Raw genomic sequence first — 72,089 nt, forward strand, 5'->3', positions numbered from 1 at the left:
CCCCTTGCCTGGGGACTACTAGAGTCTCTCTCAGACGTTGTTTCCTGACCCACTGGGTCATTCACCTTCTTTTTCCCACCCGGTGCATTCTTTCTATCCTCCAGGCCCCTATTGGTAGGGTTAGTATTCCTGTCTCTTGTCTGCTTACTCTGTCTGCCACTTTTCCTCGGCATTTTACCTAATACAATGTACATATGTTAGGGACTTACACTTTAGGAACTTACACTTATGCATGAACTTTCCCTTCTATTCCCAAAACCTTATGCTCTGATACCAACTTGTCACACCCACTCCCAGATTACCCTTTTAATCTGGATAAGGATATGACTGTGGTAGTTATTAACCCTACTGCCAGCACCTACCACCAAAGCCTTCTAATCTAAATACCAACCCGTTTAACACATTAGTAGTATATGCATACAGCAAGCCTCCATTAAGGTTTTACAAAGATACATAAACACAAGCATACAGTCATGACATAACATCTACGGAAAAATATTCACAAATGGCCCAAACATTCCTAACAAAGCCCTAGTCCCTCTCAAAACATATGTACATAAACAAGCCATCAACCTAAGTTCTTCTGAACAAGCCGGGCTTTTCAGTGGCAAGCAGCAACAGGATCAACCTTGAGGAATTTGACCGCTACCTGAAAAAGGGAAACATAGAAAATCTATGAGCTAGAACCCCAGTGAGTGACTTAATAAAACATAAATCTCATGCTTAAACTAAGAGCTCGAAAACATAATACTGTAACTAAAATATACCAAGCAAACATGTACATAAAACCTTTAAAACCATTGTATTTGAAACCTGAATCTTACTTAAGAATGAACATTCATCGCTTTAATTCCCAACGCCAAGCCATGGCCAGGAGAGACCTCTACTCGACCTATTTATACTAAACTATGGCTAGGCGAGATCCCTACGTTGATCTCTTTAAATATACCGATGGGCATCTCAAGCAACTTTCTTTAAACATAAATATTGATAACAACATTTAACCACTATTAAACACCATTATTCCTTAGTTGAGAACGAGCATACATCGCTCTAGCTCCCAACGTCTGTTACCGGCCAAGAGACCCATACTTCGGCCTCCCTTTGCTGGTATATAGCCTAGGAGACCCATACTTCGGCCTCCCTTTGCTGGTATATGGCCTAGAGAACCCATACTTCGGCCTCCCTTTGCTGGTATATGGCCTAGGAGACCCATACTTTGGCCTTCCTTTAATAACTACCTACATGCACATGGAGTTTCTATGTATCGTCAATACCTTAGGTACATTTATGTTATCGGCCAAGAGACCCATACTTCAGCCTCTCTTTGCTGGTTTATCGGCTAGGAGACCCATACTTCGGCCTCTCCTTCAGAACTACCTACGTGCACATAGAGTTTTCTATGTACCGTCAACACCTTAGGTACATTTATTCAGATACCTTCCTTACATTCAGTATCTAGCTCACTTAAGCTATCAAGTTCTCGAAGAGCATTAAAAGAATAGCTCTCAAATATAGTATAGAAAACTCTTTAGGATACTTTCTCTACCTTCAGTATCCCTTTTCATTATGTTTAGGAATACCCACGCATGTACTTTGACAACCTTGAGAATTTAAAACATAATACATCAAGCTTCATTCAACCTTAGCTTAACTCTAATGCATGCTTCACACTTTGTAAAATGAGTTGGCTTAAATCATGTTGAACTAGCTCGTAAAAACCATTAGCATGCGTTAGACACGGATAACATACTTGAAGCACTCATACATTAGTAAACATCATGAAAATGGAGTTACTAAAACATGCTGGAATTATTTGGACAAGATAACATACTTAAATCATGTCAATTTCCATGGAAGACATGCTTTACTTAGCATGAAAAATAGCTTCAAACATAGGTTGCTTGGCATTTCATATAAACACTTAGCATGAGAAATAACTTCAAAGAAATCATGGTTTCTAAATCATTAAACATTAAATCATCACATAGTCACTCATGGCTCGTTGGCCTCTTAACGAGTTATACGTCTCTTCTAGCTCTTCTTGGCCTGAAAGGACATAATTCCCGGTTAAACTACTTAGAATTCTTAGCAAAATACCTCAAATAGTTCATTTACTAATGGAACTTTCATCAACAACGACAGCTTTACTAGCGAGATATTCATCATGAGCAAATTCTTCCTCATGAGCGAGATCCTCATTATGAGCGAGATCTTCATGAGCGAGATCAAGCTTTTCTTTAACAAAACTTCCATTCTAGCAATACTCATCTTACCAACGAGATTCAGCCCAATTTCTAGCAAGATTTCCTTCTTGAGCGAGATCCTCAAGACAAAATTAGCGAGATTTCCCTCATAAGCGAGATCCTCATTCTCCTTATCTCGCTATAGCTCTCCACGGTGAGCTGTGTGCTTGTTCTTCCCAAGCAGCTGTCTGCTTATGCACAGATTCTCTGTTATAACTTCAAAAATTCACAACTCAAAATCCAAACCTCTTTTGAAGAAACTTCCTTCTACAAACATGTTTGAGTTAACTTTCTTACCTTAAAATTTCAGCCAAAAATTCCTTATGGTTTGGCCCGGAGCTTCCAATCTACACCTCGGATGCTGATTAATTCGAGATTCTGCCTCCTCTACAAATTCCTCACTTTTTGTTCTTCTTCTTCTGCAATCTTTCTTCGGCAAGATAACCTCGAAAACTAGATTCTCCCAGATTTCAAATAGCACTGATTTCACTAAATTTGCTCATGTAGATTGCCAAAACCAAGCTTTCGAAGTTTCTCTTCCTTTTAATCTTCCTGCCGCCTCCCGAGTTCAAGGATTTACCGCCACGTCACCCCATATTTAGTGCCTCCAGCCAAACCAATAAGTGAGTTTTTTATTTAATATGTTTTTCTTTCCCTTTCTCCACAACTTCTATAAATAACATGGATTTTCACTTATTAGATATTTAATATATCATTCCTTTGGCTAAACATGCTTGTTTAGGAAACTTAGAATTCGGGGTTTACACTTAGCTACACAAGAGCTTATTTCTTCTTGCCTCCATCATCTATCCCTCCTAAAACATAGCTTAATTTAACTCATTAGAAGACATCACATTACTTACTCTTACTTAAAGTAATTAGGATTCGGGTTTTATACGCCCGCCGAAAAGTTCACGCACAAAAATTGGGCCCCAGGGCAGTCTCACCGGGCCCGATAGCCATTTGGGGCACCAAATGAGCTCCGTTTGCAAAACCGTCTACACGCATGGCTACTTTTCATCGTTCTTAACCCCTGGGTCCGTTTTCGCATTTTCGCCCGTCGGAAAGTTTGCGCACAAAAATTGGGCCCCGGGGCAACCCCGCCGGGCCCGATAGCCATTTGGGACACCAAATGAGCTGCGTTCGCAAAATCGTCTGCGCGCACGACTTTTTTTCATCGTTCTTAACCCCTGGCTCTGTTTTCGCTTTTTCACCCGCCGAAAAGTTCGTGCACAAAAATTGGGCCCCAAGGCAGCCCCGCCGGGCCCGATAGCCATTTGAGGCAACAATGAGCTCCGTTCGCAAAATTGTCTGCGCGTATGGCTTTTTTTCATCGTTCTTAAACCCTGGGTGGGTTTTCGCGTTTTCGCCCGTCGAAAAGTTCGCGCACAAAAATTGGGCCCCGGGGCAGCCCCGTCGGGCCCGATAGCCATTTGGGCCACTAAATAAGCTCTACTCTCAAAACTGTCTGCGCGTTCGGCTTTCTTTCATCGTTCTTAATTCCTGGATCCATTTTCGCGTTTTCGAATTTTCGCCCACCGGAAAGTTCGCGCACAAAAATTGGGACCTAGGGCAACCCCACCGGGCCCGATAGCCATTTGGGGCACCAAATGAGCTCCGTTCGCAAAACCGTCTGCGCGCACGACTTTTTTCATCGTTCTTAACCCCTGGGTCTGTTTTCGCATTTTCGCCCGCCAGAAAGTTCGCACACAAAAATTGGGCCCCAAGGCAGCCCCACCGGGCCCGATAGCCATTTGGGGAGCCAAATGAGCTCCATTCGCAAAATCGTCTGCACACACGACTTTTTTTCATCGTTCTTAACCCTTAGGTCTGTTTTCGCGTTTTCGCCCGCCGGAAAGTTCGCGCACAAAAATTGGGCCCCGGGGCAGCCCCGTCGAGCCCGATAGTCATTTGGGGCACTAAATGAGCTCCGTTCGCAAAACTGTCTGCGCGCCTGGCTTTCTTTCATCACTCTTAACCTCTAGGTCTGTTTTCACATTTCGCCCGTCGAAAAGTTGGCGCATAAAAATTGGGCCCCGGGGCTGCCCCGCCGGTCCCGATAGCCATTTGGGGCACCAAATGTGCTCCGTTCACAAAACCGTCTGCGCGCACGGCTATTTTTCATCATTTTTAACCCCTGGGTCCGTTTTCGCGTTCGCCCGCCGGAAAGTTGGCGTACAAAAATGAGCCTCGGGGCAGCCCCATTGGGGCCGATAGCCATTTGGGGCACCAAATGAGCTCCGTTCACAAAATTGTCTACGCGCACAGCTTTTTTTCATCGCTCTTGACCCCTGGGTCCGTTTTTGTGTTTTCGCCCACCAGAAAGTTCGCGCACAAAAATTGGATCCCGGGGCAGCCCCGACGAGGCCGTTAGGCATTTGGGGCACCAAATGAGCTCCGTTCGCAAAATTGTCTGCGCGCACGACTTTTTTCATCGTTCTTTACCCCGGGGTTCGTTTTCGTATTTTCGCCCGTTGGAAAGTTCATGCACAAAAATTGGGCCCCGGGGTAGCCCTACGGGGCCCGATAGCCATTTGGGGCACCAAATGAGCTCCGTTCGCAAAACCGTCTGCGCGCACGACTTTTTTTCATCGTTTTTAACCCCTTGGTTCATTTTCGCATTTTTGCCCGCTAGAAAGTTCACGCACAAAATGTTGGTGGAGTTGAGTTGGTATATTTTACCAACTCCAACTTTCGACTGCCCTGCAACAGGTGAAGATAAGGGGTGGTAGGCTTAGTAGGGCTCAAACCTACATTATAACCGTTATGAGCGGTACGTTTCAACCAATTAAACTATAAGCCCCTACGGATCTTTACATGCAATTCGCTCACTTCGGGAAGAGCGGACAGAAAGAGGAGGCCTTTGCTTTATTTGCTTTTTCCTCCCATTCTCCCTATCAGTCTACTCAATTATATCTACATCGTTCCTCTCCTTTCAGCTGAGCTGCTTCGCCCCTCTCTCGATTGAGTTGACAAGTCATCGCCAGCTTTTAGCATTTCATAAAAAATGCAATAATCTATTCCACCAGCCAAGCATAGATAAAAGATATACGTGCTTCTCCTTCAAAAAAGAGCGCACGTGCTGCAAGGGTGGTTGTAAATCACTTGGTAGTCAGTCTTTACTTAACTCGGCCCAAGGAATACCCAAAGACTCCCATGCCTTTCTTGGTTGGACCAACCCGCAATTTCCGACAAGTCTTTCTTCATTTTTCGAGCAAGAAGCGGAACTACACTTCAGGGATGAAATGAAAAGTGTTTCTTACGATTATGCCCAACAGCCCACTGGCCTTATCTTTTGTCGCTAGCTTCCGCCGCATGAATAAAGGAAGATGGTTCCACGCAGCGCAAGGCATCTCTTCCTGCGATAAGGCATGTAATGGCAACGAACTTGGCTGACACTGTTGTCATGCCCAAGTCTTACTGAGCCCTCATACCGAAAAAGCAATCAACTCGATAAGCCAACATATTTGACGCATAACTCTCCCTTCTTCCCATGTTTTCAATGGCACCACTAATCGGCCACTGCCACACTCCGAGAACTAACTCTGGACTCCGACAACTACCTCCGATGACAACTCTAGCGACCAACTTTGGGATCTGACAACCACTTTCGATGACAACTACGACAACAAAATCTTGACTCCTGACCACCTCCAAGGAAAACTCCAGCGACCAACTCTGAGCTCTGACAACCTTTGCACGACCAACTCCGACAATAAATTATGGCTTCCGACAACTACCTCCAGTGATTGATAACGGGTAGAAATGCATGTTATTACAATGCAAAGATATAAAACAATGAAGGATTGCGACGGTAAAAATATATAAAATTGCGTCCAAAAGCATTTAAGTTTATAACATCACGATCGCATGCGTCCATCGCATTAAAGCAACTAACTTATGTATTTTGTGCAGAAAATGCGTTGGCGCAAGGCAGAATTGCGATCCAAGGAATTTAGAGTTCGAGCGCCTTAAGAGATTGCGACCGCAAGGCTGTGCGATCATTTGCGTTCGCGAAATTCTGCTCAAGAAGGTGAAGGTGAAAGCTTAATAAATCATGATGGGACAGAAAGCTGATGACAGTCGATTCCAAATTAAGTTGACAAGCCGTTAACGACACACTGTAGCAAGTACACTCAGCTTTTCGGTGCCAATTAATCAGCGCATCAGATAGAGAATTAATGACATCCCATCAGTGCATCATTTGAGAGAAAAGCTCTTCACCCTAAAGCTCTATAAATACCAAAGGCCACCTTCGTTAAAGGAGTTCAGTTTAGTTTTTCATTCCAACTGAGCCATATAGAAGGTAGTTGCCTTTGTTCATAGTTTCCTTATACTTAGAAGGCAGAAGCGAGAGAAGAGAGAAGATATTGGAAGATCGTCTTGGTCTGCTCGAGAGAGTGCTAGGGAACGTGAAAAATAGAGAGAGGACCGACTCTTGCGAAAGCAAGAATATCTTTTGAGCAGAGTAGAGAAAAACAATGTAAAAGCCTTGGGAAGCAAGAAATTGCTACCAGGCTCCTTATCTTTATTTCACATTGTCATTCTGTATTTCGATTTCATTTATAGAATGGAACCTGCATTTCTACATCTGTTCACTCTCTTTACATTACACATAAGTAACTAAACCTTCGAATAGGTTGAGAAGTACTTAGCTAACATGATCTAGGATCTTCATTACATGCGATCATCTTGTCTTATGTTGCGTCCATCACCCCTTTAGAGCTACTTGAGAGAGAGTCTAAAGAAAAAAACCTAAGACTTGAGAGAGCTAGGTTAGAATCTAGACTTGAGAAAACAAGATTAGATCTGTATAAGCAAGAGATAGAGACTTAGAGATAAGCTCTGTTTGCCAACATGCATCACATGCACCTTAGAAATAGCTAATGGTAGTATGTGGTCGCCTTGTGTATGTGTGTGTCATTCATCAGCGCATAGACAAGAATAGAGACTTAGACGTAAGTCCTATAGACATCATCACATACATCACATGCGTTCTAAAACTAGAAGCCTTGACATTTGCATTGAGAGATGACTTGCTGTTGTATGTATGTAGCATGATCGCATAACATGAACGCAATCTTAGGAAGTGTTAGCTAAATCCCTTCTCAACCCGTTCCCTTGCATACTCATTGTACTTTCGTATTATTAACTCTTTTCTCAAATCCGCCGCATAGACTTTATACCTTAAACAACATACCAACCAACGCATTGTTTTATTTATTACCGCAAAGAGATCTGAAATTACATCACATACTGGTTTCATAGTTCCTGTGTTCGACCATGGGCTTACCAGGAAACTTAGTAGGATTTATACTTGGATCTTGCTAAGAAAACTTGCATGCACAACGTATATTCCACCATCACATTCTATATCATTATTTCATTGCAATAACAACGCATCAGTGACCCAACTTTGGCGACCACCTTCGCATTACTAACTTCGATGACCAATTGGCTCCGACAACAAACTTCGATGACCAACTCCAACAACCACATTCTTAGGATCCGACAACCACCTCCGACTACAAACTTCGATGATCATCTTTGAGCGAGCAACTTAGATGACCAACTCAACGCTTCAACAACCACCTTTGATGACAAACTCTAACAACCAACTCTAATACCACCTTCATGCGACTAACTTCGGGCTCCGATAGTCACATTTGATTACAATCTCCAGCGAAAATCATCTTTGATCATCAACTTCGACGACAACTTTCGCCCGACCAACTTTGGAATTTGAAAACTGTTGGGATTTGTGTCCTAATTCTTCTAGTAGTCTTGTAGGTTGTAAACACTTTGTAAGCATATTATTATTAATAAAATCAATATTATTTTATAAGTATTTACTCAATCCAATAAACTAAGATCTGGGGTTATTTCATGTAACTTAAGCATGTATGTGGAGACATACAAGTGGATCATGCCTCAAGTAATAACCTAAATGGTCTGTAGTATAAGGAAAAAGGATGGATACCTTATCCTGGTGACACTACGGATACAACCCGCTTTGTAGATGTTACAAGTGTTGTAGAATGCTACAGATGGTCTGATCCTGACCATTCATGTGGAGACATGCGAGCAAGGGTATCTTATACAAAGAGTTTGTATAAGACCGGACCACAAAATGATTAGTCTCTTTATATAACGCCATTGATAATTGAGACTTACATTTCACTAGGATGACCATAGGTGACATGACCTTAATCCTGAGTGAGTTGGGAACTCCCACTCACGAGGGCAATCCTTTAATTTGTATGAGTGAGAGTGGCCAGATTGCCAACTCAACGAGCCTATTATTTTGGGGATTCGTCTGATTAGGAAGTTGGGAACTCAGCTACATAAGACGGAATTCACTCCTTCCATGAAGCAGGGGTAAGTAGATAAATTTCTCCCTTAAGGGCTGGTTTCGGGTCTTAAACATAGTGGTCACACATTCTCTTGGGAAGAGAGGACTTAGTCATTGTAGGACTATGACTTGTTGTTCATTAGAGGAATAAGTGGTATTAAGAAATTAGATATAACTACAGAAGCAAAACAGTAAATTGGCTCAGCTGTACTTACGAGCGATTTATGAAGGGTCATCGCACTGTTGACTGGTTATATCCAATGGACTAGGGGTGAGCATGTTAGACCGAAAAATCGACACGACCGACCCAAATCGACCAAAATGGAGTCAGACGGTCGAAAAAGCATACAGAAGAGGTTGGTGTCGGTTTTCGGTTTTTAAAACCAATTCCAATGGCGGTTGGGGCGAGTTAGACCTGACTCGACCGACCTATTATTTAAATATATATATATACACACACACACACACACACACATACATACATACATACATACATACACATAAAGTTGTATTTTAAAAATTTAGGGATCTTCGTCTTCCATTCTTCCATCAGAAGCCGCGCCGCTAGATCTTCTTCCTCTTTGTTCAGACTTCAGCGATCTTCTTCAGCCATCTTCTTTGTTCAACATCTTCTTCAGCGATCATTCTTCCTTCTTCGTTCCGTAATCCGTCTGTACCGTTGAACGATTTCAACCAATCATCTTCTTCCTCTTCATTCAGATAGACTTCAACGATCTTCTTCCTCTTCGTTCAGACAAACTTTAGCGATTGTTCAGTCGGTCGTTGCCTGAAGGTCCATATCGTTCTCTTCTTCTTCGTTCCGTAATCCGTACCGTTGGGTTGAATGATTCCATAAAAGGGTCATTTTATTTTTGGTCAGTGTTATAAACGATCCCATATATAATAAAATAAAATATAACTACCCATTTCGACCGGTTTGGTTTGATGAGTTTTGAAAATTGTTGTCGAGTCCATAAAAGGGTCATTTTATATTTGGTCAGTGTTCATAAAATGTTATCGAGTTCTGAAAAATGTTGTGGATAAAGTTCTGTTTAGTGTTCAATATTGCTAATTTACTGTTTAGTTCACAATTTTAACAAATTTGAGTTGCATAGTCTCTTGTATTGAAAGTTTACATTTATGTAACAAATTGGGGATGAGTGTTGGTTGTTGTTCTACTGAGGTGAGGTAGTGTACATGAGGAATAGAGGCACTGTTACTCCTCTTATTATCTTTTATGAGTCATTGGTGAAACCTATTGAGGTATTGTGTGTTCTGGCACGAATTCCTTATTTGCTCATGTTTCATGCATAAGGTGATAAGGGTATGGGTATCTGAGTTTTTGTAAATACTTCGAGACTTGAGTTTTTGTAAAGCTGAAATACTTTGAGTTTTTGTGAATTGTGTGATACTGATATCTAACATGGTGTGGTTCAGCTACATGGATTCAACGGATATGGAGTTTGATGGAACTGCAACTGATGTTTCAAAAAATGAACGAGATGCAAAAATAGATGACAATACAAATATCGTTAATGTTGAATCAGCAAATGAGACATCAGATGTTCCAAATCCACCAAAAAGAAGGAAGGTTATGAAAAAACCCATGGTTTGGGATCATTTTGAGAGGCAAAAAGGTGATCCTAAAGACCTTCATGCTCAATGTAAGTACTGTGGAGTTGTCTATGCATATCATTCTAAACGTAATGGTACTGAGACTATGAAGAATCATTTGGAAAATTGTAAAAAATACCCTTACCAGAAAAAGAGAGATCCAACCCAAATGACATTAGATTTCAAAAATAAAGACAAATACAATGTTGGGGATAATACATCATAACTTGTATGTGAGTCATATAGTTTAGAGAGTTATGGGGAAGCGTTGGTTGAAATGGTAATTGATGACGAATTGTCATTCAAGTTTATGGAGGGTAAAGGATTTAAGAAATTTGTTGAAGGATTAACTGTTGGGTTTTATGTCCTAAAAACTCGTAGTTTGTAAAATAATAAACATTTTCTATAATCAATATACTTGTTATTGATTTCATAAATTGTACAAAAGTTTAATCCAATAAACTAAGACCCATGACTATTGTATGAGTACTTGAACTTTATGTGGAGACATAAGAGTGGATCGAGTTCGAATAAATAGTCAAAATGATCTATGGTACATGAATGAGGTTGGGTACCTTATTCTGGTAACATTATTGGATGTGGCCTACTCTGTAGTTGTTACAAAGAGTTGTAAAGTGTTACATACGATGTGATCCTAATTCGTACATGTTATGATATGAGGAATGGGAGCGTCCTATGCAATGAGTTTTCATAAGATCAGGACCAAGAAATAAGTCACTCTTACTTTATAACGCTGTTTACTGTATAAGACTGACTATTTCACCTAGATGACCTAGGTAACTCGATCTTAATCCTGAGCTAACTATGAACTCCTATTTATTAGGGATTGCCCTTAGATTTGCATAGTTGAGGGTTGGCTCAACAGCGCCGGCTCAATAAGACTCCCATTTTCGGGGTAAGACTGGATAGGTAGTTGGGGACATAGGGTGCAAGACGGAGTTCACACCTACCCAATTTAGGGATAGAAGAAAGGTTGTTCTCTCAAATACTGAATCCAGGTCTTGAACAAGGGGCCCCACCCTCTCACTAGGCTGAGAGAGTTTGGTTTAGTTATTGGATCACAAACTAGTTGTTCATTAGAGAATCAGTAGGGACTTGAGGAATAAGACGTAATCTCGGGGGTAAAACTGATATTTGACCCAGCCGTTATTACGAACAACCCCTACAATGGACACAGAAATATATCTGTACAATGGACACATAAATATATTTATAGTGCGAAGAGTGCAACTGTCGGTCTTTAGTGGAGTGACCAACAGTTAACGAATGGTGAATCTCATGATTAAAGAGTTTAGTCAGTTATTCACGTACCGTTGGACCTTTAAGCTACAAGTCCATAAGGTCCCATTGGTAGCTCAATGGGTTTAAGTTGAGAATCAAATTTTGGGTTAGTTTGAATTGTTCAAATTAACAAGAGGAAATTTAATTATATGTGATATAATTGATATGATGTATTAGATACATTAATTGGAGGAATTAATATTAATATGATTTATATTAAATACCATAACATAGAAAAAGAACTATGATTTATATGTTTCATATGCTGAAATATTAAAACTATAGGTTATAAATATAATATGATACGTTGATTATCATATTTATTTATAATATACTAATTATATGATAATTATCCTTTTTCTTTAAAAACCGAATTGAGTGGGAGGTTTTTAAAACGGTTATGATAACCGTGAGATAAAAGAAAAATTGTTTTTCAAAATCAGTTGATTCAATTTAGATTGATCTCACAGGAAGACTATTGAGTAAAAGCATTTTACTAAACGATAGCATAAAGAGCATACACGATTGAGTACCGAGTTTATTATACGATAGTTACTCGCTTACTCGTTGCTACACGATTGAGTAGCAAAGTCTATACGATAGGCTTCTTCTTTCTAAACGATCGAGTATCTAGTCTATACGATAGACTTCATCCATCTCCCACTTACTCGATCGTCTGCCTCCTCCTTTCCTCTATCCAAAGTCACATAGAGCCCACAACTCCTAGATACTCACATCAAGAATATTAAGGTAACTCTTGTGGTGGTATGCTAGTTTCGTTCGAGGTTCGAGGATCGAGTTGGACTCGATAGTGATCGAGGATTCTTCAGTTCGTGCTATTGGCTGTTCTAATCGTTGCGTTTGAGTACTTCTTTGGACGCATTGGAGATTGATCGAGGGATACTTGAAGAAAGGTTCTTCAAATATTTGCATACTCTATCCCTTGTTCATTCTTTTAGTTGATGCATAATCGTTTCTGTTTAGACTGTAATTGCTTGTGTTCTTTCTCAATGGGATTTGGAACGATTCACTTCCTCTCACTGGATCTCTTTGTTTAGATCTCCTTCAAAAACCACCTCCGATGAAAAATTTCGACGACCAACTCCAATACACCTTCATGTGATCAACCTCAGACTCTGACAACCACTTTCGACTACAAACTCCAACAAAAATCATCTTTGATAATCAACTTTGACAACCACTTTCGACTACTCTAAGACTGATGACTGTTAAAGTATATTGCAAGATTGTTAATTATATAAAAATATTATTTTGTCTACATGAAGTATAATATTTATATGTAATGAATTCACATGTCAAATGAGTGTTAAGAATATTTAGACGAAAAATATGTATGTAGTTAAGAAGCATGTAACATATAATAAAAAAAAAATCATAAAATGAATTTTTTCCTGGAACATTTTCCAACAAGAATGAGTGAAAAATAGAGATTTGTTCTCTGATGATCCTTTAAATTTAGTGGAAATGAAAGTGAAACTATTGAAGAAATGTGGTGACATTCCATTGGCTGTTACTATGATGAGGGAGATTTAATTAAAAAAAGACCATGTCATTGTAAAAATATAGAGCAACAATAGGAAGAAGAAGAAAAATAAGAAGATGACAATGAATTCATGGAGAAAAATTAGCTAGAATCAAAAGTTTTGATTTCTCTTTAGTTTCTCATTTTATTTAACCATATTTCTACATAAATGTAATGGGTTAATTCTTGTTCATTGCCCAAAAAAAAAAAAAAAAAAGAAAGGAAGGAAGGAAGAAAGAAAATTTTAAAAATTAAAAGAAAAAATTACCATCCATATTTTATTCAAATAAAGATGGATAGAATTATTGAATAAAAAAGTTTCAAAACATAAATAGTAATCACAAAAGCATATTATCTTGAGTTAAAAAAACTGTATCAGATACCCAAACATATGAACTTACTTTGTACCCAAACACAGACATGAATTCAAACCAAATAATTCTGCACCCCAAATACAAACATATGAACTCCACAAACACTAACTCCAGACATCCTATATTAATTCAACATTCTAATCAGTCCCTTGATGTCCATGTAATCCAACTCCTACTTTTCAAATTATCTATAAATAGTGATATTTGATAAGCTTTGGAAGACACGCATTGGACAAAGTTCATGAAAATTGAAGAAAATTGAGAACTTAAAAAAATTTGTTATTTTATAGTTTGTTTATTTTATATTATGTTTAATTTATTTAATATTATATTTTATTGGTATATTCCTTACGTTCGCAACAAAGAAATAATTATTTCCTAGTTTCTTTCATTCTAAACCCTATGTCACCTTCAGGCACCACCTCCCAACTATAACCAGCCCCGCAGCACGCCGCCGTTCGCCCCCACCCCGCACGCCGCTCCTGCTCGACGACGTTCATTTTTCAGATCCCCAAGGTATCCCTTGCAATCAAACATCTCTCTCTCTGGTAGCACAATCTTGAATCGCAAGCCCCGATTATCCCTCCTATCTATTCCGTCTACTCTCTCGATCGGCGCCCCCCCCCCCCCCCCCCCAATCTCACTCACTCGGCCTACTTCAAGGTTTGTCTTTTTTAGGTTTTGCTTACTTATGATTGCTTCAATCTCGATTGTATATATACACTGCTCAATATATATCTCGCATAGTTCCGAAATGTTGTTCGAATGACTAATATCAATGAGTAACGGTGATTCGATGGTTACACTCGCAGTTTTGTTTATTACTGATGTATAGTATAGACTTGAGATAATCTGCTATTTAATTACTTTTTTCTTGTATGAGTATTGTGGATTTGTCAAATGGAAACCACGGCTGTTTTCTTTCTTGACATTTTGGGTATTCTCTTTGCAAATCTTCTCTATGTAGAAGATTATCAGCTGTACACTTTAGTATCAGAATACTCAAATTGCTTGAGATATGAATGGTAACTTGTCACGAACATTTCTTTGATGGCTCTATTATTGAAGCAGCTTCTTTACTTTGTCTGAATGTGATCTGATTCTAATAGCCATAGTATTCACCTTTGCATTTAGATTTGATGATTTCCTTTTCTCTTCATTTCGATAAACTTCTATCTTTTATTGACGTTGCCTGAGATAGTAAGCTTATAACATTTGTCTTTTTCTATAAATGATCCTTCCCCATTGTTCTCCCTATATTCGCTGTACTCCTGTATATCAGTAGATTTAATTTTCCGAGTTTTGTGTTTCAATCTTAATCTTGAAGCTTCAGCTACCACATCATCCCTTGACAACCGAGTTTTAAATTTTATATATCAGAATCGAGTCTAAACTTTACCTTGCTCCTGTGTTTTTTCCCACAATCTTAATCTTGAACTCTTAACAAAATTCAATAAGGGTCATAATATAATAAACAGCTTAGAAGGAATTTGTTTAATTCATAGTTGCCACTTATCTAGAATTTAATATCCTACGAGTTTGCTTGAAACTCAAATATTGTAGGATAAGGTGGATTGTTCTGTGAAATTAATCGAGGTGCGTGCAAGCTGACTCAGATACTAACGGATATATAATAAAAGGATTTATTTGTTTATTTATGTTGTGGGGGTGTTTGGAGGGGTAATTTGGCAACCATATTGATGGTTTTGTGGGGGTGTTGGGGCTTTATAGCAGCCAGCCTTGAGGACCTTCAGAGAGTGATAGGTGGGTCGGATGGCTTAACATTGTGATAAAACTCGGTTTATATATTTACAACCAAGGAAGCTGAGGCTCCTCCCCCCCCCCCCCCCCCCCCCCAAATTCCTATTTAAGGAAGGGCAAAACCTAATAACAAAATGAAAAATGACAGAAAGGAGAGAATAATCCTAATAACAGAAAGATCCCTAGTCTCCACAAAATCGCCAACTCATTTTGCATTACATCACTTTGTCCATTCTGCCCTTTACCATGTTTATTCTTCTTTTGGACGTGCACTTTTTTGACCCGGGGTTTATCACTACCTGCCCCCCAAGAGAATCACCTTGTCCTCAAGGTGAAAGTTAGGGAACGACTTAGCATTGAATGTGCCATTTTCCCACGTAGCTTCTTTTGAGGACATGCCATCCCACTGGACTAAAACTTTGAAATCAGCAGGAGAGACCACAGTGGTGCCAACTTTTCGAACGTCCAACACTGTGAGTGGTTGAGGATGCAGTGTTGTGTTATGCTGCCATGTCTGAGGGGGCGATCCTTAGTAGGATAGACCTAATTGCCTTCTGTAATTGAGACACATGAAAAACCGGATGAAAATTTACGTGGGCCAGGAGATCAAGTCTATATGCCACTAGGCCGATTCGTTCATTGATCTTGAAAGGCCCGATGAAGCGAGGAGCCAATTTTGGGTGTTTGTGGATGAACAATGTGCCTTGTTGATATGGTTTAAGCTTAACATATACCCATTCATTGACCTGGGATTCCACTTCACGCCATTTGGCATCCGTGTAGGATTTCATCTGTTGTGTTCGTTCAAGCGTGGTTTTTAGCTGATTCAACATGTCATCTCTTTCTTTCAAAAGGGCATCTATCTCTACAACTACTGTAGTCTTCATAAGAAATTAATGGGGGCACCAGGCAACCATATACTACATTAAAGGGTGATTTTTTTAGCAAAGTGTGGTCGGATGTGTTGTAATTATATTCAGCCCAAGTTAACCATTTCGCCCATTTAGTTGGAGTGTCCATTGTAAAACATCGTAGGTACGCTTCCAATCCTCGATTTACGACCTTTGTCTAGCCATCGGGTTGTGGGTGTTATGAAGTGCTTCGTTTCAATTGAGTTCCGGTCAGCTTAAATAATTTTTCCCAAAATAAGCTTGTAAAGATCTTGTCCCTATCTGAAACGATGCTTCGGGGTGTTCCATGTAATCAAACTATCTCATGAAGAAATATTCCAGCCACCGTAGCTGCTGTGAAAGGGTGTCGGAGGGCGATGAAATGAGCATATTTTGATAACCGATCTACCACAACCATTATTGTATTATGGCCTTCTGACTTTGGTAAGCCCTCGACAAAGTCCATGCTAACGTCATCACAAATCATTTTCGGTATAGGTAAGGGTTGTAACAGCCCTGCTGGCGCCAAGGACAAATAGTTAGCTTGCTGACAAACCGAGCAATCCCCCACGAAAGATCGTACAATCGCTTTCATCCCTTTCCAGAACAACTCCTTGAGGCGTTGATACATCCTGACTGTCCCATTGTGTCCCCCCACGGGATTATTATGGAATTCTTGGAGTAAGAGGGGGATAGTAGGGGAGTTTGAAGGTAACACAATTATGTTTTTATAGAGCAGTAGGTCCCCTTTTACAGAGTAGCCGTTTGGGAACGGTTCGCCTGGTATAATTGCCTCCCGAATCATCCTCAATTCCTTGTCTTGGTCGATTTGGCTACGAAAAACATTTGGGTTGACGTTGTCCACCCAACTTAATGCTACTAATTCTACGACTGTATGTACTCGAGAGAAAGATCATACAATTGCTTTCATCCCTTTCCTGAACAACTCCTTCTTGAGGCGTTGATACATCCTGACTGTCCCATTGTGTCCCCCCACAGGATTATTATGGAATTCTTGGAGTAAGAGGGGGATAGTAAGGGAGTTTGAAGGTAACACAATTATGTTTTTATAGAGCAGTAGTAACACAATTATGTTTTTATAGAGCAGTAGGTCCCCTTTTACAGAGTAGCCGTTTGGGAACGGTTCGCCTGGTATAATTGTCTCCCGAATCATCCTCAATTCCTTGTCTTGGTCGATTTGGCTACGAAAAACAGTTGGGTTGACGTTGTCCACCCAACTTAATGCTACTAATTCTACAACTGTATGTACTCGAGACAAAGCATCAATAGCTGAGTTATCCAATCCTTTCTTGTATTCGATGACAAAGTCGTAACCAATCAGCTTCGCCACCCACTTCTGATATTCACCCGCGATCAACCGTTGTTCTAACAAGAATTTGAAACTCTTTTGGTTTGTCTGCACTGTGAATCGGCGTCCTAACAAGGTCGCCATTTCTGAACAACCAACACAATGACAATTAATTCTCGTTCATAAACTGCCTTCAATCGATGTGTTAGGGGTAGAGCATGACTGTAAAAAGCGGTCGGTCTTGTTGCATTAATATAGCTCCTACTCCCACCCTAGACACATCCGTCTCAACCACGAATGGGTGTGTGAAGTCCGGAAGGCCTAACACTGGAATCTCGATCATGGCTTTCTTCAAAGTTTTGAAAGACTTTTGGGCCTCTTCATTCCAAAGGAACTTGTCTTTTTTGAGCTGTTGCATGAGAGGGAAGGCAATGGAACCGTAGTTAAGCAAGAACTTTCGGTAATACCCCGTCAAACCTAAAAAACCCCTCAATTGTTTTACTGTTGTTGGGACTGGCCATCAAACCATAGCTTCAATTTTAGACGGGTCAGCTGCCACCCCTTCAGCCGATATCACATGACCAAGGTACTCAATGCTTGATGTCGTGAACGCCACTCCTTCAACCGATATCACATGACCAAGGTACTCAATGCTTGATGCTGCGAATGTGCATTTTTTAAGATTAGCCACCAACTGATTCTCAGTCAAGACTTGCAGCACCATGGACAGATGATTTATATGTTCATGAACAAAAGTGTTGAATATTAGAATGTCATCAAAGAAACTAATACAAATTTGCGTAGAAAAGGGCGTAAAATGTCGTTTATTATCAATTGGAATGTGGAAGGGGCGTTTCGTAGGCTAAACGGCATCACCAAAAATTCATAGTGGCCCTCATGCGTTTTGAAGGCCGTTTTGTGAATGTCTTGTTGTGTGACTTGTATTTGATGAATCTTAGAAAATATTCAAGTAGTTCATCCACAACTGGAATAGGGTAATTATCAGGAACCGTTGCTTGGTTCAATGCTCTGTAATTGACGTAGAACCTCCAACTGCCATCTTTTTTCCTAACCAATAGAATCGGGTTGGAGAAGGGGCTGGTACTTGGTTGAATAATGCTTGCTGTCAACATTTCTGCCACCAATCGCTCAATCTTGTCCTTTTGAAATTGTGGGTATCGATACGGGCGAACGTTGATTGGTCCCTCCCCTGGTTTCAACTCAATAGCATGGTCGTGATGTCGTAACGGTGGCAGCCCCACAATTGGTCTGAACACTGATTGATATCGTTTCAAGACCTCTTGAATTTCAGGACATTTGCTGATCGGTTCACAACTAAAAGGTTCTTCCGGTAGAATCCCTATTGCATTTAACTCGAGGAGAATTCCTTGGCCTTCCTACATCATGTGTTTCATCATGGACTTCAAGGAAATCTAGGATTTTACCAAACTTCGGTCCCCCTTCAAATGTGCCCTCCATTCACCCACTTGGAAGTCCATCTTCGATGTGCTCCAGTCACATTCAACGTGCCTTAAGGTTATGAGCCATTGGACGCATAGTACTACATCGCACTGCCCAACGGTATAGGAAAAAAATTGTTAATAATGGTTAAATTCGAAAGATTAAGGACCACACCTTTACGAATGCCATTGGTCCAAACAAATTTCCCTGTGCCAAGCATAATTCCGCAACTGGAAGTCAGTGAGCGAGGAAGGTTGAGCGTGTTAACCAACTTCTCGTTAATGAAATTGTGGGATGCTCCACTGTCAATCAACACTACCACATCATTGTCCCCTAAGGTGCCCACCAGTTTCACTGTCTTTGGAGAGTTGAGCCCTGCTAAGGAGCTGAGTGATAGTTCGGCAATTTCTGTTTCCGAGGGATCTATCACCATGTTTTCTAACGTAGCTGGGGTGTGCTCATTACTTTCTGTTCCTAAGCTTTCTTTGACTGTGGGCTCTTCTACCTCTTCATCAGGGTGAATTAACAAATTTAACTCCTTGCAACGGTGGCTTGGGCTATACCGTTCGTCACATCGGTAACACAACCCCTTGTCTTTGTGGCTTTGCATCTTGCTATCTGATAGTCGTTTATAGTTGCCAGCAGGGAATGTTTTACCGTTCATGTCTCGCAATGTCACCAAGTTTGAGGAGACTGTCGTGCTACGACTAGGGTTAAGGGAAATTGTCTAGGCCGGGGATGTATTATTTGAGTTAGATTAGCTCGATGTTGAACCCATCCCCGGGGTTGTTGTGGACCCGGTCACTTTGGAAGGTGGGCTTGGGCTTCTACCTCCCTTCTTCTTCCGGGCATCTTTTGTATCTTCGATCAATTGGGCCATTCTCATTTTTTCTTTAATACCCACTAACTTAAACATCTGCATCTCAACTTGGATATTCTCCTTCAGCTCACTAACGAATTTACTTTCTAATGTCTCGTCAGGTAAGTCCTTTAATGGCCCCGAGAGTTGTTCGAACCGGCGTCAATAAGCTCTCACTGTCCCTTCTTGTTTCAGGGTAAAAAATTGAGCTCGTCGATCTTCTTCCTTTGTCAGCAAAAAGTGTAGGAGCATCTGCTCTTTGAAATCTGCCCAACTTTCCATCGGTGTCCGTTCTTCCCATTGATGCCACTCCAGCACTTCACCTTCTAAGCACAAGACTGCAGCCTCAAGCTTGTCCTTCTCCAACAAGCGATTGACGGCAAAGTAGCGCTCCACTAGATGGAACCACCCAAACGGATCATCTCCCACCTCTCCTTTGAAAATTGGAATTTCGAGCTTCCGTAAAGGCATGTCGAACAAGGGTACCTCTTTCTTTTCTTTGCCAAACAAGCTCTCTTTCTTATTACTTTCTTCACCTCTGGGTGTTTTCCTTTGTCAGTCATAGTTCGTTCAGACGAGCTAGTGCCTTCCCCCTTATCTGCAGAGTCCCTTTTTTTTTTTACCATGTTTCGAGCACGAGCAACATCTTTTGCTCCATTGTTTTGCCCAAGGTTTCTAATCGTGTTGTCATAACGTTGTCCGTCACTTGTTGCATCTCAGTAAACCGTTGATCCATCCGAGCCTCCATCCCTACTTGTAACAAAGTCAGCTGTTCCTCGATTGCAGAAATTCGTGCTTCCATCTTCTTCACCATTCCCCGATGACTGTTGGCTTTGATACCAAAGTGATAAAACTCGGTTTATATATTCACAATTTGGGCTAAATAGCCAAGGAAGCCGAGGCTCCCTCCCTCTTATAAGCTCTATGAGCTATTTTCAACAAAAGGCCAAAACCCAACCTCCCCCCGGGAAAAAACCTAATAATAGACAGAAAAATGACAGAAAAGAGAGAATAATCCTAATAACATAAAGATCCCTGGTCCCCACATAATTCCCTACTCATTTTGCATTATATCACTTTGTCCATTCTGCCCTTTACCATGTTTATTATTCTTTCGGACGTACACTTTCTTGATCGGGGGTCTATCACATTGTGGAGCATCGTTCCCATCAGGTTATCTCATTCTCGTCCATATGGGATCAAGATAATAGGGTGACATAGGGATGAGGCTACTGACAAGATGATGGATTATCTTGGTTCTGCTACTCTACTTTATCACTTTAGATTCACTATGATAAATTTATCTCAACCCAATAATACAAGTTTCAAATCTGGTGGAGATGTGTGATGTTGGAGCAGAAAATCTTTAACCAAATTCCAATCACAAGGACAATTTGAGGGTGCGCTGATGGGTTGCAAACATGTTGGGTTGTATATATATACCATTCATGTGTGTGATGAGAGATTGGTGGGTTGGGTGGTTGCAGGTTGTGGAATCTCTCTAATCAGGTCGATATGATTTTATAGTAGAAGTTTATAAATTCAACTAATCAATTCCACTCGATGCTAATGAGTAATTATCATATCAAGTTTTGAACCAATAATCTTGTGAGATTTCAAGTGATTGGAATTATTTCCTGCCCATTCTTATTGCTCACGAAATTATAATTTTGGTGATATATTTTCAAAGTTCATTACCAATTACAGTTTTAATGTGTACATACAAGCCTATTGACAATAAACTTTGCTGCTTGTTTAATGTGAACCATCTATATCTCTTCTATTTCCAACATATATGAAATATATCAAAGATCAGTCGACTTAGTACTTGGCAAATTTCATCTTAATAGGTGAACAGGAACTGTAATGGAGGCTAAGTTTTTTCGGTTCCTGAAGATTGTGGGAGTTGGTTACAAAGCCAGAGCAGAAGCAGCAGGACGTCTCTTGTATCTTAAATTGGGATACAGCCATGAAGTTGAACTAACCGTTCCGCCAGCTGTTCGCGTCTTTTGCTTCAAGAACAATGTGGTATGCTGCACAGGGATTGACAAACAAAGAGTACACCAATTTGCTGCTGCAGTTCGTAGCTGTAAGCCGCCAGAAGTATACAAAGGCAAGGGCATCATGTATATCGACGAGGTCATAAAGAAGAAACAAGGAAAGAAGTCTAAATAAATCACCAAGGAGCACAAAAGATCTCACATTGATCTTCATTCAGACACCAATCTGACTGAAATGTATGGGTTAAGAATAATTGGGTTTTTTGTATGCATATTTTTAGAGCATTCCATAGATTAAGCCATGCGACTGAAATGTATTAGCTTCAATGCAATGTTATCCCATTGATCCCATATGTTGAAGGATGCATACCATGCAGGAATTAGAGTTGAGGGTTAACTTCTCCTGTGTTTCAAGTTGTAACGATCATTTTTGTATGTTTAATGGCTACCCATCTTTTCTTGGCAAGAAGGTTAATGCCAATTTTCTTATGAACTTTTGTTTAAAGTTTCATCTAAATTTTTGTTTATCCTTCCCAATCCTCTATGATTTCTTGACATGTTTTCTCCCTGTTAAGAAATGGAAGGATTGACTGAATGAAATGGAAGCTCCAAATTTATATGGGTAAGGAAAATCCATCTCGAGTCAATTTCATGGGCAAATGAAGGTTGCCTGACAGTATACTTTGCTGCTTGTTTAATGATAACCATTTCAATCGTGTTTCCAACAAATGTGAAATACATGATCTATCGAATGCCACTAGACTAAGTACTTGACTGACATATTTGATCTTTAGATGAAATTCAATATTTTTCTACATGAAACAAAGCACTTTTCAAAGAAGACAAACGTTCATTTGAACGAACACATATATTCGACAAAATCTTAGATCAGTTTCTATAAGGAATGAGATACAGAATCGAAGAGACATTAGTCTAACACATAGATTCGGGAGGCAATGTCTTGGACCAACCAATCGAACCCCTCCAATAGCCCCTCACCAGTGTAAGCACTACAACCAACAATTTTCCAGTGCCGTGTTTTGTCCATGGCTTCCAAATTCATTACCTGAAGAATAAAAGATGAACAGATAAGTAGGCCGTGAAGCACTAGTTCACTGTGCATTGGAAAGCATTATTTCAGAATCCCACAGCCCAACCTCAAGGTAATAGTAATAACGTACAACAGGGTGACCAAACTTGAAGTGTCAATTCTAAAAGTAACAAGAACAGTGATCTACAAACATGTGAAAGAAACCCTCCATCTTTTTGCTCTAATTGTGATAGATAATTGGTGATAAAGAACCAATATGCTACTGTGAAAACACTGAAGAATGTTGAACAAATGACCACTAGAAAGTCCTAAAACGATAAACATATAAATTTGCTGGAGGGGGGGGGGGTTGTGGGAACTAGGTTTAAGATCATGTTATTACTTCAAAATTCCCCTACAGTTTGCAACCTTTAATGTATGCATATGATTTTCCTAAAATATTATCACATGAGGTGGTAGCCATCATAAAAAAGAGGGAAAGAACTAAGTTGGGCCTAAAGAAACTGCTACATAAAAATTTTAAAAGATCCTATTAAAAAAAAAAAATTTGAACTTAAAGCTTGGAAGAGGAACTTCTAACCTTAGCAATTTCCTCAGGAGAAAGGGCTCCTTTTATATCCTGCTTATTAGCTAGAATAAGCAATGATGCTCCAGAAAGTCTCTGTAATTTGATCAACAATATTAGTGATGTTTCTTTCTTTACCATCTATGTAAAATTTTATAGAAACTTTGATATCATGTGTGCTTACTATTCAGTTATTACTTATATACTACTTTCTTTAAGTAAGAAACTGATATCATTGTGATAGATAAAGGTAAAAGAAGAAAGGCCACACAAAAACACTGGTTTAACATCAACAAATCACATTTCTGAATTAGTTAGACCATATATCAACTTGTCAAGCTTGCACTTCAAATACTTGGCCGAGTCACGAATAAATTCATTACTAACAACTTTGGCATTTAAACAAACTATAGACTTTATGAGAATATCAAACTGCCTAATTGACGGTTCTATGGTAAAATTTGATTCATATTACAGAAAATGCAAACAGAAAGATTGAGCCTATTATATGTTTACTTCAGTTAAAGAAAACACATAGATATTATAACAAAATCAACATAAAGGAAAAGAAAAATACACAAACTAATATAGAAGTCAAAACTATACAAGGAAAAAGGCAGAGAGAAAATCACGTTGTTATGAAATTGTCAACCAATCTATTTAAAAACAGGGACATTCTAACCTCTTCTTTCAAAAGATTATCAAGTTCCGATTTGCAATCATCCAATCTTCTAAGATCAGAACTGTCAACTACCCAAACTAGTCCATCCGTCTGCTCAAAATAGTTCCTCCAATATGATCTTATAGTCTTCTGGCCTCCAACATCCCATATGTTAAGTGTGTACCTACCAAAGCAAATTGTTAACAGCATATCAAATGTCTTCAGTCTGTGGCTCCAAAATTCAAGTACTCGAATTAGAAATATTCCCCACAAGATCAACGAAAATATCGAATCAGAAATAGACAATCAAGGGTTTAGTGGAGATGGGATTTCTTGTGTGTCATCACCAAAAGCTCTCAGAAAAAGAAGACATGCGAAATGGCCCATGGCATTCATGTTCATTGGCATTTAATTGGTGGAGCTAATTAGCAACTATAAGAGTGAACAGGGTGCATAGCAGATCCCAAAACTTGAACAAGAAAAAGGAAGCTCACTTGTGATAGATGATAGTCTTGATATTGAATCCAAGTGTAGGGCTGATAACACTAGTATCTTCCCCATTGATTTTTAAAACGATGGTAGTTTTCCCAGAGTTGTCGAGGCCACTGAACGACAATCAACAATGGATTCAACTGAATAAGATGCAGAGAAATAGATTGGGAGGGAAAGAGCTATAGAGATAGAGATACAGAGAGATTTACATACACCATAAGTATACGCATTTCCTTCTCTTTCCTTTTAATTTTTCGAATGATACTAAGCAACCCCATTATCTACGCCGTCTCTGCACCGCAAATCTTCCAAACAATTCAACAAACTCAGTCGCAATTACCTCTTCTCGGGTCTACTTTCCTTTGCTTTTCCAGAGAACTCAGATCCGCGCTCCGGCAAACGGATCCCTAAAACCGCCTGTTTGGAATGACCTATGATTTCATATGTTTTTTGAACAGGTAACTCCAAAGTTTCTAATTTGTTATATACTAAAAAATATTTCTATTAATTTTAAATTACAATAAAAGAATTCGCCATTGACAACGGTAGCTGGAAATTACAATAAAAGAATCCCATTAAATTATTTTTTTATATTTAAAAAGGTCCTTTATTTTATAAATTTCTTTTTTCAAAATCTATTTTAGGTAGTTTTTATACACATGATTTTTTTTTAAAAACAACTTAATTTTTAATTTAATCACCTTAAAAAGTATTCCAAACACATCCTAATACATCAAATGATTATTACATAAACAGTTAGCCACAAACATACCTTGAAGCATCCAAGTGAGTGAAATTGAGAAGTGCTAAGGCAAATTATGTTCATTCACCACTCTGATTCACCTTTGTAAAATGACGCGGATAAAATATGATGTCTAGAGTTCATATATTTGTGTTTTGAGTGTTTGGGTATTGAGTTGGGCTTAAATCAAATAATCTTTTTTAATAAAATATGAATCACACTTTCTTTTACTATTAGTTTTTTAAATTAGGAATTTTTGTAAAATGAGTTCTATGGTTAATTTTTTATCATGCATTTCTTTTTAAAAAAAAAAAAAAAAATTTAAGCAATCATTTTACAAATTTCTACATACAATATTTCTAGTTAAGTTGAACAAAATTATATCGGATTATTTGAGAATAAAACAAAATTGGATTTATATTGTTAACTGAAATTTTCTCAAAATGTAATTATATTATAATTGTTCTATTAATGTCCTATTATATAGTTGACAAAAAAAAAATGGTATCAAAAGCTACATTCTCCAACCTAGTCTAACTAAAAAAAAAAAAGAAAAGAAAAGAAAAAAAGAAAAAAAAATCCTATTGTATTTCTGTTGCAAATTCAATTAACCTAGGAGTCCTAAAGTATTACTTATACGTCAAAACATTGGGGGATGATGGCCAGAGAACTCAACTACTTTCAAGCTTCTCTTCTAGACTAAGCTTACCTACACAAGGAAGAACCTTTGACGAGAAGCGCAAAACCATAGGATAGAAAAAGGAAAAAGAAATAGCAGAATTACCTTAGCAATTGGTGGGGGATGAAAGTGAAAGGCTGACACTCCCTCCCCATAAAAACAATGGTTCCCAATAGTCTGCATAGGTAAAAGTATGCTCCTCTTATAATTTAATGGCATGTCACTTGCAGGAAAAAATTATACTTCTATGAGAACTGAAAAAGTTGATTATGATAGCACAGAGTTATCAATATCTCAAAACGATATATATCAAGTAGAGATGAAGAGTCCATCTCTTGTGTTCGGATTGCAAGCTCTGGATAATTTGGAGGATATTGACCCTCTTTCTTCTGAACAGATATATTAGTGTTTTATACTATGGTAATAGATTGAGATTGAGACGGCAAAAGAACATGTCTACTGCATCAGCGTTGTAAATTGAAATGGCTTAAAGAGGAGGATAAGAACACTTGTTTTTTCTACCGTTTTGTTGCAGCTCGCAAGAGAAAACATTCGATTTTAGAAATTCTCTCAAGAGATGAATGTAGTTTATTATCCGCGGGTGAAATTGACAAAGAATTTTTGGATTTTTACTTGAATCTTTTCAGCAAGGATTTGGCTCCACGTTTTATCCCCACCAACCTTGATTGGACTCCTCTTAGCCCTTCACAAGCTACCAACCTCGAACGCCCTTTTACTGAGGAAGAGGTTTTTAATTGTTGTTTCTTCTTTGGGCTCCTCTAAATCTCTTGGTCCCGATGGTTTTACTACTGATTTTTTTTTAAATTTTTCTGGTCTGCTAACAAGTTAGTCATTATGTCCATGGTCAATGACTTTTTCTCCTCTAGTATCATCAATGCATCTTTGAATGAGACTTATATTTGCTTGATCCCTAAAAATATTTTATTCAAAGACTATTTCAATCTCATTTCATGTGCATACAAAATTATCATTGGGGTGCTTTCTAATCAATTAAAACCTGTTCTCTCTCATACTATTGCTGCTAATCAACTTGCTTTCATGGTTAATAGACAGATCTTGGATGCCTCTTTAATGACAAATAAGTTAATTGATGATCAGTTTTCCACCAATAAGGCAGGTGTGATTATTAAATTAGATCTTGAGAATGCTTTTGATATGATGGATTGGAATTTTCTGGATGTTGTGTTACAAACTAGGTTTTGGGGTTGTCTGGCATTGGTGGATTAGAAGATATGTTGCTAGTGCAAACTATTCTATCATTCTTAAAGGTCATCCTCGTGGGAAGATCATTCTATCTCATGGTATTCAGCAAGGAGATGCTCTTTCTCTGTTTCTCTTTATCCTGGTTGCTAATTGCTTGAGTCGCCTCTTAGAACATAACTCATCTCGGGGACATATTATTTCTCATCCTATTGGTACTTCTTTTCTCACTTTACATCATCTTCAATTTGCAGATGATACCTTATTATTTTCTACATCAGATCATTCAACTTTGCAGAATTTGTTTGATGTGGTTGGCATCTTTGAGAGTGCCATTGGTTTAAATATCAATCTATCTAAAAGTGAGCTGCTTGGTATTCATCTTGTTGAATCTAATTGTCAGTGGATGTTGAATACATTTGGTTGTAATAGGAGTTCCTGGTCGTCTTCCTATCTGGGTTTTCCCCTTGTTAGAAATTCTAAGTTTATGGCTTTTCGGCAACTTGTTGTTGAGAAAATTAAATGCAAGCTCAATAATTAGAAATATGCATACATCTCTAAAGGCGACAAATATACTCTTACTAAGGCTACCCTGTCTAATTTATCCACTTACTACTTATCATTGTTTTGTGCTCCCAGCTCTGTCATTTCTATGTTGGAAAAGATGGTTCATGACTTCTTTTGGGAAGGCTCTCATGATAAGGGTGGTATGCATAATGTGAACTAAGAGTCTATCCAACGTCCCAAATTAAGGATGGTCTTGACATTGGTAATTTTAGTCATCGTAATTATACGCTTATGACTAAATGGATCTGGCGTTTTATTATTGAGCTTGATGCGTTATGGCGGAAAGTTATTGTTGCCAAGCACCGTTTGAATGAGAGAGGTTGGCCTTCTTCTAGACATTGGGGCTCTCATCTCTCCCCTTGGAGGTATATTTCAGAATATTGGGTTGATTGACAGTCGTGTCCATCGACGTATTGGTAATGGTTCTACTACTTCTTTTTGGATGGATTCTTGGTTCAGTTGTGGTATTCTATTATTTACTTTACCTTGTCTATTTCACCTAGCCCTTCACCCTAATGATATAGTTGTTGATGTCTGGATTGTCGAAATTGAATCCTGGGATCTTCATTTTCGTCTTAATCTTAATGATCTGAAAATATCTAAATGGACTATATCACATCATCTCACTTTTGTTAGATTTTGCCCCTTTGTTGATGTCTGGATTTGGCGTTTGGATTCTTTTGGTTATTATGCTGTTAAATCTCTTATGGTTGACTTGCACGGTTCTATTTATCCTCACCGGAAGGATTTCTACCATGTAATTTGGAAGGACTCCTACCTAAAGAAGATTAAAATTTTCTTATGGGAGCTCAACCTTGGAGCCATAAATACAACTGACCGATTGCAACGTTGTATGCTTTACATGCATCTCTCCCTCGCTTGGTACTATATGTATTGCCATAATTCTGAGACATAGGGTCATTTGTTTGCTTACTGCTCTGTGCAATGTTTTTAGGCTCTTATTTTGGATACTTTCAGTTGGTCCTTGGTTTTTCCTAGTTCCATTTTTGACCTCTAGGCTACTCTACTTATGGTGAATCCTTTTGGTGGTTCTAGAAAAATTCTTTGGCTGCCTATTGTGTGGAGTTTCTTTTGGACTCTTTGAAATGCACTAGGTGAACTTTTGGAGACATCTTTTACTTTTGATTTTTTTTTTATTATGTGCTTTCTCATGCGTTTATTTGGTGTAATACTGAGTCACCCTTAAATTCATATTCTTTACCCTTTTTTCTCTCCCATTGAAGAGATTTATTGTAGTTTACTATTTCATTCATCAATAAAATATTTCTATTTCTAAAATAAGTAGAGATGAAGAGCTTTATGCATTATCCATGACTCCTTTGGTAAGAAATTATTACTTTGTATGCATAAAACATGAAAAATACAAGATAATGCCGTATGCAATAGCTATCACCAAAGTTTGTGGTTACCTATTGTTGAAGACTATAAAACTTTCTGCAAGATGGCCAGGTGAGAAAGCAAACGAAGTATTTGGGGTAAGGAGTTGGTTATTATAGTCATAGATTATTATAATTGGATTTTAATAGTTCGTGTTTATGTTGTAGATTATTTGTTTGAGTTATAATAGTATGTATTTGAGGTATAAACTATTTTAGTTTGAGAAGAAAATAGTAAACATTATAACAGAAAATTAAAAGAAAATATGAATGCAAAATAATAAAAACATTAGTAAATAAGGGGTTTTGAAATAGTGTTGATCATAGCTAATTGAGAACTAGAAAATAGTATTTACTATAGTAAGAGAATGAAAATAGAAAATGATATTTTATCACCATGTTTGAAGAATGGGAATATCATATTCTAATACATTTCATATTCTCACTCATGGAGGTTTTCCATAACCACCCAAATCGGTGAGTTTTTTATTTCTCCATTTTCAATGGTTTTTCTCTCTCTTTCTTTTTATGTCTTCATTTTATTTGTTTTACTTCTTTCTTGATGTTATTTAATTTATTTAAATTTTATAAATATGTTTAAATTAAATTTATAATTAATTTTATTAAGAATAATACTAATATAATAAATTATTTTGCTATTATGAATTAATATGAAAACCATATTCTTTTAAAAAAATATGAATAATCATAATTATATTTTCTTAAATCTCTTTTTATTGGTAAAATATATTGAGATCACAAATTATTTATTAGAATGGTTAATTAGTCTTTAAAAAAATATTAATTAATTAACTAATAATAAAATTAGTTAATTCTTTTCAATTAAGCAATCTTATACACTTGTACTTCTAGTTTTAATCTATAATTATAGTTATTTTCTTAAAATTAAAAATATTGTTTAATGATTTAAAACCAATTAGTTATATCAACTTCATTTGTATATATATATAAGACTTATTATTAACATTAGCTAATTAACTCTTCAATTAACAAAACTACATAAGAAAAAGATATTTAAATTGATTACCAATATTTTTTAATAAAAAAATGATAATATAAATGTGTAATATAAAAAATTTAATTAATAATAAATGTATTAAACTGGAGGGTGAGTAAATAAATTTAATTAAATTTTAATGGATTAAAATTAATTTAATAACTTAATGCAATAAAAATAAATTAACAAACAAAAATTAATTATTGAAATTAATCATACTTTATAATGGTATAAAAATATAACACATCCTATTCTCATTTCTATACATATCCAAACAGAACAGCATAATAACCTCTTAAGTTGATACAAACCACTTAACTTCAATAGTAAATACTATTAAAGTTTGCACATTTATCGAGTAACTCCTATCTTCTTATCTTTTTCTACTTTTCATATTATGAGTAACTCTAATTTTCCCTCTTAATCTATCATCTCACAATTAATTGTTTGGAACTCCATCTTACAACTCTACATTCCAAATACTCCATCTTACAACTCTACATTCCAAACACAAACTTATTAATTCCACTCATTGAGCCAAATGCCTACTAAGAATTAGAAAGAACCATCCTTTCGCCTACTTGGTTTCGGTAACAAATTACGGTAGGCTTGTGTATGGTTATGCAATTGAAACAAAATACAGGTAATAGAATAGTTATTCAGAGAGAATCTTCGTGTTGCAGTAAAAACCAACCAACAAGGGTTTAGAATCCCATACATTTTAAAACTAATCAAAGTTGTCACTTTTTGTTGGATCTCATCAGTATCTTCAAAAAATGTCCTTGCCTAGGGACTTCTGTTATTCCCACAAAAGATTATATTCTAGGCTTGTGCAAGAGACCAGATTTAGCCTTTTAGTTCCTGGTTGAACTAGCCCAAATCAAGTAACAAGATGAATACACGTACCATGTGAAAGCCTTGTTGTTCTCTTTCGTATTCGATTAAAGCAACATGGAAGCCCTTCACACCCCAAGCTTGGTAAATCTTGCATGCTTGAATAAACACTACCCGAACATTTAGATAGCGAAGAACTCGCTATCTAAATCTTTTGTGCCACTAGATAGCGAAGAACTCGCTTGACACCCTGCCAATGACATCAATTGGTTATTTTAAAAACTGACTAAGATGATTCATAAATATAGGCGATGTCAGGCCTTTGTAAGATATTGTAGAGACCCTATGGTACTTCAGTAAACAAGTAGATCAAACAAAGGAGTTCCATACTCGGATGGTGTGGGAGCCGATTTAAGAGAGTTCAGATTTAGTTTGGTAAACAAATCCTCAACATAAATAGCCTTTTGCAATTTCCATAAATAGGTGATTGCAGTGATTGAATTCCAAGAATTCTTAAAGAAACAAAAGACGGCATACCAGATATTGGCTGAGGTCACCCAATATGCTTAACATTCGAGTTCCTATGATTGAGACACCGAAGAGGAAGGTGCACTTTATTGGTATAGGTAGTAACTTTTAATTCTTTTTAAGCCTTTCTTAACCATACTTTCATGTCAAACTCATTAACTAAATTAATCAATATTTATTAACTATGGGTACATTCCACTAAACACCCACAACTACACTCTTCTCACTACAGATATATTTTTGTGTCGAAGATATAGACCAATAATAGCAAGTTAGTCATTCACGAGTGTTCGTAACACCAACTGGATCAATCGTTTTACAATTGGGTTACCCCTATATTCTTAAGTACCAATGTTCCTCTAATGAACAACCTGTTTATGGTTCAATCATTAAATTTGAACCCCTCTTGGGCTAGTGAGAAGGTAGGATATTGCGGAAAAAACACATTCTAATTTTAATTTTACATAACGCGCAAAGAATATATGAGACAGAAACAAAATACCTATGATCAATTAAACATAAATATATATAGAAATTAAGAAGAAGAAAAGATTCGAAAAACGTACCCTTAGTCTTTTCACAATTTCCTCTCCAAAAACTTCGAACATGAACAATAAAAAACACAATAGGTGTTAAAAAACAACAGACACCACCACGTTGAGACCTCGATATTCTCGGAGTAGAGAACCGTAGAGAGTTTGTGAACTTCTTTGAATAATTTGGAGAGTGAATGATTTTGTTTTGAGAGAAAAAAAATATTTTTCCAAAACCTTCAACAACTTCAATATTTTCATTACCTTGCAACTCCAACACATTTAGGAGTATTTATAATAGTGCAAGTGAAAGATGAAAGAACCTTTCTTTTCATCTTCCAAATAATAACGAGAGAATTCATTGAAGAAATTGAAAGGTTTATAAGTTATTTGAAGAAAATGAAAGGTTTATGTAATTAAAAATATATGACTAAATATAACTAATTTTCATTTAATTAATATGTACATTAATTAACAATCTATTTTATGTAATTAAAAATATGCATGTAATTAAATAAAACTAATTTTTATTTAATTTAATTTAATATTATAAAAACAATTCCTCTTAATTATTTAATATGACTCAAATTCATATTAAGTTTGATATTTTCTCTAAAATTATATCTCATATAATTTTGTATAAATAATTCCCTTTATTAATTTGAACAATTCAAATAACAAATTAATTCAATTCTCATTTTTATCTCAACTGAGCTAACAAGAGTACCTTATGGAATTATAGTTTGAATCTCCAATGGTACTTGAGTAATTAATCAAACTATTTGATTAAATTAATCAACTTTTATTAACTGTCAGTCACTCCATTAAAGACTAGCAGTTGCACTCTTCGCACTACATATATATTTATGTGTCTATTGGATATAACCAATCAACGGTGCATTGACTCTTTAGAAATTGCTCATAAGTATAGTTGAGCCAAGATTACTGTTTTTACCCCTGTAGTTAAATCTAACTCCTTAAGTACCATTGATCCCTCTAATGAACAATAAGTCATAGTCCAACTATGACCAAACCTCTTTCGGGCCTTCTTAAGGGAGGAATTTAGCTATAGTCTTTAACTATAGAGAATGAGTGAATTCCTTCTTGTGTAGCTGTATTCCCAACTCCTCAATCAGACGAATCCCTAAAATGGTAGGCATATTGAGTAGGTAAAACTGACCATTCTCACCCATATAAATCAAAGAACCCCTTTCATAAGCATGAATTCACAACTCAATTAGGATTCAGGTCAAGTCACCTATGGTCATCGTGATGAAATGTAAGTCTCATCTATCAACGGTGTTATATAAAGAGACTATACATTTTGTGGTCCGAACTTATGCAAACTCTTTGCATAGAACACCTCTACTCACATGTCTACACATGAATGATTAGGATCAGATCATTTGTAGCACTTTACAACAATTGTAAGGACTAAAAAGCAGGTCGTATTCGTAGTGTCACTAGGATAAGGTATCCAATCTTATCCATCTATTACTGAATGTTTAGGTTATCACTTAAGCATGATACGTCTGTATGTCTCTACATATATGTTTAAGTTTTAGACAATAATCATAGTTTATTAATTTTTGTGGATAAATGCAACTAAATGATAAAGATAATACCTCTGTATTTTATTAAATTAATAAATTATTTGTACAATATAATTACAATTACAAGGCCCACAAGATTTAGGACGTCAACCTCAACACCTTTGTTCAAGTCGTAGAGACGCCACTTAAGGGAACACTCATCTGCTTTCCCTAAAGTCGGGAAGTAGTGAACTCCATCTTGTAATTTTATGTTCCCAGCTCCTTACTCGATATTGTCCCCAAAATGGTAGGTATATTGATTTGACGAAATGGCCACTCTCACCTATACAAATCAAAAGATAATACTTCGTGAATAAAAGTTCATAATACACTTAAGATTGAGACTAAGTTGCCTAGGTCATCCTATAGAAATAGAAACCTAACTAATCAACAGTGTTACATCTACTGGTTACTATTTCACAGTCCGATCTTATGCAAACTCATTGCATAGGATATCCCCACTTGTAAGGGTGGAAACGGTTTGGTGGTCAAATCGAACCGAATCGAATCGAACCACAGTTTTAAATTCGGTTTTGATATTTTTAAAAAATCTATAATATAGTTTTTAAAATTGAAAAACGATTCGATTCGGTTCAGTTTTAAATTCAATTTTATTCTTTAAATTAAAAACAGATCGGATGTAAATTTTTTTACTTTTTTTGATATATATATATATATATTAGTTAAAAATGGTTCGGTTTGGTTTCAAATTCAGGTTTCGAAATTGAAACTGAACCAAACCGAATTAATTCGATTTCAAAATTTCTTCAAACCGGACTGAACCACATTCTCAATTTCACTAAGTTTTCGATTCGATTTTTAGAAATGATTCGATTTTTGCGGTTTGAATGGCCACCCCTATCCACTTACATGTCACCTACATAAATGCATTGGATCATTGTGTTTGTATCAAATACAAAGTGGGTCGTATCCATAGTGTCACAAGGATAAGGTACCAACATTATCCCTATATTCTAGACCCTTTAGGGTATATCTTGAACATTGATCCCTGTAGGTCTCCACATACAATTCAAGACTCATAAGACATCATTGGATGTTAGTTTATTGGATTTAGGGTTATTAATACAAAATAGAATATAACACAATCAATAACTTTATTGAAATAACATCAAACATTTGTATTGATGATGGTCAATTAATTACATTTACTATCTACAAATTTTAGAGCATAAAACTCAACAAACTCCCACTTGAACTAAAACTCTAGTCAGCGAGATGTACATAATATCACTATCTAAAGCAACGAGAATGGTAAATAAATATAATAAACCAAGATATCCATATACCTATTATATATCTCCCACTTGCACTAGGTTACACAATGTACATGTCTCACAAACCTAGATTCTCTAGATGACTCTCGAATGCTTTAGCTGAAAGAGCCTTCATAAATGTGTTAGCAATGTTGTGCTCCGAAGAGATCTTTGTGACGATCACATCTCCTTGTTGCACAATCTCCCACATCAGATGATACTTCATTTAAATATGTTTTTCTCTTTCGTGGCTGCATGATTTTTTAGAGTTGGCTACTGCGCCACTGTTGTCACAGTATAAGGTGATAAGAAATCCATGTTTGGAACTACTTCCAAATCACTTAAGAACTTTCTGAGCCAAACTGCGTCATTTGCTGCTTCACAAGTAGTTATATATTCAGCCTCCATAGTGGAGTCTGCAATGCATCCTTGCTTGATGCTATGCTATACTACAACTCCACCGTTTAGGGTAAACACCGATCCTGATGTAGATTTCCTAGAATCCTTGTTAGTTTGGAAATCAGATTCGATATATCTCATAAGGATCAAATCCTTAGACCCATACACTAGCTTGTAGTTCTACGTTCTCCTAAGATACTTAAGGATATTCTTAACAGTAGTCCAATAGTCTTATCCTGGATTGAACTAGTACCTACTGACTATTCCCACTGCATAAAAAAAATGCCTGGCCTAGTACAGAGCATAACATACATTAAGCTGCCCACAATAGAGAATACGTCTCATATCCTAAACTTCTTGAGGTGTCTTAGGGTATTGTTCCTTAGACAAGTGAACCCCGTGCTTGAAAGGTAATAAACCCTTCTTAAAGTTCTACATCGAATATTAAGTCAACATTTTGTCGATATAAGTTGCTTGGGTTATTTTGTTCTTGCGATCCTTAATAATTTGGATCCCAAGTACATACTGTGCCTCTCCCAAATGTTTCATTTTAAATTGGGTTGCCAACCATTTCTTAATATTAGTAAGGAACCCTACATCATTCTCAATAAGTAGGATATTGTCCACATAAAATACTAAGAAAGCTACTTTATTGTTGATAATTTTCTTGTAGACACAAGGTTTATCAATTTTTTGATCAAAACCAAAAGTTTTGATCGCAATATCAAATCTAATGTTCCAAGATGTGGACGTTTGCTTCAACCCATAAATGGATCAACTCAGCTTGCAAACTTTTTGCTCATGATCTTGGACTACGAACCCCTCGGGTTGAGACATAAAGATGTTTTATTCAAGATTGCCATTTAGAAAGGCAGTCTTAACATCCATTTCCATATCTCATAGTCATAATATATGCCTATGGATAAGAGAATTCTTATTGACTTAAGAATTACAATAGGGGAAAAAGTTTCTTCATAACCCTTCCCTCTGGGTATAACCCTTTGCTACAAGTCTAGCTTTGAAAGTTTGTACCTTCTCTGCAATATCTCTCTTTCTTTTACAGATCCATTTACACCCTATGGGTTTAACCCATTCAAGCAGACCTATGAGTTTCCATACTAAATTGAAGTTAGACTCCATTTCAAGATCCATGGCTTTGGCCCATTGGTCCTTGTATACGTCATTCATTGCCTATTTATAGGACAATAGATCCTCAACAGCATCATCTAGTATGATAACCTGAGTTTTAGTTAAACCCAAGTAACGGTCAAGTTATGATATAACTCTTCCATTGCGTTGAGAAGGACGAGACTGGCCTGAAGTCCTGGCTTCTTCATTAACTCTTGATGAAGGATCAACTGCATCAACAACCCTAGTTAATTCCTTAGTAGCTTCATTTAATAATAATTTGCTCCATGGTTTATGATTTTCACGTGGTCTTTTTCTAAGAATGTAGTGTTTGTCGATACAAACACCTTGTTTTCTTGAGAATCATGAAACATACCACCTCTCATTTTCTTAGGGTAACCAACAAAACAAATAGGCATAACCTTGAACGCAGTTCCAACTTATTTGGATTTGTCACTAACACGTGTGCAGAAAAACCCTAGCTTTTGAAGTGATGTAAACTAGGTTTATGCCCCCTCTATAACTCAAAGGACATTTCAGAAACACTTTTTCAGGGAACATTATTCAAGATGTGAACTATAGTCTCGACTGCATACCCTCAAAACAAGCTAGGCAATTGAGCATAGCTCATCATGGAACAAACCATGTTTAACAAGGTTTTATTTTTCTTTTTTGATACACCATTCTGTTGATGTGTACCAAGTGTTTAAAGTTGGGATTGAATTCCATGTTTTATCCTATAGTCCTAGAATTCTAAATCCATATACTTTCCACCCAGATTAGATCGAAGTGTTTTAATCGTTTTACCTAACAGGTTTTCAACTTTAGTCTTGTACTCCTTGAACTTTTCAAAGGCTTCAAACTTATGTCCCATTAGGTCTAAGTAACCATACCTTGAATAATCATCTATGAAAGAGATGAGGTATTCATAACCTTCTTGAGCTTTTACATTCACTGGACCATAAAAATCTGAATGTATGAGTTCTAAGAGCTCTTTGGATCTATAACCTTTTCCACTAAAAGGTCTTTTAGTCATTTTTCCTTCAAGATAGAATTCACATGGAGGTAATGAATCATCTTCTAACTCGCTTAAAAGTCCATTCTTTAACAGTCTCTCGATCCTATTGAGATTTACGTGACCTAATCTCAAATGCCAAAGATACGTATTATTGTTACTTGGAGAAATTCTTTGCTTTTTAGTTTGAGTATTCACAGTTTTAAACATCTCATGATTTAAAAGTTCTTTTGATTCAGTTGGTCTTAACACATATAAGTTTTCTTCAAGTTTAGCTGAACAAATCGTGACACCATTTTTCATAATGAACACTTCATTGAATGAAAAAGAAGCAGAATATGATTATTCAATTAAATAAGAAATAGATACAAGGTTCCTCTTAATTCTAGGAACTATATACAAATTTTCCAAAATTAAGTATCTATTTCTGGAAAACAACTTAGCAGCTCCCACTGCACGAGTTGAAATGATGTCTCCTGTTCCAAGCTTAAGTGTCATTTCACCCTCCTCGAGCTACTAGAAGGAGCTAATTACCTGTAAAAAAGAACAAATGTGATTAGTGGCTCTCGAATCAAGTATCCAGACATTATGGTCATTTTCCATTAAACAAGTTTCTAGGACCAATAAATCATATTTACCTCTCTTCTCTTTCTTCTTTTTGGCAAGGTACTTAGGGCAATTGCGTTTCCAGTGACCATCCACATTGCAGGGGAAGCATTTGCCCTTGTTGGCCACCTTGGCCTCGTCTTTGTCTTTTCCAACAACAAGAGTTTTCCCCTTCCCTCCTTTCTTTCTTTGGATCCTTTTAGAATTAGAAAACAAGGGAATAAACTTAGTTCCAGATGATGAACCCTTATGGAACTTCTTAGAATGGGTAAAATTTGCCTTTCCTTCCATGGGTCTTTTACTTTTCATAAGAGACTGATAAGTCTGTAACTCATTTAGAAGGGTAGTTATGGTGTACTCTATTTTATTCATAACCACATTACTACAAAATTGAAGGAAATTCTTCGAAAGAGATTCTAAAATAAAGGACACCTGACTTTGCTAGTCGATGACCCACCATTCGTCTCGGTGACATTGAAGTGGATCATCAGATCGAGAACATGTTCTCTAACTAATTGGCCTTCCTACATACGTGTTGGGATTGATGTTCTAAATCTAGTGTATCTCGTGGTTTGTAGTTTTGTTAATACAAATTATTTATCTAATAAAATTAGAAGTATTTTATTTGACATTTAGACAACATTAATTCAATCCAATAAACTAAGATTCAAGGTTATATGATGTCACTTGAATAGTATGTGGTTGACATACAAGTGGTTCATGTTCAAGTAATAACCTAAAAGGTCTGCAGTAAATGGATGAAGGTTGGGTGCCTTATCATGGTAATACTGTGGATACGAACCACTTTATAATTGTTACATGAGATGTAAGTGTTATAAACAATATGAATCATATTATTCATGTAAAGATCCTACATAAAGAAGTTTACACATATACCGGACCATGAAATAATTAGTTTCTTTTCATAACACCTTTACTTGAAGAAACTAATATTTCACTAGGATGACCATAGGGGACTTAACCTTAATCTTGAGTGAGTCATGAACTTCTATTTATGAGGCCAGTACTTTGATCTATATGGGTGAGAGTGGTCATAATAGCCGACTCAATAAGCCTACCATTTTGGGAAATTTTCTGATTAGAAGGTTGGGGACACAACTACACAAGGTGAAATTCATTCCTTCCCATTCCTTGGGAAAGTAGATAAATTGCTCCCTTAATAACTGGTTCTGAGTTTTGAACAATGCGGCCTCAACCTCTCACTAGCTCAAGAGGTGTTAGTTTATAGTTTGACTATAAACTATTTGTTCATTAGAGGAATCAATAATACTTAAGGAGTTAGATGTAACTATAGGAGTAAAACGAGTTGACATAGCTATAATGATGAGCATTTGTGAAGGGTCATTACTCTGTTGATTGGTTATATCCTTGAATATAGAAATATATCTACAGTGCGAAGAGTGCAACTATCGGTCTTTAGTGGAGTGATCGATAGTTACTGAATATTGATTAATTGGATTAAAGGAGTTTAATCAATTAATCTCATATCATTAATGCTTATAATCTATAGGTCCATAAGGTCCTCTTGTTAGCTCAATAAAAGATAGTAATGAGGAATGATTTAAATTTTTTAAATCAAATGAGGGGATTTTATATTAATGAGATTAATATATAATATTTCTTTTTTAATCATAGATATGATCTTTAATTCAAATTATGTAACAGATGTATATTTGAATAAGATTCAAATATTAGATTCATAGCAATTGGATTCATAAAAAGATGTATATACATAAATATGTTATATTTATATGTTAATTAAATTCATATTAAATATGATTTAATATAGTTATTTAATTGATTAGTTAATAGTTAATTAATTGATTAAGAAATAATGGAGATTGGAAGTTAGTATAAATATATAATATTTATGATAATTAATTAAATGTATATTAAATAGGATTTAATATATGATTATTTAATTAATGTGCCAATTAATTAAATAACTGGCTATTTAATTAATTAGCCCTAAGAGTATAAAGGAACTTTTTGGAGAAGGGGTTAGCCTTCTCCATATAAATATATCCTTATAGCCCATTTAGGAAAAGAGAGTTTTTACACAAAAAAACTTAGCCTCCAAACCTCCACCTTCTCTCTAACTTCTCTCTAAAAATTCTCTACCATTTTCCTCCTCAAAAGTTCTTGGAGACCACTCTTTCAAATTCTTTGGAATCCTAGAGAATAACAAGGTAACTTTGTTGGTGATGTCCTTTTTCATTGGAGAAGTTCGAGATCCTTGATAAAATGGAAGAGGAAAGTTAGAGGAATCATCAAAGGTGACTTTTGATTTCTTCTCTTCTTTCTCTTTCTAGCATACTTATGGTTTTATTTGAATGTTTATCTTACAAATGCATATTTTAATTTATTATTTTTGTTTCTATAAAAACGAATGTCTAGATGTAAGACGTTCACACACTTCCACGGGAAGTTGATTCCTTCAATGCACGCATTATCAAAGGAATTTGGAGAAGGAGCACACTGTTACAACTTGAAGAACTCCTTCTTCAACCTCTCAAGTTTTTCAGCAAAGACTCAAGAATTGCATTAGTTTGCATGCACGATTTCCACTTCCATCTTCTCTATTTATTGCAGGACAATCATGCATAGAAGAAGGCTGCATGAGGAGCAGCTCATGCTTGGAGATTTGAATCAAAATCAAGTGGGATTAGTGTGAGCTACTTGGTTAAGTAGTGGAGAAATCCAGCTTTTCCAAATTGTGTTTTTCCATCTTTTTCAAATTCAAATTGATTTCCAAAATCTATTTTAATTTCAAAATTGAAAAACTTTATTAATTTTACAAAATTAATTTTCTAATAAAATTGATAATAAATAATTAATTAAACAATTTAATTAAATCTAATTAATTTAATATCAAATATGAAGTTAATTTTACACAAAATCTACCTCATGAATCCCTATTCATGAATTTAATATTTAAATCATATTTAAATATTAATTAATTCTTCAATTCTGTTTAATTCTAAAATTAAACGCGTAATTATAAGGCATATAATTACTAATTCCCTTAATTATAATTTGAATGTTTTAAATTAACTTATCACACTACTCTAAGGCTAATCCATTTACGAGCTAGTAGGGGGATCTCGTGGACCTACAGATCATGGGCTCCAATGATCCGAGATTAATTGGCTAAACTCTTTACACCAAATTAACCCTCATTCGTTAATTAATAGGTCACCCCACTAAAGCCCATATTTGCATTCCCCCCACTATAGCGATATTATCATGATTAGTAAATTACCATTTACAGGTTGTTTGTAATAACGGTTGGGTCAAATGTCTATTTTACCCCCGAAATTACTTCTTGTTCCTTAAGTCCCACTGATTCTCTAATGAACAATTGGTTTATGATCCAATCAACAAACTGAGTCCCTCTCCAGCTAATGAGAGGGTGGGGCCCCTTGTTCAAGACCCAGAGTCAGCACTTAAGGGAACGACCTCTCTACTATCCCTAAAAGCGGGTAGGAGTGAATTCCATCTTGCACCCTGTGTCTCAAGCTACCTACCGTTCTTACCTCTGAAATGGAGGTTTATTGAATCTATGTTGTTGAGCCAACCTTCACCTATGCAAATCTAAAGATAATCCCGAATAAACAGGAAACCATAGTTAGCTAAGGATTAAGGTAAAGTTACCTAGGTCATCGCTTTGAAATAGTATGTCTTAAATAGTAAACAACGTTATAAAGTAAGAGTGACTGATTTCGTAGTCCAATCTTGTACAAACTTATTGCACATGACTGTAGGAAGGTACCAATGCGCAGCGGAAGAAACCATGATCCATAAGCACTCTAATTCATAAATTTTGGTAGAAAAGAAAATATGCTTCAACAAAAATAAATGGGTTTCATGACATACTTTTGAAGAACTTCCTCTAAGCTTTGAACCAGCTGCAAATCTCCACTGAATCTTATAATAGATCACCCCAAGATCTTCACTACTATCCTCTTGGTACTCAAGATTAAGTAGTGGGACTCAAAATAAGCTGAGATTAAGGGACTTTGGAGAAGCTCACAACAGCAGCCCAGCAGAAGAACAACCTTCTTCTCTCGAATTTTTTCTCAAAATTTTGTTCGGTTGCATTACTTTCAAAACATTCCAATCTCTTCAATATATTGTAGACATTCATGCAAAGAAATTTTCTGCATGAGATGCAGCTCATGCTTGGAATTAATGAAGAGTCAAAATGGGTTGTTAAGGAGCTAGTACATGAAGACAATGGAAAAACAATTTTTCAACTTTTGCGTTTTTTTTCTTTTTCTTTTCCAATCTCTTCAATATATTGTAGACATTCATGCAAAGAAATTTGCTGCATGAGATGCAGCTCATGCTTGGAGTTAATGAAGAGTCAAAATGGGTTGTTAATGAGCTAGTACATGAAGACAATGGAAAAACAATTTTCCAACTTTTGCGTTTTTTTTCTTTTTCTTTTTCAATTTTATCAAAATTGATTTCATAAATAAATTTTATTTAATAAAATTGAAAATATTATTAATTTTATAAAATTAATTTCATAAATTAATTTTCTTAATAAAATTAATAAATAATTATTTAAACAATTTAAATATTCTAATTAATTTAATATCAAATATTAAATTAATTTTTAACACAATTCCACCTTCAAATATTTAAATCATATTTAAATATTATTTCTCTAAATTCATTTAGTTCTAATTTAAACACTTCAAATTAACTTATCACGCTATTCTAGAACTAATCCATTTACGAGCTAGTAGGGGGACCTCGTGGACTTATAGATCATGGGCTCCAAATATTAGAGATTAATCGGATAAATTCATTAGACCGATCTAACCCCCATTCGTTAACTCATGGGTGATTCCACTAAAGCCCATAGCTGAACTCTCTTCACTGTAGATATATTATGTCCACTCGATATAACCATGATTAGTAAATGAACCCTTCACAGGTTGCTCGTAATAACGACTGGGTCGAATCTCTGTTTTACCCCAAAACTGCCTCTTGTTCCTTAAGTCCCAACGATCCCCTAATGAAAAATTGATTTGAGATCCAATCAACAAATAGAATCCTTCTCAGGCCAATGAGAGTGTGAGGTTTCTTGTTCAAGACCCAAAATTAGTACTTGAAGGGAACAACCTCTCTACTAACCCTAATCGGGTAGGAGTGAATTCGCTCTTGCACCCTATGTTCTCAACTATTCATCCGGTCTTATCCCCAAAATGGTAAGCTTATTGAGTAGAGGCAATCGGTTTACTTTCACCGTTTGCAGATCAAAGGATAATCCTGAACAAACAAGAGTTCATAGTTAGCTCAGGATTAAGGTTAAGTTACCTAGGTCATCACTTTGAAATAGTCAGTCTTAAACAGTAAATAGCGTTATAAAGTAAGAGTGGCTGGTTTCGTGGTCCGATCTTGCACAAAACTCATTTGCACAGGACACCCACTCTTCATGTCCCAACATGAACGAATTAGGATCACTTCGTTTGTAGCACTTTACAACTCTTTGTAACAACTACAGAATAGGCCGCATCCAATAGTGTTACCAGAATAAGGTACCCAACCTTATTCCTAAACTATAGATCATTTTGACTATTTACTCGAACCTAATCTATTTGTATGTCTCCACATAAAGTTCAAGTACTCATATAATAATCAAGAGACTTAGGTTTATTAGATTTCTAAAAAACAATATATTCAATAACAACTTTATTGAATTCTCAAAATAAGTTCTAATGTTTCAAACTACGAGTTTTAGGACCTAAATCCCAACAAACTCCCACTTGGACTAAAACTCTAGTGGTAACTTATATATCCGATATATAAGACTAAGTTTCTAAGTTTTATAGATAAATACAATAAACTAGGGCATCCCATACCCACGGTTTTACCATTCAGTATCTCATACCCGATATTTCTCCTACTTCCCTAGGTTATTAACCTCTGGTATTTTTAGTCTTACTAGATGATTTTTAAACACTTTAGTCAAGAGAATCATTGTAAACACAATTAAACTATATGGGGAATGCATCTTAGCTGTTTAAATATCTGAATATTTGAGGTACTCTCAACTCTTTCCTCCCACTACATTGAGGTACTCTTAACTCTTTGATTAAGATGCGTCTGACACGCCTTAACAACTTTTGTTAACAGTCAGACCTAGAAATTTTAAATTTATTATACTTCGATCTTAGCCGTTTAAATATCTGAATATATGCAAATGGCTTTTAACAATTTGATTCTTAACAGAAGTTGCTATGAGATAGAACAAACATATTTCCTGAAAAAGAACATTTCATTCAAAACAAAAATATTTACAATAGGTTCATTACAAGATTTAACAAAAAAAAAACAGGTAATTACATCTTCATGAGTAATTTCTCCTACAGGATGAGCTAAGCAAATGGTCTCCAGGATCTAAGTAGCTTGTTTACCTTTCTCTGCTCTCTTCTCTGCAAGATATTTGGGACAATTTCTCTTCCAGTGCCCTTATTCGTTGCAGTGGAAACATTTTCCTTTCTCTACAGCAGTTTTCTTACTCTTCTTGCCAGCATGCTTCTTTCTCCCTTTCCCTTTGTCTTTCTTCGCTAAAATACTATTAGTCTGCAAAGAAGAAGCAACTTCAAGCTTGGAGGAAATTCCTCTCTTCTCAGCAAAAGCAGCATTTACTTCTGGTTCCAGACTTTTAATTCTCAACATGGTCTAAAAAGCCTGTAGCTCATTCAGTAGAGTGATCAAGTTGTATTCAATTTTATACATTAAGGCATTGGTACAAAATTGCAGAAAATTGGAAGAGATTCTAGAATAAAACCAACTTGACTTCTCTCGTCCATCACAACACTGTTTACTTCAGCCATATTATAATGGACCATCATGTCCAGGACATGTTCACAAACATTGGTCCCCTCTTTCATGCAGTTATTGTAAACATATTTGATAACATCATGCCTCAGGGTGAAGGACGGCTGTCCAAACATCCTTCTTAAAGATTCTATAATCTCTTTGGCAGTTCTCATATCCTTCGCTTGATTTATTTATCAAACACTTCCCAAATAGTTCGGTTGGAGTTTGAGCTAGGAATGGGAGGACATTCCTCCATTAAGACAAATCTCAAATCTTCAATCATAAGTATTGTGTTCAAATTCGATTTCCAGGTTACATAGTTATCCCAATCAGTTTGTCTGAAGCCAACAATTGTATAATTGAACTCGTCATTATGAAATTATAAACAAATTCTATAAGTGAATTGCTTAGAAATCCAATCAAGTTTTAGCAAAGTGATAATGTACCCATAATCATTATTTTTCCAACGATACTTAAGTGATTTAGAACAAATGCTATCGTGGGGCAATCAAGAATTCCTTCACAAAACCAAGACAGTTCTTGATCAAATATTATCTCCAGAATAATTCATATTTCGATAGTCATTTAGTTATCATTTTCGGTCAAGATCATTACTAACACTTAGTAAATCTTGTAAGTGTAGGCCTGCCATTTTGAGATCTTACAGAACGGTATGAGTATGTCTCCGAAATAGAAAACAATACCCACGACGGAACTATAAGACCCTATTCATTTTACTGAAGCCTGAGTTGTTCCGAATCCTATGTTACAACCCTCCTAGGGATCACCGCGATTAACGACTAGCTAGTGCCGCATAAAAAACAATAGCAGTTGTAACATAGAAATTTCACGATTCAAACTAATGAAGGAGATCGTAGGACAATGTTGACACATTTCCTTCACCCACTTACTATGAACGACTTCCTCCATTCACTTTGTTATTGACCCATGCAAACACTTTCCATATGGAGCAGTCGAGGTAGAATCGACAAGAAGCCGAGCATGGATCTCACGGTGTGAACTCTTGAGGACGTGAGAGCTAATAACTTTTATTTTCCCACTGAAGTGTTCTAAATGTTTGGGTAAATTTATACTTAGGTCTTTTCGGCTAATAAAAACAACCCTAAGTTTAGGTAGTTTATCCAAGTATAACTATTATAAATGGGTTTTAAACCTACAATGTCTAGGTGATAAACCATTTTTATTAACTCGCACCACTCACGAATGCTTATAAAACCGGTTACCAAGGCTCAATTATTCGGCTATTATCCTCAGGTAGGAGGTGTTCCATAGACCGTCAACTTAAGTACCCCCAACCTTCAACAGGATTATTATCGGTTGAGTTTGTAACCCTAGTTTTACAAGTTTTAACGATCTATTTTAACTATTAAAATAAGTAGTTAACCTAAGTGAGCATGCAACTGTTCTTTGTTATGGATTTTAAATGTTTAACCCAATTTTATAATAATTTAAAAAATTTTAGACATGCTAAACATCCACGACAGACAACAAAGGCATTCAATATGTAATATAACTATTATATTAAATAAAAGAAACCCTAACATGCATACTATATATTATAACATTTTATAACATACTTTCAATGCATGTAACATGCTTCCTACGGTGGGATTTTAAATCTACATGGCATACTATATGCACATACAAGATTTAATTAATTATAACATACATCACATTCATAAATAATTAAACACTAACTGATATGACTTTTAGGTTTGGCAATTATTACAAAATAGCTTCTGAACTGCTTTCAGACTGCTCGAACCGCTCCAAAACGAACCAAAGTAGCTTGAACTGAACCCGAACCATCTGAATCGGATCAGTCAAGTCTGAACTGGACTAGACCTCAAGAGAACCGGTCGAACCAGCAACTCTTGCTCATGTTCAACATCTCGCTAAGTCTCATCGTTTAGCAATGACGACCATCATCTTGCATTTTGCCTGATCGTTTAGTAAATTTTAATCATTTAGCAAAGCTACACGATCGTTTGTATTTTCGTTCTATCGCATAATGTCATCGTCTAATGCCAAAGGAAGATACACGATCGCTTAGTGTCTAACACTACCGCATAGCTCCATCGTTTAGCACGGACAATTTACTACACGATCGTTTAGCTCCATCGTCTAATGCCTGAAGCTGATCGTTTAGTGCGCCCAAAAGGTAAGCGATCGCTTAATGCCATCGTATAGCATTCAACACATCGCTCAGCTGCCGCACATAGGTAAACGATCGTATAGTGCTATCGCTTAGCATCTCGACACATCGCTTAGCTGCCGCATAGAGATAAACGATCGCATAGTGTTATCACTTAGCAACTCAATGCATTGTTTAGCTCTCGATCAAAGGTAAAGGATCGTGGTAAGCGATCGTTCAATGCTATTGTATAGCTCTTCACCGTATCGTTTAGCTCCCACCTGAAGCTACACGATCGTGTTGTGCCATCGTATAACAATACAACACATCGCTTAGCTCCAGCAGGTACACGATCGTTTAGCGCACAACACCTCAGCATCAATGCCAAAGCTACACGATCGCTTAGCTTTTATTCATATCGTCTAATGCATGAAGCTAAATGATCGTTTAACAACTGAAGCTCAACGACGATATGAACAGAGGCTGATTTTCTGGAATCTACAACTCGACCTCTTCGCTTGTTTCTTCAATTTAAAGCTTAATTTCAACTCTAATGACTCCAAATAAATTAAAAACTCTTGAGAACACATTAAAGCTCATCAAGCAAGAGCCAATTAAAAATTTAAATAAAAAATTAAAGGTCAAAACTGAAAGAACCATATCAGTACAACAGTTTCATATTTTTTATATAAAACATCCACCAAATAAAAACTAAACCGAATTGAATGCTTATTAGATGCTCTGATACCAGTTGTAGGAAGGTACCAATGCGCAGCAGAAGAAACCAAGATCCATAAGCACTCTAATTCATAAATTTTGGTAGAAAAGAAAACATGCTTCAATAGAAATAAATGGGTTTAATGACATACCTTTGAAGAACTTCCTCTAAGCTTTGAATCAGCTACAAATCTCTACTGAATCTTGTAGTAAACCCCCCAAGATCTTCCCTACTATCCTCTTGGTGCTCAAAATTGAGTAGTGGGACTCAAAATAAGCTGGAATTAAGGGAATTTAGAGAAGCTCACAGCAGAAACCCAACAGAAGAACAACCTTCTTCTCTCAAATTTTTCTCAAAAAATTGTTCAGTTGCATTACCTTCAAAATACTCCAATCTCTTCAATATATTGCAGACATTCATGCAAAGAAATTTATTGCATGAGATGCAGCTCATGTTTGGAGTTAATGAAGAGTTAAAGTGGATTGTTGGTGAGCTAGTATATGAAGACAATGGAAAAACAATTTTCCAACTTTTGTATTTTTTTTCCTTTTCTTTTTCAATTTTATCAAAATTGATTTTATATCAATTTTATTTAATAAAACTGAAAATATTATTAATTTTACAAAATTAATTTCATACATTAATTTTCTTAATAAAATTAATAAATAATTATTTAAACAATTTAAATAATTCTAATTAATTTAATATCAAATATTAAATTAATTTTTAACACAATTCCGTCTTCAAATATTTAAATCATATTCAAATATTATTTCTCCAAATTCATTTAATTCTAATTTGAACACTTCAAATTAACTTATCATGCTATTCTAGAGCTAATCCATTTATGAGCTAGTAGGGGGACCTCGCGGACCTACAAATCATGGGCTTCAACGATCCGAGATTAATCGACTAAACTCATTAGACCGATCTAACCCTCATTCGTTAACTCATGGGTGATTCCGTTAAAGCTCATAACTGAAGTCCCCTTACTGTAGATATATTATGTTCACTCGATATAGCCATGATTAGTAAGTTAACCCTTCACATGTTGCTCATAATAACGGCTAGGTCGAATCTTTGTTTTACCCTTGAAATCACCTCTTGTTCCTTAAGTCCCACTAATCCTCTAATGAACAATTGATTTGTGATTCAATCAACAAACCGAATCCCTCTCAGGCTAATGAGAGGGTGAGACCTCTTATTCAAGACCCAGAATCATCATTTGAAAGGAACAACCTCTCTACTAACCCTAATCGGGTAAGAGTGAAATGAAAGAAATTGGAACTGAGATTTCCATGAGCAGTGGAATAAGACTATTCAAAATTACAATCATGAATGAACATACATTTATAGTCGGCTTCAAAACAAACGGTTATACAATTCAAATGCAGAAATTACAGCATGAACAATACAAATGCGTAAAGAAATCAACCTCTACGCACAATGGTAAAAGCGCCTTCACGCCCTGTTGTGCCTTCACGCTCGAACAATAGCAGCCTCGAACACCCGATCTACACAACCGCAACACAGCACAGACACTTCGCGCTCGTCCTCAACGATCTCCTCTGTCACGAACTCCTCCGCTACAGTGAACGGCCTCCACAGCACAATGAACGACCTCCAGAAAACCTTGACGGAGTCAAATTGAGTCTGACACGACCAACAAGGCGACCTTGGTATTCTCGGTGTGAGAATCTAGAGGGTCGGCTCTGTTCGAACTTGGTATGAGTTAGACGAATGGATGAAACAACGATCGCGTACACGACTGGGCAAGTGGGAGATGGTAGAGACATATCGTATAGGTCGATGCCCAATTGTTTAGATAAAGTTATGCGATCATATAGCAAAAGCTATGTGATCGTTTAGCCTATTGTTTAGCTCGGTCTGTCGCCTACAGGCTCTACACGATCGTTTACCTTGGGCCAGCGATCGTCTAGCAAAACTATGCGATCGTTTAGTAACTATTGCACGATCGTTGAGCTCGCCTAACCATCGTTTAGTAAATCCGAATTTACTCTTTTTCGTGAGAGAAAACTCAAAAACCTTTTCAAATGTTTATAAAAAAAAAAATATTTTCAAAATAGGAAACCACTTTCCTTTTAAACTCACAGTTACCATGATCCAATAACCACCCACTACTTTGGTTATTTAAAAGAAAAAGATTTAATTATCCAATAATTAATATTATTATAAATATAAATGATAACCAACTTATCATGCTATATTTATAACTTATAGTTTTAATATTTCATCGCATGAAACATATAAACCATAGTTCTTTTTCTATTCCATGGTATTTAATGTAAATCTCATTTACATCAATCCTCCACTAGATGTATCTTATACATCATGTCGATTATATTATATATAATCAAAATACCTCTTGTCAATTTGAACATTTCAAATCAACACCAAGAACTGATCGTCAACTTAATCCAAGCTACCAAGGGGACCTCATGGACCTGTAGCTCCGAAGCTCCAACGGTACGTGAATAACTGACTAAACTCTTTAGTCACGGGATCCACCATCCGTTAACTGCCAGGCACTCCACTAAAGACCGACAGTTTAACTCTCCTTACAACAGATATATTATATGTTCATCTTAATCAATCAGCAGTGCGACAACCCTTCGCAGATCGCTCGTAAGTACAGCTGGGCAAATAACCGTTATGCCCCTATAGTTACATCTGTCTCCTTAAGTACCACTGATCCCTCTAATGAACATAAGTCATAGTCCTACTATGACTGAGTCTTCTCTTTCAAAGAGAAGTTGTGGCCATTATGTTCAAGCCTCGAAAACAGCCCTTAAGAGAGCAATCTCTCTACTTATCCCTACTTCGGGAAAGGAGTGAATTCCATCTTGTGGATTGAGTTCCCAGCTCCCAGATCAGACAAGTCCCCAAAAAGGTAGGCATGTTGAGTTGGAAATCTGGCCACTTTCACCCATACTAATCAAAGGACCGCCCTCAAAGGTAGGAGTTTCCAAAACATTCAGGATTGAGATCGTGTCACCTATGGTCATTTAGGTGAGATGTAAGTCTCCAGTATCAACGACGTTATACACAAAGTCTAATCATCTCGTGGTCTAGGTCTTATACAAGCTTTTTGTATAGGACACCCCCGTTACACGTCTCCACATGAATGGTCAGGATCTACCATCTGTAGTAGTTTACAACATTTGCAAACCTCTACAAAGCGGGTCGTATCCGTAGTGTCACAAGGATCAGGTATCCTACCTTAATCCTTATACTATAGACCAATTTAGGTTATCACTTAAGGCATGATCCACTTGTATATCACATATACATGCTTAAGTTTACATAAGATAACCAAGGAGCTTTGTTTATTGGATATGAGTAAATGACAGAATTAAATAACACTTATTTTATTCATTGAACAATGTGCATCTTTATAAAACAACGAGAATCCGGGAGAATTAGGACACCAATCCAACATGAATTCCCTCTTGCACCTATGTTCCCAACTATTCATCTGGTCTTATCCCCAAAATGGTAAGCTTATTAAGCAGAGGCAATTGGTATACTCTCACCGTTTGCAGATCAAAGGATAATCCCGAACAAACAAGAGTTCATAGTTAGTTCAGGATTAAAGTTAAGTTACCTAGGTCATCGCTTTGAAACAGTCAGTCTTAAACAGTAAACAGTGCTATAAAGTAAGAGTGACTGGTTTCGTGGTTCGATCTTGCACAAAACTCATTTGCATAGGACACCCTCACTTCTCATGTCCCAACATGAACGAATTAGGATTACTTCGTTTGTAGCACTTTACAACTCTTTGTAACAACTACAAAGTAGGCCGCATCCAATAGTGTTACCAGAATAAGGTACCCAACCTTATTCATATACTATAGACATTTTGACTATTTACTCGAACCTAATCCACTTGTATGTCTCCACATAAAGTTCAAGTACTCATATAATAGTCAATGGACTTAGGTTTATTGGATTTCTAAAAAACAATATATTCAATAAAAACTTTATTGAATTCTCAGAATAAGTTCTAATGTTTACATACCACGAGTTTTAGGATATAAAACCCAACAAGGATACCCCCACTTCTCATGTCCCAACATGAACGAATTAGGTTCACATCGTTTATAGCACTTCACAACTCTTTGTAACAACTACAGAGTAGGCCGCATCCAATAGTGTTACCAAAATTAGGCACCCAACCTTATTCATATACTATAGATCATTTTGACTATTTACTCATACCTGATCCACTTTTATGTCTCCACATGAAGTTCAAGTATTCATATAATAGTTATGGATCTTTTAGTTTATTGGATTTCTAAAACGAAATAAGCAATTCATATATTCAATAGCAACTTATTGAAATTTCAGAAATAAGTTTAAATGTTTACAAACCACGAGTTTTAGGACATAAAACCCAACAATTATGACTTATGTTATAGCAATTCACAAGACGGTTATAAAAAAAATGCAGAAAGATGAAAAATAACACCAGAGATTGATTACCCAATTCGGTGTAAATCACCTACGTCTGGGGAGCAGAGTGTCCGAGAAAGATAACTTTACTAATATCAATGATAAGCAATTCACAAGACGGTTATAAAAAAAATGCAGAACGATGAAAAATAACACCAGAGATTAGTTACCCAATTCGGTGTAAATCACCTAAGTCTAGGGAGCAGAGTGTCCGGGAAAGATAACTTCACTAATATCAATGATAAGCAATTACAACGTAGTACTTATCTGTAATAGATGTATGATTATAGTGACTCTCATACAACTTTATCACTCAACTGATAACCTAAGCTCCTCTTAGGTGTGAAACTCCTTCTCACGTTGTCTTAGGCTCCCCCTAAGTTGAATAATTAGTGAAGCAAATCTTAGGCTCCCTTTAGGATCGAGACTCCTTCTCTAACAAGCTTGAGTTCCTCTCAAGACGTGAGACTCCTTCTCACTTATGTTGTATCTTTCCCTCTAAAATCAAAGTTTCCTTTTCTCGAACAACTTAGGCTCTCCCTATGCTTAAGAATCACTTCACAATAGATTTTAGCTTGAAAATTCCTTCTTGACAGATCTTCTTACCCTCGATGTGAGAAACACAGAGAACGTCTTTAGAACACAAAGAACACAGATTCGTCAATGCACTCTATTGTGGCCAAATAAACAGTCGAGCTTTTCACCAAAAGAATAATACGACTAACCCTTTTCGAAAAGACAGAGAACCCTTTAAATAAGAGCAGCGAAAACACATCGGGCAAACCTAACTTCTATAGCAATCGAGAGCTAAACATGTTAAAAAAAATAATGGCAGAATAAAGCAGCGAAGGAGACCACCAATAAGGAAAGTATCTTACAAAATTAGCATTGTTGTAGACATTTCTTCTTGAAACCAAAAATGCAGAGACACATCTCATAATATCTGAGATATTTAAACAAATATTGTCAACCATACAAAATCTAACAGGCGCGATAATACACAAGAAAATTTTCAACCATTTTCAAAACTACTCCTCATAAAATAATTTTATGCATTAAGTGTATAAATTGAACAATAACACAATATATTAAATCACTACTATATATTTTGAAAGATAAAATAACACTTATATACAAGTTCAATATAAAACATATCAATAATAAATAACAAAACATATATAATGAATGGTAAGATAGCATTTATTATAATTATTATAATAATAACTACTACAATTATTATAATTATTATAATAATAACTACTACAATTATTATAATTATTATAATAATAACTACTACAATTATTATAATTATTATAATAATAACTACTATTATTATTATAATATTCAAAATACATTATTTTACCATTCATTGTATATGTTTGACAAACTATTATCACAAAAGTATATATAAAAAGCAATCTTAATTAAAATTTAAAAATAACTTACTTTTACTTATAAAAAAAAACTGTACTTAATTTTACATAATTTGTCTAATACTTAGATTTAAAAAAAAAAAAAAAAAAAAAAAAAAAAAACGTGCATTTGCCCATGGTAGAATACTAACAATCTTAAAAACTTTGAAACATCTTCATTTCCTATCCTACAACTATAAAAAAACTCTATTCTTCTTTTTTCTTATTCTCAACAAGAGGTTGAGAGGTATACCATCAAATTATTCATTTTCTACAACCTATGCAACTACTATTTTAACTTTTTGTATTATTTTTTTTCTCACATTTTCATTTTCTACAATCTACACAACTATAGAAATGCTTCTTATTCTCAACAACAATTTGAGAGGTATATCATCGACTTCTTCTTTTTATGTTTTTCTAAATTACTTTTTCAATTTCTACCGGTATAGAAATGTCATATTCTACATATTTTAAACGATAATATATATGTTGTTTGTTTCCTTTTTGTTAGGTATGGGACATTGGGGTCAAGACAAGGTTTAAACTTCTGTGTTGATTGTTCCGCATTGAGTTAATTAAAATTTTCTCCCGCTAGAATTCATTGTTTCAGTTATATACTGTGTACTAAATTATGTTGTTATTGGTAGTCCAACAGATTTGTCTCTTATTGAGACACTACTTCCAAAACACACATGGCCTCATATTAGTTGTTGATGCCAATGACAGAGATGGGGTTGTTGACATCAAGGATGAATTGCATAGGATGTTGAATGAGGTAATATGAAGGGCTTTATGCAAAAATATGTAAATACCACATTTGTGTGAGAATGTGTGAAATGATCTCATTAATTATAAGATTAAATTGTTTTTGTAAACTAATTCTAAAATTTATCATGTCAAAAGTTTTAAATTTATAATAGTTTTGCAAATAAATAAGCAACTACCTTTTATGTTCAAACTTGATTAAATATTAAAAGTTTATTTGGTTGGTTATGATTTTTTTTTCCTAATTTCTTTTTGTAAAAATAAGATAGAAATTCAAACATTTTCAAACTTTAAGGGGACGTTTGGGGTAAGGAGTTGTTATTATAATCCTAAGTTACTATAGTTGGATTATAATAGTTTGTGTTTGGTGTATAGATTATTTTAGTTTAGGTTATAATAGTATGTGTTTAATGCGTAAACTATTTTACTTTGAGAAGGAAATAGTAAACATTATAGTAAAGAATACAAAATTGATGAATGTAAAATAGTAAAAACTGTAATAAATAGTAAATACCGTAACAAATGGGGTTTTGAAAGTGTTGACTGTAGCTAATTCAGAATACAAAATAACATTTACCGTAAAGAGGTGATTATTATAATATTAGGATAGCCCTTGTTCCAAAAACACTCTAAAAGTTTACTTACTCTTTTAGAATGATAGTGCTAAAATAATTCAAGTTAATCACTTGAACACATTCATAATTTTTATAATAAATCTAAAGAATATTTAATAAAACCATTTACAATTTTAAAAATTACAAATAAAATAGCTAAAATTTTATGAATAAATACAATCATTTACAATATGAAAGACTTTATGATGTTGAAATATGTAAAGATCATATTTGCGTGGGATCATAAAATTGTGGATCGTGTATATTAATTACACCTAATTTTGGGAAAATGCTTGATTTTTGTTTAAATTCAATTTGAAAATTTTCCTTTTATGTTTTGTTAAAATGAGTTTGAATTTAAAGTTATAAATTTGAAAGTGGATGGAAATTTAAGAGTTGGCGGTGAAAATTGATAAAATTGGTCAAACTCACGATGGTTAAATTTGAATTTCTTCCTTCAAATAAACATTATTATATATTCGTACGGTACTTTACTTTATTTATTTAAGGGGCAAAATCAAAGTTTTATAATTAAACTTATCAAATTGTATTACTTCTTACCGTAAATTTAGTGTGAATGACTAGTCAATTAGCCATTTATTAGAATACATGTCATAAAATTAGTAGAGATTTATAAATGTATTTTTATATTTAATTTAAATTTGAAAACGATTTTATGTATTTAATTTAGATATGAAACGTTTTCCTATTTAATTTAGATATGAAACGTTTTTGTATTTAGTTTAGAAAAATGTTTTTGTTGGATTTTTATAAAAAGAAAAAATGGTTGTTTTGATCGAGAGGTAAAATTTGAGATTTGACTTATTTCTCTCTACTTTAATGATTTAATCTGGACAAAGTTGTTACTCGATTCTAATTCTTCTTCGAGAGTGCATGTCTGAGAAAGGTGTTGTGTTAACCTTGGAGAGCAACTGACTTCTAGCGATTTAGCATTGAGATCGCGTTAGTTTTTCTTTCAAGGTAGTGGTTTCCACGACACAAAATTGAGATCCAAAATTGATTTTTTTGACCCTCCATTTTTAACAAAACTTTTAGCTTCACTAGACGACACCAAAAAATTAAATAAGTGTTAATAAATATTAATCATAGATGTTGAAGATGTTATGCAATATTTTCACTCATAAATTTTTCGCTCAAAAGATTGTTAAGAAAAATATTCACATTGTTCAATGAATTATAATATATAAATGTGGTATAAAATTGATAGGATTTCAAAGAAGACAACATTAATATTGTTTAATGTTTAATTTATGTATAAGTAATCAAATTAAAACCATAAAATTTATGCAAAATTTGATACTGTAAAATTAGTGTTTGGGGAGCATTTTTCATTAATAGAGGGATAAATAGGTCTAATTAAACTGATTTCTACCTAAATATGGAGTTAGCTTGAAATCAATATCCTTTTAGTTTCTTTTGTTTGTTTTTTATTTTGTTTTTTTTACAATATTGTATGAGGAAACATAACTCAACTAATAATTTAGGAAGGGTAATAATTTTATTGATATTGCATGTGAAGAGTGTTAAACGAAAATATGATTAAAGACATTTGACTAATCCAAACTGGTGGTGAAAATTTCATAGTAGTTCCTTTACCCAAATTTTAGAAGAGATAAGGAGATAGACAAATGAAGATTTGATAGTCTTTCAAAATCTACACTGTCGTCTGGTTGAATAGACGAGGTGAGTGCAATAATAATTTTTATTATTATTATTATTAAAAACGCTTTTCTTTAATTAATTATTAATTTTGTGACCCATGTTAATCATATGTTTTTGTTCATTTTTTCCTTTAATGGTGCTTCGATTCTTTAGAGGAAATATGGAAAAAAAAAATCATAGTTCTTCCCTCGTTTTGTTTTTTTTTTCAATCGCATGTTTCTTTGTCAACGTTTTTTAAGCATAGTCTAGAAGAGTGTGAGAATTTCCGATCAATTTCCGATACAGTTCCGATCGAGACAGATTTGATCCGAGTTGTTTTATCCTAGAGACAGTGTGGCATGACAGTGTGACATTCTTTCTGAACTACTTGCACATCTTAAAGAAGGTGTGATCTGCGACTCAGCCTTTCACAGGTTTCTGTTTTGCAGGTTTTGTTTATTGTTCTTCAATTCTGAGCTTCCGATCTTGTCACTTTTCGTCAGGTGGTAGTTATAACACAAACTCAAATGGGTATATTGGTAGAGTTCACTAGTTCAGTTATGAACTCCTTAATTAATTTAGTTGATCATGCCCGAAAGTTCTTTGGATCTATACATTGAGAAGTTCTTTAATTTTTTTAATGTAAGATTTTCAATATGTTCATTTGAATTTAAATGGACTGTGATATTATATTAAATAATATGTGATTTCATCTAAAAACAAATTGTCAATATAGAAAGTTTCTTGATTTTTTTCAACGTGAGATTTTCAACCTATTAATTTTCATTCTACGAAATCATTTCATTTAACTTTTTTCTAGCGGCCAATAAATTATTTTTAAGTCCAAAGAGGCAAAGAGTATATCTTCTTCTCATATAAGCTAAGAAATTGATAAACTAAATTCTGTTCATTATTTTAAAATAAGTAAAATAGTACATTTTAACAATGGGTTAAATTAAGAGTTTAGTCTATAAATATTTTAAATTTGTATTTATTTGATACTTAAATTTTCAAAAGTGTCTAGCTAATAGATCCCAAAATCTTATGTTCTATTTGGTAATCATTTGGTTTTTTTATTTTTGTTTTATAAAATTAAACCTATTTTATTCACATTTTTTACAATGATTTGCATATTTCTTAACTACAATGATTCAATTCTTAATCAAATTCAAAAAACAAAAATAATATTTTAAAACTACTTTTTTTAGTTTTCAAAATTTGGCTTGATTTTTTAAACCATTGGTGAAAAGTAGATAACAAAGGAAGAAATTTGGAGGTGGAGGTAGTGTCTATAGGCTTAATTTTCAAAAATAAAAATAAAAAACAAAATGGTTATTAAATGGGACCTCAAATTGAGTTTAATATGTCTCTAAACTTTAATTTTTGTGTTTATTGATCCCTAAACTTTCAATTTTCTATATAATAAGTACCTATATATATATATATATATATTTATGAAAAATAATTTAAAATCAATCTATAGATAGAAAATTGAATTATATGTCTGATGGAACCCTAAAATCTCGATTTTATGTTTTATTAGATAAGTGAATCTTTAAAAATAGATTAAATGGGTCAAGAATTTATTAGATATAAAATTAAAAATTTGAAGGATTTTATTGGACAACAAGAAGAAAGTTTAGCAAAACTTTTTTAAAATTTGGGATCTTAATCGACATTTAAAATTCTATTAGGCACTTCGTAGAACAGGTCATTTGGATAAAAATCATGCGAGAGTTATGATTTTATCGACTAAACTCTTAATTTTTCCTAAACAAAATCAATTTACATTCTCAGTTGTAATTTTCTTTAAAAATCGTCTATGCATAATCTCTAATCATCTATTCTATTTAATCCAACGTTTTAAGAAATCTACATGTGTAAGAATTAATGTATTGACGATTTTCAAATGGTAATGTGAAAGAAACAGTCTCAATTGATTCAATTACAATAATTTAAAAATCAATTTATAAATAGATTAAATGGATAAAAAGTTTTTCAGTAAAATGTTAACGTCAATGTAAATTGATACAGTTATAAGAATCGAGAATTTTAATTTATATGGTCTTCCGTTTTAGAGGTATAATTTGTCGTAGAACGAAACTATTTGTTAATGTAATCAAACTGTTTTTGGGTTCTCTTTAACATCCCTCGAGAAAACTAAATAAAGATAAGAGAAAAGATGTGAGATCTTAGCATAACGTACTCTTTAGAATCAAGTCATAGTCAAAAAAGCCCATAGATCTTAGCATTTTCTTTTACCCTTCAAATCTTGGAGAACACATTACTTGAATATTAAGCAACTCTAACCATTTACATCATTGCTCCCCTATCCTATAAAACACCCCCATCCCTAAAAGAATTCAAATCAGGCCTTAATCAAATCATCACATTACCAAACAAAAAAACATATTCCCACTGTAATTTTAACATTTTTTCTTTCTAATTTTAAATTTCTGGTTTGATCCACGATATCTCTCTCTACATATATATACACACATAAATTGTAATAAATAATGGCATGTTATACAATTTATTTGCTACATAAATGAAAAATGTAGCACCCTAAAACCATATATTAACATCATTTTATTCCATAACTAATAACTTATAGAATCCAGCTTATGTTGGGAAAACATAGACATATAATTTTAGTGCACAACTTTTAGTGTCCCATATATCTAATTTTTTTTGTGTGTCTAATTTAGCTTTGAATTTTGTTAAAAACCAACGAAGTATGAGTAAAATACTAAAAAAATAGTTAAACAAAATATTCAATATTATTATGTTTATAAATCTTAAATCAAACTAATAATATTTTCTTTTTGTTAAAGTCCAACTAAAAACTAGATACCAAAATGTTTAAATTCAACCAAATACACTGTTCAATATAATAAAAACCAAAAAAAAAAAAAAAAAAAAAAGCAATATTCTCTCATCTAATTAACCACAGTAGAAACCGTTTTATCTTTTTAATCCTAATTCTACTTATTATTAAGTTCAATAAGACAAAATTATAAATTTTAGAGGTTGGTTTTTGGACAATAAGTGAAGTTGTTTAGTTTAAAAATTTGTTTAATCATGGAAGTCATAATATAAGAAGTTAATAAGTTATGAAGTCTGATATAACGTAGTTGTAGGGTACACAATGAGTTATAACTACCACTTCTATTACAACTTCAAATATGGAGTTAGCGATATTCTATTTCTAGAAGCAAATTGTAATAAATTATAACATCATAACCTTCTTATAAGTAAATTTAATAGTTATAAAGTATTGTATAGAAAATTTTGAAGCACCATGCTAGCATGAGTGTAGCTCAATTGGCACCATGCTTGTACTATCAACGTCGACGTTAGAGATTTGATCCCCCACCCATTGTTTAATACAATACCTTTGTTAAAAAAAAGAAAAAATTAAAGCATCGACTTCAAATATATTGATTGATACTTTGTTCCTTAAATTAGGCTAGAGTTTAGAATTAAAAAAAAAAAAAAAAAAAATTGTCACGTGATAAATTTTTATTAGACGATTTGATGGAATACACGAGATGCACTAACTAATTTTGTTATCCAAATCCAAACTAGGTAAAAGGGCATTATGAGAGAAGAGAGAGAGGCCCCTTGGAAGAAGGGAAGGGGGAATGAGAGAGGACAAAAAATGGGATATAACTTTGACAGGCGGCTTGTTCGGGGTTATACCTACAAACTCCCTTTTCAAACTCACATCTTCTCTCTTTGCATATTATTATTATTTTTTATTATGATTTTTTTGCTTTTTCTTTTTGGACTATAACCAAAACTTAATAATTAATATATGGAGACTAACCGTAATTGATAGTATTTTTAAGGATAATAACTAAATGTATGAGATCATTTTTAAAAGATTGCAAATATAGCAAAGTCTATAGCGATAGGCTTCTATCATTGATACACTATTTAAATTTTATCATATATATAATTTTTTTATTAATATATTAGATCTGATTACTATATCTACAACTTTTACGAGAGGGTTGGATGGGTGTAGATCGTTGGGTTGTTTATTACTTTAAGATAAGTTGGGAAAAAAGAAAGAAGATCCAGTCAACGTACGGCAGAATCGGCCCGAAGCCACCCCGGCCCAACTAACAAAGCTTCCCACAGACATTCCAGTTGTACATTTGTTGCTTTTGAGGAACAAACAATATCGTCTTCATTCCTTTTTAAACTCACCATATTCTATCTTTTATTCATATATTAAAAAAAATTTACAACATACTGACATTTTTATTGATTTCCTTTATTTATAAGATTTTACACGTTGATATAATGAATGAATTGATACATTTGTGTAAAGTAATAAAACGATGTTTTTGTTATATCATTACAAAAAAAATCAATGAAAATATTAAAAATAAGCCACAAAATATCATCAAATGTGAATATAATATAAATAATATGTGTTTCATTTTTTCTAAAAAAACGTAAAATATTTATTCTTTAGTTTTTTTATTTTATAAAGTTTTCATGATTATCTATCAATGTGAAATTGAATCCTCGACATTTTAAATCTTGTATTATTTATTTATTTCTCTTGTGACTTCTTTTTCTTAGGGTGTGTTTGATTTTACTTTTCAAGTGTTTAATTTTGAAAATAAGACATTTCAAAAAAAAAATTTGAAGTGTTTGACAATCACTCAAGATAGATTTTGAAACACTTTCAAGGTGTATTTTAAACATTTTTTTTTCCAAAAGAAATAAAATAAAAATGACAATATTTCTCTAATAAATCCAAACAAGCTCTTACTCTCTTTCATATTTACCCTAAAAAAATCAATTTAGATCCTTTTAACTTTTTTTTTTTCAAATGTTTATACAACTTAACTTTATTAATTGTATTAATTAAAAGATCAAATTTTTGTAAGTGAATCAATTTAGATATTTTGTTAGCTATTTATGACTCTTTTATCTTGATTCCATTTAAAATATAAGCAAAAAGCCACCAAAAATAAATTTTTTATCCTCTCAATATTTTACCAAAGTAATAAGAAAAATCATCACGTGCTTCTTCTTAAAGAGGTAGAGGAGGATTAGAAAATAAAACCTATTCATAGAACATAATTCCAACTTCTTTTTTATAATATACTAAGTTAATTCCCGCATTTAAACAACCCTATATATGTATTAAAAAAAAGAATCTAAATTGATTTGTTTATATATGAAAATTCATAATTTAGTAGATATTCACATAATTATTAATTTTGAGTTGTACTTGAAATTTACAAATACAACTTTAAATTTGAAAGGTATGAAAAATTATTTATTAGTTTGATATGATACGTTATTTTGTATTCCCCCATTTGGATTTTCATCATCATTGATTCCTCTTCATCGATGTTCTGATTAATTTTACTGTCGTTTTATGCATGCATGCAATACACTCCACGTGCCCCATTTCATATTAATTATATTCCTTTACTGCGTTGGAAATATTAATTCTCAACTCCAAGAAGTTCTCTTTTTAATCCTTTCTTGGCATGCAATACTAATAATTCGGTCTTTTGAGTTGGTATTTCAATAAAATTGTATGCCTTATTTTTATTTAGTATATGTAATAAAATATTACGATCCTATAAATGTTGTTAGTGGGAACCATCAACATCAATCTCTCATGTCCCCTCAACAAATAAAAATAAAAGAAACATAACCCCTTATCAATTGGGTACCACTAACAACATTTATAAGATCATTAGATTCCAAAACTTATGTCCAATTCCAATTATCAAGAAACTCTATTAAATGAAACCACCCTAAAATTTTAATGGGATATATATTCAAAATATATACTATAATTTATCTCTCTAATATATATTCAACGTAACATTAATAGTCACGTATATATTGTAGCAACCTTCACTAACATTTTTAATTACATTACAAATTTAGCCTCTATACGTTGTGGTTTATGTTGATTTGGTTTCTAAACTTTTAAAATTATAAATTTAGTTCCTAAACTTTGATATTTTTAAAAAATCATGGATTACTAGAACACAAAATTAAAAGTTCGAAGTTATATTAGATGTGAAATTCAAACTTATATGAAATAGATCGATATAAAAAAAAAACTAAAATTATTAAGAAACCATGACTAAACTTATAATTTATAATTTAATCTTCAATTTATTAGTAAAGAACAACAATATTGCTAACATTAAATAGAGAAGAAAATTTTAATTTATATCCTTGAACTTTAGAGGTTATATTGATTAAATTAATAAATTAATAACCATACCAATTTACATTTTTCATTACATTTCATAATTTCATTTGATAATGATTAGTGTAGGACTTATAATTGCATCAACTAAACACTTAAAATTTCATAATTAAATATAATTTTTAAAAAGGATGAAAATGGATTGAATTGATAAAGATGTACTCAGTAGATTTCTAAAAATTGAGAACAAAATTTCGATACATCTACATATATCGTACCGACAAAATAAAAAAAAAAAAATGGATAGTACAAAATGTAATTCATATGTAGAAGAAGATCGCCACGTAAGCTGCAGATAATGTGGCACTTTTTATGGTATGTGGCGTTTAATCATAGTTTGTTCTCTCCTAGTCTTATAAAGCAAAGCGAATAGAGAGAGAGAGAGAGAGAGAGAGAATCTCTTTTTTCTGGGTACAGAAGAGAGCACATCATCAATCTCAAGACGATCTGATTATATATCTTTCCATTTTTTTTTCTTTTTTTCTTTCTTTTTTATTTTTCTAAATTTGAAAAAAATTAAAATAAAAATTAAAAAAACAGAAGGAAGAGTTGGTTGGTGGGGTCCGGGTTTTCAGAGGGGGAGTTTGGTCGGGGTTGGCTATGATGATTCATGATTTAGTGTATGGGATTGGGGGGTTTTCTTCACAGTTTTTTAAGCTCTGTTTTTTTTTTTTTTTTTTTTTGTTTTGTTTTTAATAATTTTCCATTACTTTCAGTTGTAATTATATATGTTTCCAACGCTTTTCCTTTTTTCGAGTTTGTATCTTTGACTCAGAATCTATTTTTGCACACACCCACAAAGCTAAATATTACGACACCAAAATCACTGTCCTTTGCTTTGATCATTGCTTCAGTATCTCAAGTATCGCATCTCTTCTTCCCTTCATTACTTCTCATCATATTCACCCTATCAACAAAACCACGTGATAAAAGCCCCCCATTTTCATTTTCTTTCTTTCCCTATCTTTCGTGTTCTCCAAGCACATTCATATGCAAACCAACCTCATTTTCATTTTCCCTAATTCATTGTAGCCTTGTAGCAGCCACAACACAGACATCAACGGAGGAAATCTTAGTATTTTAGTTTGACTCACATTTTCCATCTCGTGATTGGAGAATGGACAAAATCCATTGGAGACTGTTCCATGCCCTTTCACTTTTGACCTACCAATTGCTTAATCCCACTATTTGAATATTAGTTAATTAACCATCACATTTTTCGATAACACTCAACTTAATGAAATGTCACACGAGATCAAAAATTAAATTATGTCAACTGATTAAGACGTTAGCAGTCTTTTATGGATCGATGGATGGAATGAACTTTTGAATTTAGACTAGGACGATAGTGATTATTGAATGGAATAGAAGAATGGAAGGAAGAATACAAATAGAATAGAACATTAAAAACAGAGTAAAAAGTGAATTGGGGAGAATGAGTGAAAACAACATAAAATAAAATATAAAAAAAAAAAATGTGACATAACAGAAGAGAAGACCAAGGATTGTACTCAAAAGAATCACTCACACAAGGCTTTATTCGAACCCTACAACCACATTGACTGAATCAAACTGACAAGACCAGACAATTAAGACATCGTTTTCATTATCGTCTCTTTCTCTCTCTGGAACATGAATGTGGGGCCGACCTTGTCTTTGAATTAAAACAAAGTACTCCGTATATTCTTCATTCCGACAACGTGGACTCCTTTTATTTTTATTTTTTATTTTTGCTCAATTGGCTTTCCTCTTCCTCCCTTATAAATTCCCCTCCCACATTCTCCCATTTCTTCATTAGTTTCTACTCACTCCTCTGTTTCTTCCCTCATTTCATTTTCCTCCCCTTCAACAAAAACCAAACCCCCACAACCCCAAAAGAGCACCCTTTGCTCTGTTTTTTACCACACACAAAAAAAAAAAAAAATGATGCAACGCTGTGGCAGTTACCAATGTTACTCTGCTGGAGAATGTTCTTGTGGGGGATTTTACGGGCAGCAGGGCAGTTACTTCTCTATGCCCACTTACAACAATTACTACGAAACCGAACATTATTCTTTCGAATCTTCTTCTCCGGTCGATTGTACACTCTCTCTCGGTACGCCATCAACTCGTATGACGGAGTACGATGAGAAACGCCGTGAAGAACAACACCCTTCTTCTAATTTCACCTGGGATTTACCTCGTACCAAACATCCTCATTCCTCTAAAACCACCCGCCGTGGCGCTAATAGTGGCGCCGATAAATCTAATGCCAATGCTGATCAAATGTTCGCCCGCCACTGTGCTAATTGCGACACCACCACTACCCCTCTCTGGCGCAACGGCCCTAGCGGCCCTAAGGTAAATGAAATTTTACCCTTTCCAAAATTTTTGCTCTGTTCTTCTCCAAAATTAATCAATATTGATGGATTACGGTAAATTTATATTACAGTCGTTATGCAATGCGTGTGGGATTAGATACAAGAAGGAAGAAAGAAAAGCAGCAAGTTCAGGGCAACCAGCGAATGCAATAATGTATAGGAACGAAGCGAGTTCATGGCTTCAGCATCATACTCACAGCCAAAGAACGCCCAGATTCGCACACGGGATCACCAATGAACTCAATCCCAGCGTTGCCTTTCTTTCATGGAGTCTCAATGACACAGAGCAACCTCAGCTTTACTATGATTTCACAAGTTGAAATTACCATCCCACAAGAAAAAGGGGAAAAAAAGTTTTTTTTTTTTTTTTTTGGTTCTCTGCCAAGATAGCCAATCGGACGATGTGGGGGAGTTTTTCTTTTTCTTTTTTCTTTTTTCTTTTAATTTGTTATTAATATTTACTTTTTTTTTTTTTTTTTTTTATACTCGGGGAGAGAAAAAAAAAAGAGAAAAGAGAAAGAAAGGGCACCATTATAATGTTGTTGAGGATTTTTAAAAGATGGTGAGACGGTTTTATGGAAATACTGTCTCCTCCAAAGAATCCACCATGATCAAATTTTCTTTCTTTTTTTTTTTTTTTTTCTTTTACCCTTTCAGAATTTTTTGGCTGCTATTTATTATTTTTCCATTATACGTCAATGTTTGTGAAAATCGAAATATTAAAATTATATAAATATATAAATATATATTTGTCATCTCTTTTTCTCTCTCTTACTTTCTCTTTCTTCATTCCCAGTGGAATAGTACAGTTAAATTTGCTTCTCGTCTTCCTTGCATGTTTTCTTCTTCATTAAGAGTGTTCATATTTTAATATTAATATTTTTTCAGTTTAAATCTTTGTGGACTTGTCCATATTGGGCTTGGCAGGTGGGCCCATGCTGGATTTGGAATATTGGCAATTCAATACATACATATATTAAAGCAGCTGTTTATATATTGTTTTTGTTGAGGTAAAATGCAAAGCACGATGTCTTGACCAATTGAGAAATATTGAAAACGAACAAAAACAAATTGTCGGTTAGAGTATAAATTTTTATGTGTGTTTTTTTTTTTTTTTTTTTTTCGTATTTTGAATAATTTCGTGGAATAATTGCCTAACCCTATAACATAGGATAGGGGGAAAAGTTGTGGGGTTTTGTAGTATAGATGACTCCAAAACTCTCCATTCCAAAATTCTTGTCACGAAGTATGACGATGTCAAATGTTGTTTGGTAGGTAGTTGAATAGGAAGATGAATCCTTTATTTTTTTTCATGTTGAATGTTGTCTATTCACTGTATGTGAGATCATGAGAATGTTGTAAGTTGATAGAAATTATATATATAGGCTGTATCTCTAAGGATAGTGGCACAACCAATCATCATTGTAAAAGTGAATCAATTGACCATTGCCCAATCAATGTTTACAACTGTTGAGAAAAAGGGAGAAAAACAAAACAAAATAAGCTTGATTTTGGTGGGAATACGTGTACACAGTGCAATTCTCACACCAACTGGAAAAGGAAAAAATACTTCCATTTAAGGAAACGAATATTGACCGTCTATAATTTCTTACAAGATACTAGTTCTTAATCATTTTGCTAAGTCATTGGTTATCCAAAATATGGATTAAAACTGGACGCTTAAAATAAGTTTTAAAGGCTTAGGGTTTATTTCTCTATCAAAAATTGATAGTAAAATTTTGTTCTATTTATAAATATTTTGATTCATTTTTTTATATTCGAAAACAACCCTATTTTCAAGTCAATTTTTTGTCCGTGGTCTAGTTATGTAAATGGAGAAGTCCAATCACATATAACATGAAAAGAAACCGTAGTAAAATATTTTTAGATTTAATACTAATGGAAGAAAATTTTTAATGATTTGTTTGTATTTTATTACTGTTAAAGTCTTTATTAATAATGTCATTAATGAATTTTCTTCCTAAATTTCGACCATACATCTACTCTATCCCTTTACCAACTTTCATTATAGCATGTCACCTATAAATATATATATATATATATATTGTGTTTGAACTCAATAATTGAGGAGTAGCCTACCAAGCTACTTGAGTTAATGCCCAAAATGAGCGTAATTTTACTAGCATCAAGTATGAATTATCAACCTTAAATTAGAGGTTTGATCCTCCATCTGCATATTGTTTTCTTCCTTTTTTTAAAAAAACATGAATTGGGTGGAATTGGTTAAAATATTAAAGGACTATTGGGGCAAGGAGTTAGGTTATTATAGTCATAGGCTATTATTATAATTGGGTTATAATAGTTTGTGTTTGGGGTTTAAATTATTTTAGTTTAGATTATAACTGTTGGCTTTTTTGTCCTTAATCCCAAATTAATTAACTAATGTTTTGATGATATGATTTTTATTTACTAATAATTTTAGTGTTTGGATGAGTCCATTATGTAGAACTCGAATTTACGGATCAAACACAATTCGAATCACTGAAATTGAAGCTCAAACGAAGAAGATAAAGCCTAAATAAGAAGGGAAAAATACTCGTGTCATTGATGTGGCAGCCAAATTAATCAAATTTGACCAAATTATAAGATGATATGTAGAGCATAGAAGGAGTAACACATGATGCACTTTTGATTTTTGGATTTTTTTAAAACAATAATGAATTTAAAAAGAAAATAAATTTAATATTATTTTATGTTTGTGTCAATTGCTAGTTTTGGACACATGATGAACGCTTGCTTTTGTTGGTTTTTTATTTTATTATTTATTTATTTATTTATTTTTGTGTCTAAAGGCTAGTTGTTTCAAAAAGATAAAATCTTCATCATTGATTTTTCTTTTTGATCAAGATCTAAAGGCCTAAATTTAATTTGGTTTTCTCCTCTTTCCACTCTTTTTAAACTCACATTCTTCTCTAAAATTAAACAACAAATTTCATAATTTTCAATCCTCTCCAAGAACACAAAGCCCCTGTTGCTCACAAAGCCCCTGTTGCTCTCTTCAAGCTTCAATATTCTTTTTTTCACCTTTTTCTTGAGAGATACTTTATGTTATAAGGATTGATTTGTTGTGTACTACAACTTGTAAATCCACTATATTGAGAGAGATGTAAGTGTGCTCTTTAGTTTTTTCAAACTTTTGTAAGGGTTGTTCTTGATCTCCGAAAAAGAGTTGTTGTAACGGTTTGATTCTCAACTGTGGAAAAGATTAGATTTGTTCTTGTTGGGTCTTATGTCCTAAAACTCGTGGTCTGTAAATAACGGAACTTTTTCTGAAAGTTCGATAAGGTGTTATTGAATAGATATTTTGCTTATTAGAAATCCAAAAAACCTAAAAGTCCCTTGACTATTGGATGAGTACTAAAAACTTTACGTGGAGACATAAAAGTGGATCAGGTTCGAGCAAATAGTCAAAATGATCTATAGTATATGAATAAGATTGGGTACCTTATTCTGGTAACATTATTGGATGCGGCCTGCTCTGTAGTTGTTACAAAGAGTTGTAAAGTGCTACAAACGAAATGATCCTAATTCGTTCATGTTTAGACATGAAGAGTGGGGGTGTCCTTGTGCAAAAGGGTTTGTACAAGATCGGACCACGAAATCAATCACTCTTACTTTATAACGTTGTTTACTATTTAAGACTGACTATTTCAAAGCGCTGACATAGGTAACTTGACCTTAATCCGGAGCTAACAATGAACTCTTGTTTATTTGGGATTATTCTTAGATTTGTATAGGTGAGGGTTGGTTCAACAGTGCCAGCTCAATAACCTCCCATTTCAAGAGTAAGACCGGATAGATAGTTGGGGACATAGAGAGCAAGATGGAATTCACTCCTACCCGCTTTTAGAAATAGTAGAGAGGTTGTTCCCTTAAGTATTGATTCTGGGTCTTGAATAAGGAGCCCCGTCCTCTCATTGGCCTGAGAGGGACTCGGTTTTGTTGATTGGATCACAAAACAATTGTTCATTAAGGGATCAGTGGGACTTAAGAAACAAGATGTGATTTCAGGGGTAAAACAGAGATTCGACCCAGCTGTTATTACGAACAACCTGTGAAGGGTTGACTTACTAATCATGGTTATATCGAGTGGACATAATAGATCTACAATGAAGGGAGTTCAATTATGCGCTTGAGTGGAGTGACCCCCATTAGTTAACGAATGGGGGTTAGTTTGGTCTAATGAGTTTAACCGATTAATCTCGGATCGTTGGAGCCCATGATCTGTAGGTCCATAAAATCCCCCTACTAGCTCAGAAATGGATTAGCTCTAGAGTAGCATGATAAGTTAATTTGAATTGTTCAAATTAGAATCAAGCAGAATTAGAGAATTTATATTTAAATATGATTTAAATATATGAAGATGGATTTGTGTAAAATTAATTTAATATTGGATATTAAATTAATTAGAATTATTTAAATTGTTTACATAATTATTTATTAATTTTATTAGAAAATTAATTTGTAAAATTAATAAATTTTTATTTTTAAAATCAAATTTAGATTTTGGAAATAGAAAAACACAAAATGGAAACATGGGATTTTCCATTTTCATCTTCAAGTAGCTCACACTAAACCCACCATCTTCAAGCTTCAATTACTCCAAGTATGAGCTACATCTCATGCAGTCATTCTCTTGCATGATGGTCTGCAATATATTGAAGAGATTGAGTGAATTTGAGGTAATGCAATCATAAGAATTCTGCTGAAAATTCGGGTTGAAGAAGGAGTTCTTCATGGGGTTGCTCTGTGAGTATTTTTCAAGTTCCCTAGATTCCATCTTATTTTGAGTTCCACAACTCAATCTAGAGCACCAAAAGAATAGTAGGGAAGATCTTGTAGTGGTCTGCACAAAGATTTGGAGAGGTTTTGTAGCTGGAAATCAAGATTTCAAGAGTTCTTCAAAGATATGTCTTGAAACCCATTAATTTATGCTATAGCATGCATTCGTTTCTACCAAAATTAATGAATTAGAGTACTTATCGATCCTCGTCGCTTCCACTACATGTTGGTACAATCCAAAAATTGGTATCGGAGAATCATATACGCATTCAATTCTGTTTAATTTTAGTATGGTGGGTGTTTTATATGAGTCATATGAAACTGCTGCACTAATATGGTTTTCTGAGTTTTGGCTTTTAATTTCTCTTTGATTTCTCATTTAAATTTGTAATTGGCTCTTGTTTAATGAGCTTATATATATTCCGAAGAGTCTGTAATTTATTTGGAGTCATTAGAGTTGAAATTAAGCTGTAAATTGAATAATCAAACGAAGAGGCCTAGTTTCAGTTCCAGTTTTTCAGCCTCTATTCATATCGTCGTTGAGGTTTAGAGCTAGACAATCATTTAGTTCATGTATTAGACGATGTGAAGAAAAGCTAGACGATCGTGTAGCTTTAGGCATTGATCGTTGAAGTGTTGTGCGCTAGACGATCGTGTACTTGCGAGAGCTAAATGATGAGTTGAATTGCTATGCAATGGCACTACATGATCGTGTAGCTTTGTGATGCATTGTGGATATGATGAAATAATGGTGTATATTGTGATGGTGATGTATGCGTTGTGCATGCAAGTTTTTCTAGCAAAATCCAAGTATAAATCTTTCTAGGTTGCCTGGTAAGCCCAAGGTCGAACACAGAGACAGTATGCGACAGTGATTTTAGATTCCTTTGCGGTGACAAATAAAACAATGAGTTGGTTAGTATGTTTGTCTAAGGTATAGATTCTATGTGGCAGAATTGAGAAAAGATTTAAGAACAACGAAAGTTACAATGAGTATGCGGGGGAACTAGTTGATAAGGGATTTTGCTAGTGCTTCTTGAGATTCCGTTCAAGCTATGCAATCATGCTACACACACACAACAACAATTCATCTTCTAATGCAAAAGACATAGCTCCTATTTCTAGGACGCATGCGATGTATACGATGATGTCGATAGGACTTATTTTTAAGTCTCTATTCTTGTCTATGCGATGATAAATGATGCACACATATACAAGGTGACCGCATACTATCTTATCCTATCTCTAGGATGCATGCGATGCGTTAATAGCAAACATAACTTATTCCTAAGTTTCTATCTCTTGCTTATGTGGTTCTAATATGACTCTCCCAAGCCTAGGTTCTAATCTGTCTTTTCCAAGCCTAGATTTTATCCTTAGAGCACCCTCCCGAGCATCTCTAAAGAACGAATGACACATACATAATACAAGATGATCGCATAAAGTGAAGATGTCATGTTATGCTAGCTAAGTGCTTCTCAACCCATTTGACAGTTTAGTTACTCATGCGTAATGTAAAGAGAGTGAACAGATGTAGAGATACAAATTCCATTTTATAAATAATATCGGAATATAGAATGACAATGGAAAATAGGGATAGAGAGCATGGTAGCAATGTCTTGCTTCCCAAGTCTTTTACACTATGTTTTTCTCTACTCTCCCAAAAGAATATTCTTGCTTCCGTAAGAGTCGGCCCTCTCTCCGTTCTCAACACTTCCCAGCACTCTTCCGAGCTAACCAGGACGATCTTTCGACGTCTTCTCTCTTCAATCGCCTCCGCCTTCTAAGTATAAAAATTACAGACTAAGGCTATCTATGTATATGGCGAAGAAGAATTCCAACATTCTGAACAGCTGAACCCCTTTAATGAAGGTGGCCTTTGGTATTTATAGAGCTTCAAGGTGAAGAGCTTTTCTCTCAAATCATTGCACTGATGGGATGTCATCAATTCTTTGTCTGATGTGCCGATTAATTATCACCAAAAAATTGAGTGT

At 34.7% G+C, this 72,089-nt stretch overlaps 6 protein-coding genes across 7 annotated transcripts; 3 read left to right on the forward strand and 3 right to left on the reverse strand.

The window, feature by feature from the left end:
* The first annotated feature begins 13,808 nt into the window (after positions 1-13,808).
* LOC120073283 (ribosomal protein L6 family protein) lies at positions 13,809-22,228 on the forward strand. 2 transcript variants are annotated; one of them, XM_039026028.2, is made up of 2 exons: positions 13,809-13,947; positions 21,562-22,228. In XM_039026028.2, exon 2 carries the CDS (start codon positions 21,578-21,580, stop codon positions 21,884-21,886), a length of 309 nt encoding a protein of 102 aa, XP_038881956.1. In that variant the 5' UTR covers positions 13,809-13,947; positions 21,562-21,577; the 3' UTR covers positions 21,887-22,228. The 2 variants fall into 2 exon arrangements, with proteins under 2 accessions (XP_038881956.1, XP_038881955.1); XM_039026027.2 differs by lacking the exon at positions 13,809-13,947 and adding an exon at positions 13,952-14,094.
* On the reverse strand, positions 15,693-16,569 carry LOC150037182 (uncharacterized). Its single transcript, XM_090311904.1, has 2 exons — positions 16,402-16,569; positions 15,693-16,073 (listed from the first exon to the last, which is right to left on the reverse strand). The coding sequence occupies exons 1-2, from the start codon at positions 16,567-16,569 to the stop codon at positions 15,693-15,695; spliced, it is 549 nt and encodes a 182-aa protein (XP_090168030.1).
* Positions 16,996-17,535, reverse strand: LOC150037183 (uncharacterized). Its single transcript, XM_090311905.1, has one exon. It carries the CDS (start codon positions 17,533-17,535, stop codon positions 16,996-16,998), a length of 540 nt encoding a protein of 179 aa, XP_090168031.1.
* Positions 22,229-22,404: 176 nt separating the features above from the next.
* TTN5 (ADP-ribosylation factor family protein) lies at positions 22,405-24,955 on the reverse strand. Its single transcript, XM_039026026.2, has 5 exons — positions 24,694-24,955; positions 24,483-24,593; positions 24,010-24,172; positions 23,343-23,423; positions 22,405-22,777 (listed from the first exon to the last, which is right to left on the reverse strand). The coding sequence occupies exons 1-5, from the start codon at positions 24,756-24,758 to the stop codon at positions 22,640-22,642; spliced, it is 558 nt and encodes a 185-aa protein (XP_038881954.1). The 5' UTR covers positions 24,759-24,955; the 3' UTR covers positions 22,405-22,639.
* Positions 24,956-26,118: 1,163 nt separating this feature from the next.
* LOC120073517 (uncharacterized) lies at positions 26,119-27,663 on the forward strand. The gene is made up of 4 exons (XM_039026358.2): positions 26,119-26,306; positions 26,549-26,648; positions 26,976-27,039; positions 27,119-27,663. Exons 1-4 carry the CDS (start codon positions 26,119-26,121, stop codon positions 27,661-27,663), a joined length of 897 nt encoding a protein of 298 aa, XP_038882286.2.
* A 37,068-nt stretch (positions 27,664-64,731) lies between these two features.
* Positions 64,732-66,047, forward strand: GATA20 (GATA transcription factor 20). Its single transcript, XM_039027416.2, has 2 exons — positions 64,732-65,272; positions 65,364-66,047. The coding sequence occupies exons 1-2, from the start codon at positions 64,856-64,858 to the stop codon at positions 65,610-65,612; spliced, it is 666 nt and encodes a 221-aa protein (XP_038883344.2). The 5' UTR covers positions 64,732-64,855; the 3' UTR covers positions 65,613-66,047.
* Positions 66,048-72,089: the final 6,042 nt, after the last annotated feature.

This window comes from Benincasa hispida, chromosome 3, assembly GCF_027475165.1.
Source record: "Benincasa hispida cultivar pf3 chromosome 3, pf3_genome.v1.1, whole genome shotgun sequence".
NCBI lineage: Eukaryota > Viridiplantae > Streptophyta > Magnoliopsida > Cucurbitales > Cucurbitaceae > Benincasa > Benincasa hispida.

Bases quoted from the DNA above. Each gene is read 5' to 3' on its own strand.
- LOC150037183 (XM_090311905.1), bottom strand. From the start codon at position 17,535: ATGGCGACCTTGTTAGGACGCCGATTCACAGTGCAGACAAACCAAAAG.
- LOC150037182 (XM_090311904.1), bottom strand. From the start codon at position 16,569: ATGATTTGTGATGACGTTAGCATGGACTTTGTCGAGGGCTTACCAAAG. The intron at 16,074-16,401 runs GTTTGATTACAT...TTTCTTATGAAG, and splicing joins GAATATTTCTTCATGAGATA to ACTACAGTAGTTGTAGAGAT.
- TTN5 (XM_039026026.2), bottom strand. From the start codon at position 24,758: ATGGGGTTGCTTAGTATCATTCGAAAAATTAAAAGGAAAGAGAAGGAA. The intron at 24,594-24,693 runs GTATGTAAATCT...ATTGTCGTTCAG, and splicing joins GAAATGCGTATACTTATGGT to TGGCCTCGACAACTCTGGGA. The intron at 23,424-24,009 runs GTTAGAATGTCC...ATCAAATTACAG, and splicing joins ATAATCTTTTGAAAGAAGAG to AGACTTTCTGGAGCATCATT.
- LOC120073517 (XM_039026358.2), top strand. From the start codon at position 26,119: ATGTCACTTGCAGGAAAAAATTATACTTCTATGAGAACTGAAAAAGTT. The intron at 26,649-26,975 runs GTTTTTAATTGT...GTTAATAGACAG, and splicing joins GCCCTTTTACTGAGGAAGAG to ATCTTGGATGCCTCTTTAAT. The intron at 27,040-27,118 runs GTGTGATTATTA...GTTACAAACTAG, and splicing joins GTTTTCCACCAATAAGGCAG to GTTTTGGGGTTGTCTGGCAT.
- GATA20 (XM_039027416.2), top strand. From the start codon at position 64,856: ATGATGCAACGCTGTGGCAGTTACCAATGTTACTCTGCTGGAGAATGT. The intron at 65,273-65,363 runs GTAAATGAAATT...TTTATATTACAG, and splicing joins ACGGCCCTAGCGGCCCTAAG to TCGTTATGCAATGCGTGTGG.
- LOC120073283 (XM_039026028.2), top strand. From the start codon at position 21,578: ATGGAGGCTAAGTTTTTTCGGTTCCTGAAGATTGTGGGAGTTGGTTAC.